Source organism: Pan troglodytes, chromosome X, assembly GCF_028858775.2.
Source record: "Pan troglodytes isolate AG18354 chromosome X, NHGRI_mPanTro3-v2.0_pri, whole genome shotgun sequence".
NCBI lineage: Eukaryota > Metazoa > Chordata > Mammalia > Primates > Hominidae > Pan > Pan troglodytes.
This window is the reverse complement of record NC_072421.2, coordinates 98,560,354-98,618,899: the sequence shown is the minus strand read 5'-3', so window position 1 is coordinate 98,618,899 and position 58,546 is coordinate 98,560,354. Positions and strand designations below refer to the sequence as shown.

Sequence of the window (58,546 nt, the reverse complement as noted above, 5' to 3'; positions counted from 1 at the left end):
CTGGGAGGCGGAGGTTGCGGTGAGCCGAGATCACGCCATTACACTCTAGCCTGGGCAACAAGAGCAAAACTCCGTCTCAAAAAACAGAAAAATAGAAAATAAGTGGCAGATCTGGGCTTTGAATCCTATTCTGACTGACTCAATGTTTGCTGCTATTTGAAGTATTGGGCCTTGTTTAATTTACTACTGTACTCACTAAGGCTAACACATTGCCTTGCACATAATAGGCATGTTATGCTTTGAATAAATATTAATACATGAAATGTTGACTACAAAGTGTTTTCCACTTGAGCACAATTACTATTAAGCATAAAAATTAAATATCATTAAATGTACGTTCACTTTTTTTTTTTTTTGAAACGGAGTTTCACTCTTTTTGCCCAGGCTGGAGTGCAATGGCATGATCTCGGCTCACTGCAACCTCCACCACCTGGGTTCGAGTGACTCTCCTGCCTCAGCCTCCTGAGCAGCTGGGATTACAGGCGTGCGCCACCACGCCTAGCTAATTTTTGTATTTTTAGTAGAGATGGGGTTTCACCATGTTGGTCAGGCTGGTCTCGAACCCCTGACCTCAGGTGATCCTTCCGTCTCGGCCTCCCAAACTGCTGGGATTACAGGCGTGAGCCACTGCACCCACCTCGGTAGGTTCACTTTGCTGTAAATTTTACTCTATTAAAGCAACAATATTTTACAGCACACAGATGTGTGTATACTTCAAGTTTTCTTACTCGTGGCTGGGCTAATGACTCCTCTAAAAATTAGAGATATTACTGAATGTAGTCCAGGAGGTAGTGAATCAACCAAAAAGAGACATCTGTCCTCTTTTTGAGTTCTGTAGTTGAAGAAAAAGATTATTTCTGAGGGTTTAGGATTTAATAGTCTTGAGTGGGATCCAGTGAAGAAACTATAAAGTATTTTTCTGATGCAGTGTAAAAAGAGAATGAATGCTTGAGAAACCCCACGGCCCAGAATAGATCTGGCTTTTACCAAAGGATGCCATTTCACGGAACCACCCTGTTTCTCATCTCCCAATCTTCCAACCCGTTAGGGATCTGATGTCTGCAATTCTATCATGAGAAAACTATTCCTTGAGTTGGAAGACTTAAACTGCAAGCACCCCTGGGATGGCTAACGCAGTTAACACTGCAGTGTGAACGTCTTCGTGAGTCTCTTATGTAGATCCACCAATGGGACGGTGAGGAAAGAGCAGGTGGTGGGCGGGGCCCCGGGGAGGGGAGGAGAGGAGAACTTAGAGAAGGAAGGCGGCGGGTGTCAGGGCTATGAGTGCTTTTAAGGAAGGTCTCCATAGAAGGTTCCCCCAGCAAAGCAGGGAGGGGTACTCCCCGAGAGGAGTCGAGGTGCCGGAGCCTGCTGCCTCGCCGACGCTGGGAGGAGCCCCGTGTCCCGCCGCGCTTGCCAAGGGTTGGCTGCGCGTGCGGCGGGAGTAGAGGCGCCTTGCGCACCAGGAAGTGACTGTTACCCCGCCGCAGCAAACCAGGCCATCCGCTGGCCTTTTAGTTTGCCGCCTCAGGTTTGTAAGAGGATTTATTGGTTACGAAGGAAGGTAAGGTGGATAAATAGCCCGGAAAACCTGATTTAACCCTTGCTTTACAGAAAACTCCCTACTATGCCAAACTGTCCGCGGGGCGGGGAATGGAGGAGGCAGGCGGGGCTGGAGACGGGACCCGACGGTGACTGCGCAAGGTCGTGTACGGCCCAGCGTGGGCCTGTGCCCTAACTCCTCCCACTCCCTTACTTTCTGTCCTTCCCGGGCCCTGCAGACCGGCCAAGTTTAGTGGTAGCCTTTCCTAGTGTCTCCTCTTTGTTAACCCTTCCTACAGACACAGTGGGCAGAACTTGCCTAAAGAAGAAGGGAATGGAAGGGAGTGGAGTCTTGTTGGGGAGACAAGGACCTGACTGCCTGTGGGCTGCAGTCGGGACACGACACAGCAGTCAACCCATTTGCTTGTTTGGTTTAGCAAGGAATAGTGTCTGGAGCCGGTCCAGCTGAAGGAAGGGTGAGCAGAGAGTGCAAGCAGGACCCTTGTCGGTGGGTGAACATTTTGCTCCAAAAGGGATCCTTGGCCCTGCGCAGGTGAGACCTACCACATAGTCTCTTTGATTTGAACCTCTCTGAGCACAGGAGAGTTAGCCTGCCTTCCTATTTGGGCTACTCTGGACTCCAGGACTCTTCCTGATCAATTCCTGAGGCAGGTATAGAACAGTCGAGCACGACCGCTCACACGCTTTTTTTTTTTTTTGCTGAGGAACAAACTCCCAAGCATTTTTTTTTTTTTATTTTTTATTTGTTTGAGACGGAGTCTAGCTTTTTCACCCAGGCTGGAGTGCAGTGGTGCGATCTCGGCTCACTGCAACCTCCGCCTCCCGGGTTCAAGTGATTCTCCTGCCTCAGCCTCTGGAGTAGCTAGGATTACAGGCGCCTGCCACCATGCCCAGCTAATTTTTGTATTTTTAGTAGAGACTGGGTTTCACTCTGTTGGTCAGGCTGGTCTCGAGCTCCTGACCTCGTGATCCGGCTGCCTCGGCCTCGCAAAGTGCTGGGATTACAAGCGAGAGCCACCGAGCCTGGCCCCCAAGCATTTATTTTTTATTTTTTATTTTTATTTTTGAGACAGAGTTTCACTCTTGTTGCCCAGGCTGGAGTGCAATGGTGTGATCTCGCCTCACCGCAACCTCTGCCTCCCAGGTTCAAGCGATTCTCCTGCCTCAGCCTCCCGAGTAGCTGGGATTACAGGCGTGCACCACCACACCCGGCTAATTTTGTACTTTTAGTATAGACAGGGTTTCTCCATGTTGGTCAGGCTGGTCTCAAACTCCTGAGCTCAGGTGACCTGTCCGCCTCGGCCTCCCAAAGTGCTGGGATTGCAGGCGTGAGCCACCGCACCTGGCCCCAAGCACTTACTTAAAACAGGACAAAATATAAAAAGAAAATAGTCTCTTCTGTGAACAAATGCCTCCCCTGACATTAAGAAAGAAAGAAACAGAACTCACCTTGACTAGTATGAGTGTGCTGCCTTGAAAAAGAAATTTCACCACAGAAGTTACTAAATATGACAGGCTCTTTACCTAGAATGATGGCTGGTTGGCATCTTGAAATAATAAGGTCCTGTTTTAAACCATACTTGATAATTTGGAAGAGACCTAGATGGACAAGGACCCTCCTGCTGGGGTATAGGGCAAATGAACTACAGTCATGGCAGAGTCACCAGTGAGAGGACCCACACACTCACAAAAAAGTCTAAATGTCGTTGGGGTGGGAATAGCTATCTTCAAATTCCCCAGCTTCCTTGTCCCTCCTCTGCAAATCCTCAAATGGGCCTGCAGTTTCCTTCCTCCTGACTTTCCTGCTGACTGGAGGGATAGGACCCCTCTCCTGGATCAGCTCTACTCCCTTCCCCTGTAGTCTGGGCTTCAAGGCCACTGGCCTCCTCAGACCCACCATGTCATTCTTTATGTCTCTTGCCTCTTCATTCATTTCCTTTCTCTGGCTTTTGCCATCCTCCATATCGAATACGTACATTCTCACAGGCCACACACTTTTTTTTTTTTTTGAGAAGGAGTCTCTTGCCCAGGCTGGAGTGCAGTGGTATGATCTCGGTTCACTTTAACCTCTGCCCGGGTTCAAGCAATTCTCCTGCCTCAGCCTGCTGAGTAGCTGGGATTATAGGCGTGCGCCACCACACCCAGCTAATTTTGCATATTTTTGGTAGACAGGGTTTCACCATGTTGGCCAGGCTGGTCTCGAACTCCTAACCTCAAGTGATCCACCCGCCTTGGCCTCCCAAAGTGCTGAGATTACAGGCCTGAGCCACCCCGCCTGGCTTTTTTTTCTTTTTTTTTTTTGAGACAGGGTCTCCCTCCCGGGCTGGAATGCAATGGCACAATCATAGCTCACTGCAGCCTTCAACTGCTGGACTTGTGATCCTTCTGTCTCAGCCTCCTAAGTAGCTAGGACTACAGATGTGTGCCACCACATCTGGCTGATTTTTAAAACTTTTTGTAGAGACTGGATCTCGCTATGTTGCCCAGACTGGTCTCAAACTCTTGGCCTTAAGCAATCCTCCTGCCTTGGTCTCCCAAAGTGCTGGGAGTTACAGTTGTAAGCCACTGCACCCGGCTGCCACACACTTTTGAGAGTATTAACAGGTAGTCCAGCACAGGCCATAACCTCACTACACTCCAGCAGGCACTCATGTAGAGGGTCAGAAAATTTATGTGTCTATGTGTGTGTATGTTGTTTTTTAAATTTCCCACATAACTGTACTTATCCTCACAGCACTTGCATGCATTATTACATCTTGTCAGTTTTGCAGGTTGGAGATGTTGAGGCATGAAGAAACCAAGTGATATGCTTTGAGTCAGAGCCTAAGAAAGAGCAGTGACACATGCTGAGCACTGGCTGTCTTAAGCACAGTCCTGAACATGTCATATATTTGAATGCTTTTAATTCTCACCAAAACTGTGAAAGATAGGTGTTCTCAGTCCTATTTGTATAGATGGTGACACTGAGATTCATAGCACTTAAGTATTAATATCTTACCTAAAACCGCATAGCTAGTGAGAAGTAGAGCTGGGATTAGAACATGGCTCCAGCCGAATGTGGTGGCTCATGCCTGTAATGCCAGCACTTTGGGATGCTGAGGCAGGTGGATCACTTGAGGTCAGGAGTTCGAGACCAGGGTGGCCAACATGATGAGACACCTGTCTCTACTAAAAATACAAAAATTAGTTGGGTGCAATGGGGGGTGCCTGTAATCCCAGCTACGTGGGAGGCTGAGGCAGGAGAATGGCTTGACATAGGCAGCGGAGGTTGCGGTGAGCCAAGAATGTGCCACTGCACTCCAGCCTGGGCGACAAAGTAAGACTGTTTTTTTTTTTTTGGTAACAAAGAACATGGCTTCAAAGCCTGTGTTCTTAATTGTACTGTCTTGTTGCTTCTTGATGGGGGTGGGTGTTGAGTGGAGAGTGCTATCATTAACACCTGAACTCTGGGCCAGCTTAAGTGTATATTCTGTAAAAAATTTGAAATCCCCCAAATGTCACATGCTATGACAGTCACTTTCTTTAGTACTTTGTAATCATACAAAATGGTGTATGGGCTAAATATTGCAGCACCTATGTCGTCATCCTCTATGTTACTTATTGATCATGGAATGTTAATTTAGCAATAATTTTCCGTGTGTGTGTGTGTGTGTGTGTGTGTGTGTGTGTATGTGTATAAATGTAAAATTCTGAATTAGGCTATGACTTAACATTGGGATGAAATCCAAGGTAGAGCTTAAGGGCAAAATACAAATTTCACAGCAGGTTAACAGAATGTCAGGCCAAGTCCATTCAAGTGTCCCAAGTACTTAAAATAGGTGCTTATGGCTGGGCATGGTGGCTCATGCCTATAATTCCAGCACTTTGGGAGGCCGAGACAGGAGGATTGGTTGAGTCCAGGAGTTTGAGACCAGCCTGGAAAACATACCGAGACCCCATCTCTGTTTTTTTTTTTTTTAAGATGGAGCCTCGCTCTGTTGCCCAGTTCTGCTCTGTTGCAATCTTGGCCTACTGCAATCTCTGCCTCCCAGGTTCAAGCAGTTCTCTTGCCTCAGCCTCCCGAGTAGCGGGATTACAGGTGCCTGCCACCATGCCCGGCTAATTTTAGTATTTTTAGTAGAGACGGGGTTTCACCATGTTGGCTAGGCTGGTCTCGAACTCCTGACCTCAGGTGATCCGCCTACCTTGGCCTCCCAAAGTGCTGGGATTACAGGTGTGAGCCACCATGCCCGGCCAACCCCATCTCATTTTTAAAACAAACAAAAACCAGGTGCTTTCACAGCAATGTAGACATAACATAGAGTCCTGTGTTGCAAAGGGAGGCCCTCTACTTGTGTTCTCAATGTCACCCATGTTAGCTCTTCCAGCTTTTGTCTCATAGTTACTCCCATTGTTCCTTCTCCCACTCCCCTCTTTCAGTGTTGCCACCTCTACTCAGTTAAATACTGTCTTTAAACACGTCATGACAGTTACTAGTAATGCTTACTGAAGATATTTTGCCAGGTGTTGGACTCTGCTCAGAGTTTCACAAACATACCTGTCTAATCTTCTGCTAAGTACTTTTTTTTTTTTTTTTTTCGAGACAGGGTCTTGCTTTGTCACCCAGGCTGGAGCATGATCATGGCTGCCTGGGCACAAGTGATGCTACCACCTCAGCCTCCCGAGTAGCTGGGACTACAGGCGCATGCCACCATGCCTGGCTAATATTTTAATTTTTGTAGAGACGGGGTCTCACTGTGTTGTCCAGGCTGGTCTCAAACTCCTGGGCTCAAGTAGTCCTCTTCTCTTGGCCTCCCAAAGTGCTGGGATTATAGGCGTGAGCCACACTGTACCTGGCCTAAGTACTTTTTTTTGCTGGGGGGACGGAGTTTCGCTCTTGTTGCCCAGGCTGGAGTGCAATGGTGTGATCTCGGCTCACCGCAACCTCCACCTCCCGGGTTCAAGCGATTCTCCTGCCTCAGCCTCCTGAGTAGGTGAGATTACAGGCATGCGCCACCACATCTGGCTAATTTTGTATTTTTAGTAGAGACAGGGTTTCTCCATGTTGGTCAGGTTGGTCTTGAACTCCTGACCTCAGGTGATCCGCCTGCCTCGGCCTCCCAAAGTGCTGAGATTATAGGTGTGAGCCACTGTGCCCAGCAGCCTAGGTACTTTTTATTAATTATCTTCAACTCTTACAACCACTATATAAGGTAGATACCATTGTCTCCATTTTACAAGTGAAAAAAAGGAATGTCAGAGAGAATGATTAACTTGGCAACGGCCACCTAGGTAGTGAGTGGTGGGGCCAGTGGACCACCCAGGACAGGTCTGGCTGTCTGACTAGGATCTGTACTCCTAAAATCTCAAAGCCTTCATATGTCCCCACTGCCTGCCACTTCCCATTGCCTCCTTTCCCTTCTTTCTTTTGTCCCAGACTTAATGGATGTGATACTATCTTCCTCAGAGGTATATGCCTTGGCCTCCAGGCCTCCAGGCTCTCTTGACTCTCCTTCTGAGACACCAGCATCTCTTCTTGCTCTCCAAATATTACCTTTCTCCCAGATACAGTCATTGGCCTTTTGCTCTTGCCTTTACTCAAGGCACTTTAAAGAAAATTTTGTTTTGATTGATTGATTGATTTTTTTTTTTTTTTTGAGACTGAGTCTCACTATATCGCCCAGGCTGGAGTGCAGTGGTGTGATCTCAGCTCATTGCAACCTCCACCTCCCAGGTTGAAGCGATTCTCATGCCTCAGCCTCCCGAGTAGCTGGGACTACAGGTACATGCCACCATGCCCGGCTAATTTTTGTATTTTTAGTAGAGGCGGGGTTTCACCATGTTGGCCAGCCTGGTCTCGAACTGCTGACCTCAAGTGATCTGCCTGCTCAGCTTCCCAAAGTGCTGGGATTACAGGTGTGAGCCACTGCACCTGGCCTGTTTTTTTTATTTTTATTTTCTTAATTTTTTAAATTTTTGTTATATTATTAATATTATTATTTTTTGAGACGGAGTCTCACTCTGTCACCTAGGCTGGAATGCAGTGGTGTTATCTAGGCTCACTGCAACCTCTACCTACTGGGTTCAAGTGATTCTCCTGCCTTAGCCTCCTGAGTAGCTGGGATTACAGGTGCCCACCACCATGCCTAGCTAATGTTTTTTTGTTTGTTTGTTTGTTTGTTTTGTATTTTTAGTAGAGACAAGGTTTCACTATGTTGCTCAGGCTGGTCTCGAACTCCTGACCTCAGGTGATCTGCCTGCCTCGGTCTCCCAAAGTGCTGGGATTACAAGCGTGAGCCACCACACCCAGCCTGTTTTTTTGTTTATTTATTTATTTTTTTTTCGAGATGAAGTTTCCTTCTTGTTGCCCAGGCTGGAGTGCAATGGTGTGATCTCGGCTCACCGCAACCTCCGCCTCCTGAGTTCAAGCGATTCTCCTGCCTCAGCCTCCCGAGTAACTGGGATTACAGGCATGTGCCACCATGCCCGGCTAATTTTGTATTTTTAGTAGAGACGGGGTTTCTCCATGTTGGTTAGGCTGGTCTTGAACTCCCGACCTCAGGTGATTTGCCCACCTCGGCCTCCCAAAGTGCTGGGATTACAGGTGTGAGCCACTGCGCACAGCCCCCTTTTTTATTTTTAAGAGATGGGTCTCACTATATTGCTCAGGCTTGTTTCGAACTCCTGAGCTCAATTGATCCTCCTGCCTCAGCCACTCAAAGTGCTGGGATTACAGACATGAGCACCCCACCCCCCCTTTTTTTTTTGAGACAGAGTTTTGCTCTTGTTGCCCAGGCTGGAGTGCAATGGCACGGTCTCGGCTCATTGCAACCTCCACCTCCCAGGTTCAAGCAATTCTCCTGCCTCAGCCTCCCAAGTAGCTGGGGTTGCAGGTACTTGCCAACATGCCTGGCTAATTTTTGTATTTTTGTAGGGTTTTTTTTTTTTTTCTTTTTTTTGAGACCGAGTTTCACTCTGTCGCCCAGGCTGGAGTGCAGTGGCGTGATCTCAGCTCACTGCAACCTCTGCCTCCTGGGTTCAAGCAATTCTCATACCTCAGCCTACCGAGTAGCTGGGACTACAGGTGCATGCCACCACGCCCAGCTAATTTTTGTATTTTTCGTAGAGACGGGGTTTCACCATATTGGCCAGGCTGGTCTCGAACTCCTGACCTCGTGATCCACCTGCCTTGGCCTCCCAAAGTGTTGGGATTACAGGCATGAGCCACTGCGCCCGGTCCTAATTTTTGTATTTTTAGTAGAGACAGGGTTTCACTATGTTGGCCAGGCTGGTCTGGAACTCCTGACCTTGTGATCAGCCCGCCCTGGCCTCCCAAAGTGTTGGGATTACAGGCATGAGCCACTGTGCTTGGCCTCAAAGCCCTTTTTCATCTTACAGCTTGTATTTCTTATAGACACTCAATGAAATCTGTATCCCTGCCATCTCTCTCGACTTATCCTACTGCTTCTCTACTTACGTGCTACACATTTCCATTTGGATATTTCCCTACCATTCTAAACACAATATGTCTCAAACGTGAACTTGCTTTTTTTTTTTTTTTTCTCTTTTTGAGACGGAGTCTCGCTCTGTCACTCAGTCTGGAGTGCAGTGGCACAATCTTGGCTCACTGCAACCTCCGCCTCCCGGGTTCAAGCGACTCTCCTGCTTCAGCCTCCCGAGTAGCTGGGACTATAGGTGCCTGCCGCCACGCCTGGCTAATTATTGTATTTTTAGTAGAGACGGGGTTTCACCATATTGGCCAGTCTGGTCTCGAACTCCTGACCTTGTGATCTGCCCACTCTGGCCTCCCAAAGCGTTGGGATTACAGGCGTGAGCTACTGCACCCAGCCGAACTTGCTTTTTATCAGCCTCCTTATTTCATCTTTAATTCTCTACATAAAGCCTCCATCATCTCACTGTTACCTTCACAATAAAGTCCATGTTTTATTCAGGCATGAACATTCTTTTAAATCTCACTTTCACTTAACTTTTCAGCCTGTTGCCTCTATTCCTTAAAGTGAACTACTGTTTTAGTCAGACTGGTCTCCCTGCTGTCCTTCAAACATCTAATTCATCTCTCTGCCATCCTTTAAGACTCAGTTTCTGGCTGGGCGTGGCAGCTCACACCTGTAATCCCAGCACTTTGGGAGGCCTAGGTGGGAGGATCACTTAAGCCCAGGAGTTTGAGGCCAGTCTAGGCAAGATAGCAAGACCTTGTCTCTACTATGTTTGTTTGTTATTTGAGATGGAGTTTCACTCCGACGCCCAGGCTGGAGTGCAGTGGCACGATTTTGGCTCACTGCAACCTCTGCCTCCCAGGTTCAAGTGATTCTCCTGCCTCAGCCTCCTGAGTACCTGGGACTACAGGCGTGTGCCACCATCCTCGGCTAATGTTTGTATTTTCAGTAGAGACGGGGTTTCGCCATGTTGGCCAGGCTGGTCTTGAATTCCTGACCTCGTGATCTGCCCGCCTCAACCTCCCAAAGTGTTGGGATTACAGGCGTGAGCCACCTCTCCCCACCTTATTTATTTATTTATTTTTTTGAGACAGAGTTTCTGCTTCTGTTGCCCACGCTGGAATGCAATGGCGCAATCTCGGCTGACTGCAACCTCTGCCTCCCAGGTTCAAACAGTTCTCCTGCCTCAGCCTCCCAAGTAGCTGGGATCACAGGCATGCACCACCACACCCAGCTAATTTTGTATTTTTAGTGGAGATGGGGTTTTGCCATGTTGGCCAGGCTGGTCTCGAACTCCTGACCTCAGGTGATCCACCTGCCTCGGCCTCCCTAACTGCTAGGATTACAGGTGTGAGCCACTGCTCCTGGCTGTCTCTACTATAAATTAAAAGAATGGTGTGGTAGTGCACACCTGTAGTTTCAGCTACTTGCATGGCTCAGGTGGAAGGATTGCTTGAGCCTAGAAAGTCAAGGCTGCAGTGAGCCATGATCATGCCACTGCACCCCAGCCTGGGCGACAGAATGAGACTGTCTTAAAAAACAAAGACTCAGCGCCATGCCTCCCTGCTCTGGGAAGCCTTTTCTGAGCACTCATCAGGAACCAAGCATACTGTGTTATTTCCTAATGTCTTCCTGTGTCAGCATTTAATCTCCTTAATTAGATTGTAACCTTTGTAACCCCTCTGGTGTCTAGTGTGGCATGATGTCTTGCACATAGTAAGCACTTACTAAATATTAGCTGCTTGATTGGCTGTTGGTTAGGAAGGTGGAATAGGGAAAGAGATTTGTCACAGAAATATATCCAGAGATTTGAACTCTTTCCTGGAGGACAGAGACTATATTTTCCTCATCTCTTTATTTTGGGAACCGAAACATACCTTGCATACAGTAATTCAGTTCTGCTCAACAGGCTTGCTTTTACTGTCTGCTGTGTGCCAGCATTCTGCTAGGCGCTTCAGTTCCATAAGGGTTTATAAGTGGATGAATGGGTTTGATAGTTGTGCTTCTATTTCCCAACCTCTGTATGTGTACCTTTCATGCAGGTGGATTTCAGTGTGTTCTTTGGATGGCAGGCCTTAAGAGAAGAGTCCCACTGCACAGCCTCAGATACTTCATCTCCATGGTGGGTCTCTTCTCCAAACCAGGACTGCTTCCCTGGTATGCCAGAAATCCACCAGGATGGTCACAGCTCTTTCTGGGCACAGTATGTAAGGGAGATTTCACCCGTGTGATAGCCACGAAATGTCAGAAAGGACAAAAAAGTCAGAAGAAACCAAGCCATCTTGGACCACTAGATGGTTCCTGGCAGGAAAGGTAAAGGCCAGGCTGATGTCCTCTCTCCTTAGCAGGTCTCAATCTGTACATCTGCTGAAATTCTGTATTCCTAGTGTAACTAATGTAGCATTACAAGGATTTGAGGGGCCACCTGAGGTAGGATACCCAGGGCAAATTTGAGGACGTCTGAAGAATATTGGTGGAAATGCTTTGGGGTTGCAGAAACCGTTCTCTTTGTCTTTGAGTGTGTTTTTATCAGAAAGAAGATACTAATCTGGGACCTTGTCTTTAATAAGTCCGGGACAGGTTTGCTGAAAACCAGGAACCCAGAATGATATTAGATGGATTAGAGATGAGTAGTCCCATTGCAGCCATATAAGCACAAATATACCTCATTTATGCAACAAATGTATTTTCTACATCAAATTATATTTTAAAAGCATTAGGAAGGTAAGCTATTTAAAGAAACCCAACAGTGAAGCCTTTTGTAATATGATTAATTACCTCCTGATAAATCTGGATTTTTCTTATATTAGGTTTGCCTCATCTGTTCTGCTTTGTTAAGTAGACAACATCAAAATGGGCTCTTCTCCCAGACTCCATCTCCCTAGAGAGCATGAGAGTTAGGTCTTCTGAAAGTACTTATGCATAGTAGGCACTCAGTACATATTTATATAATTAAATAATTGCCTGAATTATTTTATTCAAGGCTGGCTGATGTTGTGACACCACTCTGGAGGTTGAGCTATGAAGAACAGCTCAAGGTAGGTGCCCAGCCTAAGTCTTTACCCCTCCTTTCCAGGAGAATGGTGCTGGACTCGTAGGAAGCTTGATTGGGCAGTTATTTATTTATTTATTTTTAATTTTAAGTTTTTTTGAGATGGAGTCTCGCTCTGTCGCCCAGGCTGCAGTTCAGTGGCGCAGTCTCGGCTCACTACAACCTCCACCTCCCAGGTTCAAGCAATTCTCCTGCCTCAGCCTTCTGAGTGGCTGAGATTACAAGCGTGCGCCACCATGCCCAGCTAATTTTTCTATTTTTAGTAGAGATAGGCCATGTTGGCCAGGCTGCTCTTGAACTCCTGACCTCAGGTGATCTGCCCACCTCGGCCTCCCAAAGTGCTGGGATTACAGGTGTGAGCCACCGTGCCGGGCCTTGACTGGACAGTTCTACGCAGAATCCCAAGCAGCTTCTTAAACTCATTATGCTATTGACTCCAAAATTGGAACTTTAGGCCAATTATATCTTCCTCACTCTAGACCCATAGATCCAAATGTCTGTTTCCTCTCTTCCTTGCGTTTTTGTTATACTTATAGCTCTGTGTATGTGAGTAGCAGTGCTCTTGCTGTTTCACATGTAGCTGTGCTTTCCAACATGGTAGCCAGTAGCCATATGTGGCAATTTAAATTTGAATACAGTCAATTCTACTGCTTAATTCTAAATAAGCTCTACTGCTTATTTAGAAAAGAGAAATTTGTTCTAACTAATTGACATATTAGGGAAAATTTGAGCATAATGCAAATTTCATGTTTATCTAGAAGTAATTTTGTCCATAAGAAACGCTAGATGAAAGGAGACCATACTCAGCTGAACCGAGCTATTTAAGAACATGTAAAATGAATGCATGCACGCACCTCAAACATCTACCAGCTCCCTCAGTTCCCCCAGTGTGTTTGTTATGAGCCATACCCATCCACATCTGGTGTTAGAACTTTCCATCTGACTCACATAGCCCTCATTTTATGACTTCATGATAACTCCAAGCTGCAATTCTTTTTTTTTTTTTTAAATAGAGTCTGGCTCTGTTGCCCAGGCTGGAGTGCAGTGGTGTGATCTCAGCTCACTGCAACCTCTGCCTCCCGGGTTCAAGTGATTCTCCTGCCTCAGCCTCCCCAGTAGCTGGGACTACAGGTACATGCCACCATGCCAGGCTAATTTTTATATTTTTAGTAGGGACAGGGTTTCACCATGTTGGCCAGGCTGGTCTTGAACTCCCGACCTCAGGTGATCTGTCTGCCTTGGCCTCCCCAAGTGCTGGTATTACAGGTGTGAGTCACTGCACCCGGCCCAAGCTGCAGTTCTTCTGATACCCACTTCCATAAGTAAACTTCAGGTCATTGTCAGGGTAAAGTGTTATCCTTATTGTAGTATTCATGTTTCTTTTCTTTTCTTTTCTTTTCTTTTTTTAGATAGTGTCTCACTCTGTTGCCTGGCTGGAATGCAGAGGTGTGATTATGGCTCACTGCAACCTCTGCCTCCAGGGCTCAAGGGATCCTCTCACCTCAGCCTCCCTAGTAGTTGGGACTATAGGCGTGTACCACTATGCCTGGCTAATTTTTTGTATTTGTTGTAGAGACAGAGTTTTGCCATGTTGCCCAGGCTGGTCTTGAACTCCTGGACACAAGCGATCCGCCTGCTTCAGACTCCCAAAATGTTGGGATTGTAGGCGTGAGCCACCGTGCCTAGCTTACTATTCATATTTCTTAACCACTTGCCATGTACAAAACAGTGCTGCTGTTTTTATTAGGTTCTTAATCTTTTCTGTGGGTGTTATTGATAAAGTTTTGGAATGTTGTATGCCTAATCCTGTTTTTCCCATGAGCCTTGAGATCTTTTTGTGAGTGATTTTGCTTAGTGTGCTATAGGAACACTTACGTCATGTTATAGCAGGGCTGACTCTGTAAATTAATTAAGATTAAAAATTTAGGGCCGGGCGTGGTGGCTCACGCCTGTAATCCCAGCACTTTGGAAGGCTGAGGCGGGCGGATCATGAGGTCAGGAGATCCGAGACCATCCTGGCTAACATGGTGAAACCCCATCTCTACTAAAAATACAAAAAAATTAGCCAGGTGTGGTGGCATGCGCCTGTAATCCCAGCTACTCGGGGGGCTGAGGCAGGAGAATCGCTTGAACCCAGGAGGCGGAGGTTGCAGGTGAGCAGAGATCTCGCCACTGCACTCCAGCCTGGGTGACAGAGTGAGACTCCGTCTCAAAAAAAACCAAAAAAACAAAAAAACAAAAAATTTAGGCCAGGCATGGTGGCTCACCCCTGTAATCCTAGCACTTTGGGAGGCTGAGGCAGGTGGATCGCTTAAGCCCAGGAGTTTGAGACCAGCCTGGGCAACATAACGAAACCCCATCTCTACTAAAAATACAAAAAATAAGCCAGGTATGGTGGCGTGTGCTTGTAGTCCCAGCTACTTGGGAGGCTGAAGTGGAAGGATCACCTGAGCTTGGGAAATCAAGGCTGCAGTGAGCCAAGATCTTACTACTGCACTCCAGATTGGGTGACGAGAGTGAGACCCTCTCTCTAAAAAAAATTAAAAAAGTATTTAGTTCTTCATTCCCACTGACCACATTTCAAGTGCTCAGTAACCACATATGGCTAGTGGCCACTGTATACGTAGAACACAGGGCAAACAGAACATTTCCATTGTGGAAAGCTCTGCTGGGCAGAACTGACATATACCTTGAGTGTTCAGTCTGAAAGGTCAGATAAAATGATGAGCTTACACAAGAGCTCATTCTTGACCTTTCCTCATTACCTTTTTAGGTCTGTTTTTGTTCCTTCATTCTGAGTTCCTCATCTGTTGAGACCATGAGCCAAGAATCTGTGGGACACTCTTCTTTTGTCCTGTTTGTTTACCATTCTTTGTGGTGAAGCTACAAAAGTATTTCATTTCTTTTTTTTTTTTTTTTTTTTTGAGACGGAGTTTCGCTCTTGTTGGCCAGGCTGGAGTAGTGCAATGGTGTGATTTCGGCTCACCACAACCTCCACCTCCTGGGTTCAAGCGAATCTCCTGCCTCAGCCTCCCGAGTAGCTGGGATTACAGGCATGCACAACCACGCCCCTCTAATTTTTGTATTTTCAATAGAGACAGGATTTCTTCATGTTGGTCAGGCTGGTCTCGAACTCCTAACCTCAGGTGATCCACGCACCTCGGCCTCCCAAAGTGCTGGGGTTACAGGCGTGAGCCACCGTGCCCAGCCAGTATTTCGTTTCATAGCTTATATTCTTTTGCAGGTGAAATTTGCAGCTCAGAAGAAAATTTTACAAAGACTAGAGTCTTACATCCAAATGCTCAATGGAGTCAGTGTGACAACGGCTGTACCCAAATCTGAGAGGCTCTCTTGTCTTCTCCATCCTATTATACCCTCTGTAAGCCCCCACCTCCCTATTCCTTATCTATTAAGGCCCCTTAATGCTAATAACATCAGCTGATATTTACTGGGTACTTGCTAGGGACCAGGCCCTATGCTAAATTATTATCATGCATCATTGTCACATTTTACTGTTTATAATAACCTGGAGGGGTAGATACTATCATTTTATAGATGAAGACCTTGAGGCCCAGAGAGATTTAGTAATTTGCCCAGGACACACATCTAGAAAGGGCCAGAGCTGAGATTCACGCTCAGGTCTATCTGATAGAGAGTCCATTGTATCAACCACTCCACTATTACCTCCTTAGAAAGGTTCCAAACTTTGGAAACCTTTCTCCCTGCCATCCCCACACAATTTGCCCATGTAACATTGGAAACCTTTCTAATGTGGCCTCAGAAGAGTGGAATTTAATTTATGGCAGGGGTTAGCAGACTACAGCTTTTAGGCCAATTCTGTCTTGCTGCCTGATTTTGTAAATAAAGTTTTATTGGAACACAGCCAAGCTCACTTGTTTATGTATTGTCTATGGCTGCTTTTGCACTATGATGGCAGAGTTGAGTAGTTGCAACAGGGACCATATGGCCTGCAAAGCCCTAAATTATTTACTCTTTGGCTCTTGACATAAGTAGTTTGTTGACTCCTGCTTTATGGCAAGATTGGAACTCCCCTTCTATGGACTGTCTTGATCTTCTTAGCCACAGACTTTCACATATGCCATACCCTCCAAGCAAACCTTATTTGTCCTCATCCAGAGAACATTCCTGCTTTCCCTTTATTGTTATCTTCCTTGGTTTCATTTGACCTCTCATCCCCCTCCTGTCCTTCTGCCCTCTCCAGCCTGTCATCAATGGTTACCGAAATAAGTCCACCTTCTCTGTGAACCGAGGTCCAGATGGCAATCCAAAGACTGTGGGGTTCTACCTGGGAACTTGGAGAGGTCAGTTGAAGGTTGTATAAACCAAAGACTGAAGAGGAATGAAAGGGTGCAGAGAAGTGTCAGTAGAAGTGGAAAATACAGTGGCCTTAAAGAAGAAGATTAAATTGGAAGTCTTTGATGCAGAACGTGATCACAAGGTTGATTATGGATACTGCTAATGGGTAGTCATTGTAACACAGTGATAGAAAACGCAACCCTTGCCCTTTCTTCCTCTAAAAGCCATATATGCCTGATACCTAGTAAACACTTAGTAAATGCTGGCGTTTTGCTGCTGCTGTCTCATCATCATTGTTGTCATCATCATTTTATGCTGCTTTCTGCAGTGGGAGCAATCTCCTTGTTAGAGTTGTCTTCCTATTTCACATCCCCATATCTCTGAAAATTATTTCTGTGGTAAATCTACCTTAAAAGAATTGGTAGGGGAGGTGTGTATCGGTGAGGGGAATCACAGTGGCATATTTCTGAAACTTACTTTCAGTTATCCCTTTCCAGATTCCATTCCTGAGCTTTTTTTTTTTTTTTTTTTTTTGAGATGGAGTCTCGCACTGTCACCCAGGCTGGAGTGCAGTGGTGTGATCTCGGCTCACTGCAACCTCCGCCTCCCGGGTTCAAGTGATTCTCCTGTCTCAGCCTCTGAGTAGCTGGGATTACAGGTGTGCACCACCACACCCAGCTAATTTTTGTATTTTTGGTAGAGACGGGGTTTCGCTATGTTGGCCAGGCTGGTCTTGAACTCCTGACCTCAGGTGATCCACTCGCCTTAGCCTCCCCAAGTGCTGGGATTACAGGCATGAGCCACTGTGCTTGGCCCATTCCTGAGCTTTCTGTTTGCCCATTTTCAATAAATCCACTTGAAATACCATCATTTGATATTAGTCACACAGTTTAATATCCACATGCCTTAAACTACAGTTCGTTAGGGCGTGCACTTGGCTTTTTTCCCTCCTGTGTGCTGAATTAAATGACTGTGACGTCAGTGTTCTATTATTCAGTAATAGAAAAATAAAACCCATTACATTTTATTTCCCTCTTAAAATCTGAACAGAAAACAGACGTCATATAGTGCATTTGTGGCGTGAGAGAAAATATTGAGTAGCTTCATAAATAATTAGCTGCTTAATGGCTAGACCAGGAAATAATTAGGTTTTCTCTGAAAAGTGGCCATGAGATTGTATTTGCTTCTTCATATCTACATATGCCACTTTGACGATAGAAATTTGAGTTGCCAGGCATTTTCTTTTAAATAATCTTTTAAGAATAAAACCATGCAAATTATTTTTCTTTCCATAGATGGGAACGTTGTCTGTGTGCAGTCTAATCATCTGAAAAACATCCCTGAGAAACACAGTCAAGTGGCGCAGGTAAAATGGAACAAGAGCTGGTTGAGAATGGCCTGGAGCATTGTAGTCTACAACAGCAACATCCCTGACATTTTGATAATAGAGCCAATTCTAGTGCTAGAGGGAAGGAGGGGCTCTGTACTGAAAGCATACCTTCTAACTATGGAGAAAACATTGCTAGGTTTTCATTTCAGAAAGAGTGGAGAGGGGAAGAGAGAACTGTGTCCATTATTGTAAATATCAGGCATCTAAGGACTTTTTCATAGTAGGGATGTATTAGGAAGAAGTGCTGATGAGGGTACTATAGCAAGTGTCAGGTGTCTGAAGTATTTGGAAGGCTAGTGTTTTCAGCAGAACAGAATTGAGGAATATGAGGTGAAGTGGTGATAAGATAGTACATCATGAGCTTGGCCTCTGATACATTTTTTTCTTTCTTTTTTTTCTTTCTTTCTTGGATGAGGTCTTGCCATGTTGTGCAGGCTGGTCTCGAATTCCTGGCCTCAAGCAATTCTGCCACCTTCTGTATCCCAGAGTATGCTGGGATTATAGGCATGAGCTACCGTGCCTGACCTCTGAGACACTTATTTTTTATTTTTTATTTTTTGAGACAGTCTCATTCTGTCGCCCAGGCTGGAGTGCAGAGGCATGATCTCGGCTCACTGCAACCTCCATCTCCTGGGTTTGAGCAATTCTCATGCCTCAGCCTCCCAAGTAGCTGGGACTACAGGCCCATGCCACCACACCCAGCTACTTTTTGAATTTTTAGTAGAGATGGGTTTTCACCATGTTGGCCAGTCTGGTCTTGAACTCCTGACCTCAAGTGATCCACCCACCTCGGCCTCCCAAAGTGCTGGGATTACAGGTGTGAGCCACTGCGCCTGGTCTTTTTCTAGTTCTTTATGTCAAATTACTGTGTCCCTTGAAATAATTCCACTCTTTGTAGTTAAGCCACTAACTGGATACTTGATACACAGGTTCTTTTTTTTTCCATTTTGCTTTCAAATTTTACAGATTTTTTAAAATTTAAATTTTGTTTTATACTTTAAAAAAATATTTACTAGGTTCCAAAATCAAGTCTACAAAATAAAGGTATATTCAAGGAGGTCTAGCTTTCACCTCTGACCCCTCTACCCAGTTCCCTCCCTGCCATGGGTAAAATTTTTTTTTTATTTTTGCTGATTTCAGAAAATGTAGGCCAGGCATGGTGGCTCATGCCTGTAATCCCAGCACTTTGGGAGGTTAAGGCGGGTGGATCACTTGAGGTCAGGAGTTCGAGACCAGCCTGGCCAACATGGCTAAACCCCATCTCTACTAAAAGTACAAAAATTAGCCGAGCGTAGTGGCGCACGCCTATAGTCCTGGCTACTCAGGAGGCTGAGGTATGAGAATCGCTAGAACCTGGGAGGCAGAGGTTGCAGTGAACTGAGATCGCACCATTGCACTCCATCCTGGGTGACAGAGCGAGACCATGTCTCAAAAAAAAAAAAAAAATGTAGGCCAGGCACGGTGGCTCAGGCCTGTAATCTCAGCACTTTGGGAGGCCGAGGCGGGCAGATCACCTGAGGTCAGGAGTTCAAGACCAGCCTGACCAACATGGAGAAACCCTGTCTCTACTAAAAATACAAAATTAGCTGGATGTGGTGGTGCATGCCTGTAATCCCAGCTACTTGGGAGGTTGAGGCAGGAGAATCCCTTGAACCCAGGAGGCGGAGGTTGCGGTGAGCCAAGATCATGCCATTGTACTCCAGCCTGGGCAACAAGAGTGAAACTCTGTCTCAAAAAAAAAAAAAAAAGGAAATGTTAATAGATATTTGTGTCTTCCCCGCTTTCATAGTTAAAAGGCAGCCTACTGTAGACATTGTTCTGCATCTTGATTTTTTTTCACAGAATAATATTCTTGACTTTTTTATAGTTGCATAGTCCTACATATTAATAGTATAATGTATTTTGCATCTTTTTGTTTTTATTGGCATGAATAATTACCTCATTTTTCCATTTGCTTTGTTTTCTTTCTTCTCTTTCTTTCTTTCTTTCTTTTTTTGTATATGGAGTCTCGCTCTGTCGCCCGGGCTGTAGTGCAGTGGCGAGATCTTGGATCACTGCAGCCTCCACCCACCAGGTTCCAGCAATTCTCCTGCCTCAGCCTCCTGGGTAGCTGGGATTACAGGCACACGCCACCACGCCTGGCCCATTTTTGTATTTTTAGTAGAGACAAGGTTTCACCATGTTAGCCAGGCTGGTCTCGAACTTCTGACCTCAGGTGATCCACCCGCCTCGCCCTCCCAAAGTGCTGGGATTACAGGTGTGAGCCACCGCACCCAGCCTCCTTCATTTTCTGTAAACCAATTGCTAATTTCTTTTCTTTTCTTTTTTTTTTTTTTGACTTGGAGTTTTGCTCTTGTCGCCCAGGCTGGATTACAATGGCGCAATCTTGGCTCACTGCAATCTCCACCTCCTGGGTTCAAGCAATTCTCCTGCCTCAGCCTCCCAAGTAGCTGGGATTATAGGGGCCCGCCACCACTCCCAGCTAATTTTTGTAATTTTAGTAGAGATGGGGTTTCACCATGTTGGCCAGGTTGGTCTTGAACTCCTGACCTCAGGTGATTCGTCCACCTTGGCCTCCCAAAGTGTTGGGATTACAGGTGTGAGCCACCGTGCCTGGCCGCCAATTTCTTCCCAAATGCTTTATAAGATCTGTCAGATATTCATCAATATTTTCCATATCTCAAAAGCTTCAGTTGAAGTTTTTCCCTGAAGACCTTTTTCCTGGAGTCTGCCATCCTAGGCCCAGCCTGTCTTCTGCATGGCTGTTATCCTGGGGCTTCTTTTGCTGGTCTCTAGTCTTTTTTTTTTTTTTGAGACGGAGTTTCAGTCTTTTTGCCCAGGCTGGAGTGTAATGGTGCGATCTTGGCTCACTGCAACCTCCACCTCCCAGGTTCAAGTGATTCTCCTGCCTCAGCCTCTCGAGTAGCTGGGATTACAGGCACCAGCCACCACGCCCAGCTAATTTTTTTTATATTTTATTTTATTTATTTATTTTTTTTTTTGAGATGGAGTCTCGCTCTGTTGCCCAGGCTGGAGTGCAGTGGCGTGAACTTGGCTCTGCCTCCCGGGTTCAAGCAATTCTCCTGCCTCAGCTTCCTGAATAGCTGGAATTACAGGCGCATGCCACCACGCCTAGCTAATTTTTTGTATTTTTAGTAGAGACGGGGTTTCACTGTGTTAGCCAGGATGGTCTCGATCTCCTGACCTCGTGATCCGCCCACCTCAGCCTCCCGAAGTGCTGGGATTACAGGTGTGAGCCACCGCACCCAGCCCCTCTTCCTGAATTTTTTTTTTGAGAGGGGTCTCACTCTGATGCCCAGGCTGGAGTGCAATGGCGTGATCTCAGCTCACTGCAACCTCTGCCTCCTGTGTTGAAGTGATTCTCCTGCCTCAGCCTCCCGAGTAGCTCAGATTACAGGCACCTGCCACCACGCTTGGCTAATTTTTGTATTTTTAGCAGAGATGGGGTTTCACCAGGTTGGCATGAGTGGTCTAGAACTCCTGACCTCAAATGATCTACCCATCTTGGCCTCCCAAAGTGCTGGGATTATAGGCACCCCCGGCCCCCTCTCCCTCATTTTCTATGTGCTCTCTATCCTTCCTATTAGATTTGGGGACCTTATGGATTGCTTCTGTTATCTTCCGTTCATTTCTCTCTCCTGTTTTTCATCTCTTTGCCTTTTTGTTCTTTTTGTGAAATTTTATTGACCTACATACCAACAGCTTTATTGAATTTGTCTCTATCATTGTGTCTTTAATTTTCAAAAGGTTTTTCTTGTTCTCTAATTGCTCCTTTCATGTAGCATTCTGTTCTTTTTTAGTAATGTAACATTAACTTATCTTTCTATTTGCTTTTTTTTTTTTTTTTCCTACGACAGAGTTTTGCTCCTGTTGCCCAGGCTACAGTGCAATGGTGCAATCTTGGCTCACTGCAACCTCCGCCTCCCGAGTTCAAGCAATTCTCCTGCCTCAGCTTCCCGAGTAGCTGAGATTACAGGCACATGCCACCACGCCCAGCTAATTTTTGTGTTTTTAATAGAGATGGGGTTTTGCCATGTTGGCCAGACTGGTCTCGAACTGTTGACCTCAGGTGATCTGTCGACCTTTGTCTCCCAAAGTGTTAGCATTACAGGCGTGAGCCACCATGCCCAGCCTCTATTTGCTTTTTTTCCTGTTTGAAGTGTCTGCTTTCTTCTGGATTTTTTTCCTGTGTATTTGTTTTGGGCATTGTCTTTTATAATGGAGGTGTTAACCAAATAGCTGGTAATACTTGGCTGGCTGTTCATATTTAAGAGTGAGGCCTTAGGACCGGTGTGGTGGCTCATGCCTGTAATCCTAGCAGTTTGGGAGTGTGAGGTGGGTGGATCACTTGAGTTTAAGAGTTCAAGACCAGCCTGGACAACATGGCAAAACCCTGTCTTTACTAAAAATACAAAAAAATTTAGATGGGGGTGGTGGCACTCACCTGTAGTCCCAGCTCCTTGCAGGGCTGAGACAGGGGGATTGCTTGAACCCAGCAGTTCGAGGCTGCAGTGAGCTGAGATGATGCCACTGCACTCCAAACTGGGTGATAGAGCAAGACCCTGTGTCAAAAAAAAAAAAAAATAGTGAGGCTTTGACCAGTTAATAGTTCATCTTGAGTGGGTTTACTGATTCTTGGATTTACTGCTGGTGATTGCGGACAAGTCTTCCATGTCTCTGTCTCTTGAGTTATTTTCTCTGAGGTTATTCAGTTCCTACAAAAAATTATATCCAAATCTCCTGCCTGGCTGCTGGCCTTCTGGAATGAGGTATAGAAAGGGGCCCAGATCTCACACCATTAAGAATGCAGACTTATGCTTGGTGTGGTGGCTCACGCCTGTAATCCCAGCACTTTGGGAGCCCAAGGCGGGCGGATCACAAGGTCAGGAGTTTGAGACTAGCCTGACCAACATGGTGAAACCCTATCTCTACTAAAACTACAAAAATTAGCCAGGCACAGTGGCAGGCACCTATAGTCCCAGATTCTCAGGAGGCTGAGGCAGAATCGCTTGAACCCGGGAGGCGGAGGTTGCAATGAGCCGAGTTCGCGCCACTGCACTCCAGCCTGGGCAAAAGAGCGAGACTCCATCTGAAAAAAAAAAAAAAAAGAATGCAGATCTATATAGACTTTTCCTGCTTCCATCTCTCTGCCACCATCAATGTGTCCGGTATCTCCAAGTTCTGAACTTTGATGGGTTCAGTTTCTCCTGAGAAAAACATCTTCAGTCTCCTGGTAGAGGAAAATGGAAGTTTTTGGTAGGATGAAGACATTTGCCAGTTTTTGTTTGTTTGTTTGAGACAAAGTCTCACTCTGTCGCCCAGGCTGGATGGAGTGTAGTGGTGTGATCTTAGCTCACTGCAACCTCCACATCCTGGGTTCAAGCAGTTCTCATGCCTTAGCCTCCCAAGTAGCTGGGACTATAGGCACGTGCCACTGTGCCTAGCTAACTTTTGTATTTTTAGTAGGGACAGGGTTTCACCATGTTGGCCAGGCTGGTCTCAAACTCCTGACCTCAAATGATCTACCCGCCTCAGCCTCCCAAAGTGATGGGATTACAAGTGTGAGCCACCGCACCTGGCCAACATTTGCCAGTTTTGCATCTAGACTTTTTAGCCAAACCCTGAGTTTAGTCATGCATCTTACCCCATCTCAGCTTCCTGCAGTATTTTGCACCTTTAGGTGTGAGCCTTACCAGGATTGTGTAGAGCAGATAAGCCTTTTGACTTATCAGGTCCCCCTCTGTGGTCACTCCAGATGTGGCTTCCTTCACCTTGCTAAGTCACTTGTCACTTCACTCTGCTGTCCATCTTCTGAGATTTTACTGAGTTTGCTTTTCTGTTGTCTTCTCTCCCATTATCTTTGTTCTTTCATTTATTTATTCAACAAGTACTTTTGCACCCCTATAAGTTCAAGGCACTATTCTAGATGCTTAGGATACAGTAATGAAGAAAATAAGTTCCCTTGTGTAATTTAAATTTTAGTTGTAGGGGAGACAGATTTTTTAAAAAATAAGTAAATCATATGATATGTTGAAAGGTGATAAGTGCCATGGGAAAAAATAGAGTAAGGAGGATAAAAAGTTGTGGGGGCTGGAGGAAGTATGGGTTGTAATTTAATTTAATTTAATTTAATTTTAATTATTATTTATTTATGAGAAAGAATCTTGCTCTGTTCTTTCTGAGCAGAAATGAATGAAATGAAATGAAAGATCCTACAGTGCATGGATCAGCTCCCTACAATAAAGCATTTTCTGCCCCCAAATGTCAGTAGTGCTGAAGTTGAGAAACCCTGGAATAAGGACTTAAAGGAAGTGAGGGTGTTAGCCATGCAAAGGTCTGAGGGAAAAACATTTTAGGCAAAAGAAAGAGCTATTGCAAAGCCCTCAAGATGAGAGTGTGGCTGGCTTTTTGGAGGAATTGACAGTAGACCCAGGCAAATGAGAGGAAGAATAGTAGGAGATGAGGTGAGAGTTAATGGTAGTGACTTTGGCTTTTATTCTGTGTATTAGTCTGTTCTCACATTGCTATAAAGAACTTCCTGAGACTGGGTAATTTATGAAGAAAAGAGGTTTAATTGACTCACAGTTCCACATGCCTGGGAAGCCTCAGGACACACTATCATGGTGGAGGGTGAAGCAAGCACATTTTACTATGGTGAAGCAGGAGAGAGAGAGAAGAAGGGGAATGTGCCACACACTTAACAAACAACCATATCCTGTGAGAACTCCATCACCAGAACAGCAAGGGGAGGTCCACCCCATAACTCAATCACCTCCCACCAGGCCACTCCCCCAACATGTGGGGATTACAATTTGAGATAAGATTTGGGTGGGGACATAGAGCCAAACCACATCATTCTGAATGAAATGGGGAACCATCAGAGATTTTGATGGGGTGAGGGAGGAATGTCATGATATGATTTAATGATCAATCTGGCTGTTGTGTTGAGAATGGATTATTGGTGGGGGCGTGGTTGGATAGAAGCAGGGAGACAAATTGAGAGAAGCTGTGCAGCAGTAATCCAGGTGAGAGATGATGTAGATCGATCAGTGGTAACAGTGGAGATGGATATACATTGAGGGTAGAACAACAGGATTTCCTGATGGATTGAGTGAGAGGTATAAGAGACAGAGAGAAGTGGCTGGGCGCAGTGGCTCACGCCTGTAATTCCAGCACTTTGGGAGGCTGAGGTGGGCAGATCACCTGAGGTCAGGAGTTGGAGACTAGCCTGGCCAACATAGTGAAACCCCATCTCTACTAAAAATAAAAAAATTAGCCAGATGTGGTGGTGGGCACCTGTAATCCCAGCTACTGGGGAGGCTGAGGCAGGGGAATCGCTTGAATCCAGGAGGCGGAGGTTGCTGTGAGCCTAAACCGCGCCACTGCACTCCAGCCTGGGTGGCAAGAGCGACACTCCGTCTCAAAAAAAAAAAAAAAAAAAGAGCAAGAAGTAAAAAATGGCTCTAACAAGGACATTTTTTGGAGGTAATGAATGTGTTTAGTACTCTTGGCTGGTGGGGGTTGGTATCCCAAGTATATGTATATGTCCAGGCTCATCAAAATGTATACATAAAAACAGGTGCAAATTTTATATGTCAATTATACCTTAATATAAAAAAAAAGCCCCAGGTGTTTTGTGTAGAGCAAGTGGAAGGATGAAGTTACTGTCAACTGAGACTGGAAAGACTGGTAGAGCAGATTTGGGCTGGAGGAGATGAGTAGTTCAGTTTCGGTCATGTTGTATTTGAGGTGCCTATTGAACATCTGAATGGGTATGTTAAGTAGTTGGATATATTCGACTGGGGTTCAAGAGAGAGAAATCCAGGAGTTGTTAGCATGTAGATGTCATTTAAAATTATGAGGCTGGCAAGAGATCACCAAGGGAGTGAGAGTAGATAGAAAAGTGAAGAGGAACAGGGACCAATCCCTGGGGCACTCTCATTTTAAGAGGTTTGGAAGAAGAGGAAGAACCAGTAAAGGAGACTGAAGGAACGGTCAGTGAGGTTGTAAGAAACAGGAGTCCGTGGCTCACGCCTGTAATCCCAGCACTTTGGGAGGCCAAGGTGGGCGGATCACAAGGTCAGGAGATCAAGACCAGCCTGACCAATATGGTTAAACCCTGTCTCTACTAAAAAAAAAAAAAAATGCAAAAATTAGCCGGGCTTGTTGGCATGCGCCTGTAGTCCCAGCTACTCAGAAGGCTGAGGCAGGAGAATCGCTTGAACCCGGGAGGCGGAGGTTGCAGTGAACCGAGATCACGCCACTGCACTCCAACCTGGCGACAGAGTGAGACTCCATCTCAAAAAAAAAAAAAAAGAAAGAAACTGGAGTAAGGTTTCCCTGGGAGCCAGAGGAAGAAAGTAAACAGAGAAGGAGTGGCTTATCACCTGTGCCCAATGCTTGCCGATAGGTCAAGGAAGTGAGGACTTAGAGTGGACCATTGGACTTCATAACAAGGAGGTCGGGGGTGACCTTAATGTGTACTGTTTTCGCGGAGTAGTGGTGACTTGATTCAGGTGGGTGAGTAGAAGGAGAAGAATGGGAGGCAGTGAATAGGTTCAGTTCTTGTGATTAGTTTTACGACAAAGAGGAGCAGAGTTGGGGAATATAGGGTCAAGAAGATTCCTTTTTTATTCTGCTTAAAATGGGAGAGTAAAAGCAATCTGATAGTATATTGATGGGAATGATCCAGTACTGAGCGAAGGCAATGATGGTGCAGGAGAGAGAAGGGAGAATTGTTGGAAACAATGAACCTAAATAAGCTTATGCCTTTTTAATTCCTTTGTTTCATTTTAGTAGGATTTTCACTTAGTAGGATTTTTAGGTGGAATATTCTGTTATTTTAGGTGGAATATTCTGTTATTTTAACCAGAAGTTCCCTTTAATCTTAATACTTACTTAAGCATTCCCGTATAAGAATAGGAGTTTCAGTTTCCATCTTACAGTGAAGAAACCAAGACCCTAGGTCATACAGTGGAGAAGCTGCATTTCATATTTACCCATTATCTTTTAGGTCAAGCTCAGTTTTTCAATTACCATCCTTCCAGAACCTATATGACTTTTTTTTTTTTTTTTTGAGACGGAGTTTTGCTCTGTCACCCAGGCTGGAGTGCTGTGGTGTGATCTCGGCTCACTGCAACTTCTGCCTCCTGGGTTCCAGCGATTCTCCTGCTCAGCCTCCTAAGTAGCTGAGATTACAGGTGTGTGCCACCACGCCTGGCTAATTTTTGTACTTTTAGTAGAGATGGAGTTTTACCATGTTGCCCGGGCTGGTCTCAAACTCCTGACCTCAGGTGATCCACCCACCTGCCTTGGCCTCCCAGAATACTGGGATTATAGGCGAGAGACACTGCACCAGGCTTTATATGATATTTGAATCTTGCTTCCAAAAAGCATTTCTTTCTAACCAGCCAGTAAACAACAGTTGAACTAGTCAGAATTTCTTTCTTCCTTCCTCTCTTTTTTTCTTTCTTTCCTTCCTTCCTTCCTCCCTCCCTTCCTCCCTCCCTTCTGTCCTTCTCTCTCTTTCTGTCTCTCTTTCTTTCCCTCCCTCCCTTTCTTCTTCTTTCTTTCTTTCTTTTCTTTCTCTTTTGATGGAGTCTCACTCTCGCCTAGGCTGGAATGCAGTGGCACAATCTCAGCTCACTACAACCTCCAGGTTCAAGCGATTCTTCTGCCTCAGCCTCCCCAGTAGCTGGGATTACAGGTGCCCGCCACCATGTCTGGCAAAATTTTGTATTTTTAGTAGAGACGGGGTTTTGCCATGTTGGTCAGGCTGGTCTTGAACCCCTGACCTCAAATGATCTGCCCACCTCGGCCTCTCAAAGTGCTGGAATTACAGGCGGGAGGCATCACGCCCAGTGGAACTAGGCTTTCTTTAAATCACCAACCTTAAAATTTGAAAACTATGTTGAGTAAAAATCAAGGACATCTTATATGAAATTATAGCAAAAGTGATCAAGTACAACCTTAATTGATCTTACCTCTCAGGTAGCACTGTTTTTTTGTATAATTCCCCCCTTTACTACATAATTTGTGGTTTGTTTGAGAACCCAGTGGACCCAGAACACATGCATTATGAGAACAAAAGGACCTAGTAAATCAGATGGTGTTTCCTGTTATGGCAGCAATTGGCTTTAAGGATTTTTGAGATCACAACAACTAAATCAGGATTGCATTTGACTTGTATATACCAGGAGGAAATGGAGGATCTGACTAAGCCATAATATAATTGGTACCAGGTTATATGAAAAAATATAGAAATGATGTGCTTATATCAGGACATTAAAAGTAAGAGTGGAATCATAGCAGCTTAGTAATACATTAGGAATTCACAGAAAGGGAAGATTATTTTCCATAAATAAACTGAAGTTCTAAATAAGAATACCTTTCCTGTTCAGTCATTCATACAATTTTTCAATAATATTTATTGAACACATATGTCAGACTAAGGAAACAACTCTAGCTCCATGGAGCTTACAGTTCAAGATATAATTGATAGCATCCTCTGTAAAGTTACAGGGCAGGGATCATGATTCTTTTTTTTTTTTCCGAGACACAGGTTGCCCAGGTTGGAGTGCAGTGGTAAGATCTCGGCTCACTGCAGCCTTGACCACCTGGGCTCAGGCGATCCTCCCACCCCACCTTCTCGAGTAGCTGGGGCTACAGGCGTGTGTCACCATGCCTGGCTAATTTTGTTGTTGTTGTTGCTGTTTTTTTGAGATGGAGTCTCACTCTGTTGCCCAGGCTGGAGTGCAGTGGTGCGATCTTGGCTCACTGCAACCCGCCTCCTGGGTTCAAGCAATTCTCCTGCCTCAGCCTCCCAAGTAGCTGAGATTACAGGTGCCTGCCCTGATGCCCGGCTAAATTTTGTATTTTTAGTAGAGACGGGGTTGCCATGTTGGCCCAGCTGGTCTCGAACTCCTGACCTCAAAGTGATCCACCCGCCTTGGCCTCCCAAAGTGCTGGGAATATAGGCTTGAGCCACTGCACCCGGCCTAATTTTTTTATTTTTTGTAGACAGGCCATGTTGCCCAGGTGGTCTTGAACTCCTGGACAGAAGCAATCCTCCCACGTTGGCCTCCCAAAGTGCTAGGATTACAGGTTTGAGCCACTGTGCCCAGTCAATCATGTTTCTTATATCACTGTATTTGTCTGCAAGGGCTGCCATTACAAAATACGGCAGACTGAGTGGCTTAACAGAAGTTTATTTCCTCCTTGTCTGGAAGCTAGCAAGTCTAAGATCAGAGTCTCCACTGATTTGGTTTCTGCTGAGACCTCCCTCCTCGGCTTGCATAGACACCTTCTTGCTGTGTCCACACATGGTCTTTTTCTTTGTGCACCCAACCTTGGTGTCTCTGTGTGTCCACATTTTCTCTTATAAGGACAGCAGGCATGGTGCGGTGGCTCACGGCTGTAATCCCAGCACTTTAGGAGGCCGAGGCAGGAGGATCACCTGAAGTCAGGAGTTCGTGACCAGCCTGGCCAACATGGTGAAACCTCGTGTCTACTAAAAATACAAAAATTAGCCAGGCTTGGTGGTGGGCATCTGTGATCCCAGCTACTCAGGAGGCTGAGGCAGGAGAATTGCTTGAACCCGGGTGGCGGAGGTTGCAGTGAGCCGAGATCGTGCCACTGCACTCCAGCCTAGGTGACAGAGTGAGACTCCGTCTGAAAAATAAAAAATAAAAAAAGGACATCAGTGAGATTGGATTAAGGCCTGCCTTAACTGCCTCATTTTAAGTAAATCACCTCTTTAAAGGCCCTGTCTCAAAATATAGACACATTTTGAGTACTGGTGGTTAAGGCTTCAACATAGGAATTTTTGGGGGACACAATGTAACCACAAACAATCACCTAGCATGAGTAAACAGCTGTGAAACTTGCTAGTTTTGCTTGTGTAATAATTCGGTTCTCTTCCTAGTACTATGAAGTATTCCTTCGACAGTCTCCATTGGAGCCCTGCCTTGTATTTCATGAAGGTGGATACTGGCGTGAGCTCACAGTCCGCACCAATAGCCAAGGGCACACAATGGCTATCATCACTTTCCATCCCCAGAAATTAAGTCAGGTGAGCCTCACAAGATGTTAAGCAACCTTAACTTTTACTACTACTAACTATAACTGTAATTGGTTTTTTGGAAGTTTCAGGGCATATAGCAGAAACAGTACATCCACAGAATATTTGTGTCGATTGGGGAGAGGGGTTAGGGATGAGGAGAAGATGGCAAGGATACTATTTAACCATACTGCTCGCATAATCAAACCACAGAGACTGTGGCTAGGCTGCCAAGTTAATTATCATGTGAGAACTCCCAAGTAATTTCACAAGAACTTTGCCCATGGTAGTAGTTGCTCTTCCAAATCCAAATGCCAATTCAATAGAGACTGCAGTGTCAGAATTTCATAACCCAAATAGTACTTTACATTTGTCATGCACTTGGTGCTTTCAAACATACCTGTGTTAAAACATTCGTATACTTATGTGATCATCTCAACAAACTTGTAAAGTAGGCAGGAGGAAAGATATTGTCACCCTCATTTTACACCTGAGGAAATGGAGGCATAGAAATACCCAAGGTTAAAGCATCAGTAAATAGCAAAGCTAGGATTTGAACCCAGGTCCTTTGATGCCTGATGTTTTTAACCCTATTGTTCCTACATGGTTTATTGCAATATATCCTGGTATCAAGCTAATACCTAGGCTTTCTGTAGTTATGTACGAATTTTATTTTTTATATTTTGAGACAGTGTCTCGCTCTGTTGCCCAGATTGGAGTGCAGTGGTGCAATCAAAGCTCACTGTAGCCTCAAACTGCTGGGCTCAAGCAATCTTCCCACCTCAGCCTCTCAAGTAACTGGGACTACAGGCATATGTCACCACACCTGGCTAATTTTTTTGATTTTTTTTTTTTTTTTTTGAGACAGAGTCTCGCTTCTTCACCCAGGCTGGAGTGCAATGGCGTGATCTCAGTTCACTGCAACCTCTGCCTCCCGGGTTCAAGCAATTCTTCTGACTCAGCCTCCCAAGTAGCTGGGATTACAGGCACGTGCCAGCACGCCCGGCTAATTTTTGTATTTTTAGTAGAGATGGGGTTTCACCATGTTGGCCAGGCTGGTCTGGAACTTCTGACCTCAACTGATCTGCCTGCCTTGGCCTTCCAAAGTGCTGGGATTACAGGTATGAACCGCCGCTCCCGGACTTTTTGATTTCTTGTAGAGACAGGATCTTGCTATGTTGCCTAGGCTTGTCTTACACTCCTGGGCTCAAGCAGTCCTCCTACCTCAGCCTCTCAAAGTGCTGGGATTATAGGCATGAACTATCATGTCTGGCCTGCTTTATGTTAAGTGTTATTTATAATAAGATTTGTGAAATGTCTTCGCGTCTGACTACTGCAGGGCTGATTACTATAGAGCTTAGAGAGAAAATTTGTCAGAGATGAGTCTTTGCTTAACTGCTAATTTTGTGGTCTGGGCAGGAGGAGCTCCATGTTCAGAAGGAGATTGTAAAGGAATTTTTCATCAGAGGTCCTGGAGCAGCCTGTGGCTTGACCTCACTTTACTTCCAGGAAAGGTAAACCTGGGACAGCCAAATAGGCTGATGGCTTGCCAGACTCTTGGTTTATGGATTGCTGATGCAGGGTTGCTGATTGATGGTGGAGGATATTGGCTAAATGGTTCTGGTCCTTGTACACCAGCTGGGTCTTGGAACACAGGCTAGAATGTAGATGTGAGAGTGTCCACATGGACTTTCATCCCCTGAGGGGGAAACCCTTGCAGAGCTCTCAGGGCCACGGCAAGGACTGTGTCTCCTAGCTGAGATGCTGGGGCCTCCCTGTCTACCCAACCACTAGGGATGTGATGGTCTGCCATTTCAAGATGCTTTTTTTTTTTTGCTTTCTTTTTTTCTTTGAGACCGAGTCTCGCTCTGTTACCCAGGCTGGAGGGCAGTAGCACAATCTTGGCTCACTGCAACCTCTGCCTCCCGAGTTCAAGTGACTCTCCTACCTCAGCCTCCTGAGTAGCTTGGATTACAGGCATGTGCCACCACACCTGGCTAATTTTTGTATTTTCAGTAGAGACGAGATTTCACCATGTTGGCCAGGCTGGTCTCTAACTCCTGACCTTAGGTGATCTGCCCGCCTCGGCCTCCCAAAGTGCTGGGATTACAGGCGTGAGCCACCGCTCACAGCTCAAGATGCTTTCTTCTTTTATTCCTTTCCAGTACCATGACCCGTTGCAGCCATCAGCAGTCTCCCTATCAGCTTCTGTTTGGGGAACCCTACATCTTTGAAGAACTTCTGAGCTTGAAGATCCGCATCTCTCCAGATGCCTTTTTCCAGATTAACACAGCTGGTGCAGAGATGCTGTATCGGACTGTGGGGGAGCTGACTGGAGTGAACTCTGACACCATCCTTCTTGACATCTGCTGTGGAACTGGCAAGTGGAAGCCCAGGGCAGAATCTGCATGCTGCTCAGCATCCAAGGCCCTTGTAGCTTGCGGAGGTGGTTGGGGAGAGGTAGTGGTAGTGGTGCAGGTATAACCTTGTCGGTCTAAAACCCCACAACTGCAGCCAAGTGTGGTTGCTCATGCCTGTTATCCCAACACTTTGTGAAGCAAGGCAGGAGGATTGGTTGAGCCCAGGAGTTGGAGACTAGCCTGGGCAACATAGTGAGACCCTGTCTCTACAAAAAATTTAAAAATTAGCTGGGCATAGTGGCGTGAACCTGTAGTCTTAGCTACTCAGGGGGCTGAGAGAGGAGGATTGCTTTAGCCCGGGAGGTCGAGGCTGGAGTGAACTGTGATTGTGCCATTGCACTCCAGCCTAGGCTACAGAGTGAGACCCTGTTTAAAACAAACAAACAAACTAAACTAAACAAAACAAAAAACAAACAAACTACCACACCCAAACCCTAAAATGCCTTCTTCTTCTTCTCGTTTACTTCTTCAGGTGTGATTGGCCTCTCTCTGGCTCAGCATACATCTCGGGTCCTTGGGATTGAATTGGTGGAGCAGGCAGTGGAGGATGCAAGATGGACTGCAGCCTTCAATGGTACACAGCTTACAGTCTGTGTAGAAATTAAGGGATGCAGTTGTTTCTGTGCTATGGAAAGAGTTGTGTGGGAAAAGGCAACTACCGTATCCCTGACCCACAGGGAGGAAGGGAGGGAATTCTGGAGGGGTCAGAATGGTTTTCTGAAATAGATCCTCATGGTTTTCTGGAATAGGTACCAATATCTAACTTTTTTCCTATCCAGAAGAGGAACCTAAGGGAAGATACATGTCTAGCTGATAGGAAACAAAGTTGCAAAACTTTGGACAGAATAGAAGAAGAATCTCCTTGGCATTAGACTCACGAGGCCTTATAGCATAATACAATAGGTGTCAAACCTATATTTTCAGCAACAAAACCTTTTCTTCAAACACAGTCTTCTGTCAAACTGCAATATAGAAAATAGATCATCTTGCCCTCACTACTTCACCTACAGAAAGCTCCTGAGGCATTTGGTGAAAATGTCTGATATAGCAGGAAGAGCACTTGAGCAAAAGTCAAGGTTCTCATCTTGGTATAGGTCCTTGCATGCTATGTGAGTTGTGAAGTTGTAAAATAGCCGGGCATGGTGGCTCATGCCTGTAATTCCAGCACTTTGGGAGGCTGAGGCGGGTGGATCATGAGGTCAGGAGTTCAAGACCAGCCTGGCCAAGATGGTAAAACCCCACCTCTACTAAAAATACAAAATTAGCCGGTCGTGGTGGCAGGTGCCTGTAATCCAAGCTACTCGGGAGGCTGAGGCAGAGAATTGCTTGAACCCGGGAGGTGGAGGTTGCAGTGTGCCGAGATCGCACCACTGCATTCTGGTCTGGGTGACAGAGTGAGACTCTGTCGCAAAAGAAAAAAAAAAAGTGTAAACACTAGTTGCTCAAGCTGAAAGGCTTACTGAGATATTCCAAGGGAAAGTACTTTGGAAAAAATGAAGTGGGTCTGTCCAAAAGCACTTCTTTCCTTGTTACTTGGAGTGATGCTAGATCCAAAGGGGAGATGGCAGAGCCCTTGGCTCCTGTGCATTTCTGTGAAGCTGAAGCTTTCCCCTACTGCTGGGCTTGAGTTATGTCCTGTGGGCCTGTCTTCCATAGGCATCACCAACTCTGAATTTCATACTGGTCAAGCAGAGAAGATTTTGCCAGGGCTGCTAAAGTCAAAGGAAGATGGACAGTCAATTGTTGCTGTGGTGAACCCAGCCCGTGCCGGACTGCGTAAGGATGAACAGCTATTTTGATGTTCCCAGTATTGTCCATCAACTTTGGTTCTTCTTTTCCACACCATGCTACGGGTGCTCCCAGTGGGCTGGCTCTGAACCTGTTTCCCCTCTATTTCTAATCAATCCTGAGTTCTGGTCAGTTGGAAGTTTGTGATAACAGAGACCATGGTAGTTAATTATACTAATAGCAAGGTGTTTCTTCCTTCAGATTACAAGGTGATTCAAGCCATTCGAAACTTCAGGGCCATCCACACGCTAGTTTTTGTTTCCTGCAAGCTCCATGGTGAATCCACTAGGAATGTCATTGAGTAAGTCTTGACTTCTGTTTAAGATTTTTTGTTCTGATTATCAAAGCCATTCATGCTTATTGTCCACACAATTGGAAAGTGATTTGAGCTTTCAAGTCATTAGAAGTGTAAAGAAACTGAAACAAAAAAAATACCACCTTTAAGACTCAATTACAGGGCTGGGTCAGGGATGAGGCAAGTCAGGTACTTAGTTTGGGTGCAAAATTTAAGAATGTGTCAGCCGGGTGCGGTGGCTCACGCCAGTAATCCTAGCACTTTGGGAGGCCGAGGTGGGTGGATTGCCTGAGCTCAGGAGTTCAAGACCACCCTGGGGAACACAGTGAAACCCCATGTCTACTAAAAAAATACAGAAGATTAGCTGGGCATGGTGGCGTGCACCTGTAATCCCAGCTACTCGGGCGGTTGAGACAGGAGAATCGCTTGAACCCGGGAGGCAGAGGTTGCAGTGAGCCAAGAGCCAAGATCGCGCCATTGCACTCCAGCCTGGGTGACAGAGAGAGACTCCGTCTCAGAAAAAAAAAAAAAAAAAAGTGTTAAAAATCTCAGCAATCAAGATATTTTTTGTTTGTTTCTATTCCACTACAGCTTTTTTTAATGGCTAAATTTTTAGTGCAATATTTTCTTTTCTTTTGAGACAGAGTCTCACTCTGTCACCCAGGTTGAGCACAGTGGCACAATCACGGCTCACTGAAGTCTTGACCTCCTGGGGCTCATGAGATCCTCCTGCCTCAGCCTCCCAAGTAGCTGAGACTACAGGTGCACACTACCACACCTGGCTAATTGTTAATTTTTTTTGTAGAGACAAGGTCTCACTATGTTGCCCAGGCTTGTCTCAAACTCCTGGGTGCAGGTGATCCTCCTGCATCGGCCTACCAAAGTGCCTGGCTAATTTTTTTGATTTTTTTATAGAGACGAAGTCTCACTATGTTGCCCAGGCTGGTCTTGAGCTCCTGCGCTCAAGTGATCCTCCTGCCTTGGCCTCCCAGAGTGCTGAGATTACAGGCATGAGCCACCATGTCTGGCCCAATATTTTCAAATATCAAAATTAATCCAAAATAATTCATGATGAACAAAATATTACATTTTTTTAAAAAGGTGGGAAAGGTGGGATCTGCCCTTGTGCTTGTTGAACCCCGCCTCACTGCCTTACCTGAATTCTGGCTTTGGTTCCAATAAAACCTTATAAAAGCAAGTGGCTAGCCTGTAGGCTGCAGTTTTCCAATTTGATATTCTAAAATATTGCATCAAAACATTCGATTACTGAGTTTTTTGGCACCCTATTAAATTTTGCACCCAATGCAAGTGCCTTTCACTTCACTCTAGTTCTGACCCTGGTCAGCTATTTTGATTTTTGAAATCTTTATATTTTGTAATCTTTTTCTCTCTCACTTTTTACTATAAGCAATATAATTTATTTGTAGCATTGAAACAACAGACAGGTATAAAGTACAGATTATATATTTGAATGAAACAAATGAGAATTAAAAATTATGTAATCATTATATGTCAATGTATAAAAAACGAAGTGATTTGAGCTTTCAAGTCATGAGCTAGAAAAAGAACAATAAACCCAAAGGAAACTGAAGGAAGAACTCAATAATGATTTTAAAAATCCATAAATTAATGACTTACAAAACAAAAAAACCTGTAGATTTGATGAGAAAGCGAGAAGGTGTTATTGGAAGAAAAAAATTAAATAAATAAGCCTAATCAACAATATTAAGGGGCAAAACACAAAAATATAGTCTTAAATGAGAAAGAGAGCATAACTACAGATAGGAAGAAATTTTTTTTTTCCTGAGACAGAGTCTTGCTCTGTCGCCCAAGCTGGAGTGCAGTGGTGTGATCATGGCTCACTGCAACCTCTGCCTCCCGAGTTCAAGCAATTCTCCTACCTCAGCCTCCCGAGTAGCTGGAATTACAGGCACGTGCCACATGCCTGGCTAATTTTTGTATTCTTAGTAGAGACAGGGTTTCACCACGTTGGCCAGGCTGGTCTTGAACTTTTGACCTCGTGACCCGCCCACCTTGGCCTCCCAAAGTGCTGGGATTATAGGCGTGAGCCACCGTACCCGGCCCGATAGGAAGAAATTTTTTAAAATTAAAAGAAAATATTTCTGGGCACAGTGGCCCAGGCCTGTAATCCCAGCACTTTGGGAAGAGGTGGTGGGCGGATCACCTGAGTAATCCCAGCTGCTCGGGAGGCTGAGGCAGGAGAACTGCTTGAACCCAGGAGGTGGAGGTTGCAGTGAGCTGAGACTGCGCCATTGCACTCCAGCCTGGACAACAAGAGTGAAACTCCATCTCAAAAAAAAAAAACAAAAAACCACGAAAATTAGCTGGGCGTAGTGGCACATGCCTGTAATCCCAGCTACTTGGCATGAGAATCGCTTGAATCCAGGAGGTCAAGGCTGCAGTAAACTGAAATCACGCCACTGTACTCCAGCCTGGGTGACAGAGTGAGACCCTGTCTCAAAAAAAAAAAATCAAAATTTAAAAAGATGTTTTGTGCTACAAATACCATTGAGAAAGGTGAAAGACAAGCCACAGAATAGGAGAAACTATTTGCAAATCATTCATAAGGGACTGGTATTCAGAAGCCAGACACAAAAGACCACATATTATATCATTCCATTTATAGGAACTATCTAGAATAGGCAAATCTGTAGACAAAGAAAGTAGATAGGTTGTTGCCTTGGTCTGGGGGTGGGGCTTTGGAGATTAAATGGGGCTTGATTGCTAACGGGTGTTTGGTATCTTCTTCAGCTAATGAAATGTTCTGAAATTGATTGTAGTGATAGATGCATAACTCTGTGAATATACTAAAAACCAGTGAACTGTATAAATGGGTGAGCTGTATGGTGTGTGAATTGTTTTTTTGTTTTGTTTTGTTTTTTTGAGACTGAATCTCACTCCATCACCCAGGTTGGAGTGCAGTGGCATGATCTTGGCTCACTGCAACCTCCACCTCCCTGGTTCAAGCAATTCTCCTACCTCAGCCTCCCATGTAGCTGGGATTACAGGCACCTGCCACCACGCCTGGCTAATTTTTGTGTTTTTAGTAGAGACAGGGTTTCACCATGTTGGCCAGGCTGGTCTCAAACTCCTGACGTCAGATGATCTGCCCACCTTGGCCTCCCATAGTGTTGGGATTACAGGCGTGAGCCACTGTGCCCGGCATGGTATGCAAATTATCTCAATAAGACTATTAAAAAAAATCATTAATTTATGCATGATGAAAAGCACTGTAAGCAAAGACAGGAGACAGCATACAAACTGGAAAATAATTTGCAGTTCACATCACAAAGACTTTTTTCCTTAATCTAAGAAACTCCTAGAAATTGGTAAGCCGAGACTGCACCACTGTACTCCAGCAGCCAATAGAAAAATGAACCGAGGATATGAAAAGGCAATATTATAAAGGTATTTACAAAATATGAGAGGACGCTGTCTCTCTCATAATGATAGAAATGCAAATTAGAAGTACCCTGAGGTACTTCTTTTTATACCTCAGATTGACAAAAGTACAAAAGCTTGATAATGCATTATTGGTAATAATATGGGAAAATAATTCTAAAAAATGAGTTGTGTAAATTGAGTACTAACCCTGTGTAAGTTGGTACTATCCCTATGGATGGAAACTTAGTAATATAGATTAAAATTACAAATGTATATATACCCTTTCACATGGTAATTCCATTCCTGAGGTTTTATCCTGTAGATACTCTCACACACATAAAATGACATATCTACAAAGTTACTCATTGCAATATTTAACAGGAAAAGTTGAAATACTCCCAAAGTCCATTAGTGGGGAACTGGTTAAATCAACTATGCCACATCCATTCAATGAAACACTACACTGCTATAAAAAATGCAGATGTTCTCTATGTTCTGATAATAAGAGATCTCTAAGGTATTTTTTTTAAAATAATAGCTTTATTGAGATACAACTCATATATCATACAATTCAACTTTTTTTTTTTCTAAAGAGATGAGGTTTTGCTGTGTTGCTCAGGCTGACCTTGAACCCTTAGGATCAAGCAGTCCTCCCGTGTCAACCTCCTAGTAGCTGGGACTATGGGCACGTATCACTTTCCCCGCGTACTTCACCCACTTAAAGTGTAGAATTTGGCTGAGTGCAGTGGCTCACACCTGTAATCCCAGCACTTTGGGAGGCTGAGGTGGGCAGATTCCTTGAGCCCAGGAGTTTGAGAACAGCCTGGGCAACATGGTGAAACCCTGTCTCTAGTAAAAATACAAAAATTAGCTGGGCGTAGTAATGTGCCTATAGTCCCAGGTACTTGGGAGGCTGAGATAGGCGGATCGCTTGAGCCTGGTGGGGTCAAGGCTGCATGCAGTGAGCTGTGATCACTCAACTTCACTCCAGCCTGGGCAATAGAGGGAAATCCTGTTTCAATTAAAAAAAAAAAGTCAGTATGTGCATATGGTAGAAAAAATTCAAATAAACCAGACACAGTGGCTCATGCTTGTAATCCCAGCTACTCAGGAGGGTGAGTTGGGAAGATCACTTGAGTCTAGTAGTTCAAGGCTGCAGTGAGCTATGATTGTGCCACTGCACTCCAGCCTTGGTGATAGAGTAAGACCCCATCTCTAAAACAGTAAAAAAAAGAGAGAGAGAGAAAATTCAAATAATACAAAAGAATTTAGGGTAAAAATGAGTTTCTTACTCCTGACCCCTAGTCTTTCAGATGTCACCACTCTGAGCAGTTTCTTGTGTGGGCTACCAGAGATATTCTGTGACACTACAAGCATGAGCGCATGTGTGTGCACACGTACGTGTGTACATACTAGCTCTCCTTTTTTATCAAACAAGTAGAAGCATACTATAAGCACTATTCTATTTGATGCTTTTTTTTGGGGGGGATGGAGTCTTGCTCTGTTGCCCAGGCTGGAGTACAGTGGTGCAATCACAGTTCCCTGCAGCCTTGACCTCCTGGGCTCAAGCAATCCTTCCACCTCAGCCTCCTAAGTAGCTGGGACTATAGGCGTGAGTCACCACACCAGGCTAATTTTTAAAATTTTGTAGAGTCAGGGTCTTACTATGTTATTCTAGCTGGTCTTAAACTCTGGGGCTCAAGCTATCCTCCCACCTCAGCCTCCCAAAGTGTTGGGCTTATAGGCATGAGCCATTGTGCCTGGCCAGCTTTTTATTATGAATGGGATCTTTTCATGACATTTTCTTTTCTTTTTTTTTTTTTTTTTTGAGACGGAGTCTCATCTTGCTGGAGTGCAGTGGCATGGTCTCGGCTCACTACAGCCTCCACCTCCCAGGTTCAAGCAATTCTCCTGCCTCAGCCTCCTGAGTAGCTGGTATTACAGGTATGCACCACCACACCCAGCCAATTTTTGTATTTTTAGTACAGACAGGGTTTCACCATGTTGGCCAGGCTGGTCTTGAACTCCTGACCTCAGGTGATCCACCCGCCTTGGCCTCCCAAAGTATTAGGATTACAGGTGTGAGCCACCGCACCCAGCCTTCATGACATTTTCTCATTAGTTATTGCCAATCTGGTATACAGCTACCTTACTCTATTATTAGTTTTATTCATTTTTTAGTTGATTCTCACATTGTTGTGGTAGCTGACCATATGATCACCATGTAAAAATAATTCTGTCCCTCTCCTTCTAATACTCATTTTTTCCTTTTGCTTATTATATTGCATAAGAAAATGTTCCATTGTAGATGTGATAGTGAATATTTTTGTCATGTATTTGATTATAATGGGATAATGCTATTTAAACTACAGTCTTGTGTCGCATAATAACATTTCAGTCAACAATGGACTGAATATATGATGTTGGTGCCATAAGATTATAATGGAGCTGGAGCTGACCGGGTGCGGTGGCTCACGCCTGTAATCCCAGCACTTCGGGAGGCTGAGGCGGGCGGATCACTTGAGGTCAGGAGTTTGAGACCAGCCTGGCCAACGTGGTAAAAGCCCGTCTCTACTAAAATAGAAAAATTAGCTGGGTGTGGTGGTGGTGTGTGCCTGTAATCCCAGCTATTTGGGAGATTGAGGCAGGAAAATCGCTTGAATCCAGGAGGCGGAGGTTGCAGTGAGACAAGACTGTGCCACTGCACTCCAGCCTGGGCGATAGAGTGAGACTCCGTCTCAAAAAAAAAAATAAATAAATAAATTTCCAATTTCATCCATGTCCCTACAAAGGACATGAACTCATCATTTTTTATGGCTGCGTAGTATTCCATGGTGTATATGTGCCACATTTTCTTAATCCAGTCTATCATTGTTGGACATTTGGGTTGGTTCCAAGTCTTTGCTATTGTGAATAATGCCGCAATAAACATACGTGTGCATGTGTCTTTATAGCAGCATGATTTATCATCATTCTCAGTAAACTATCGCAAGAACAAAAAACCAAACACCGCATATTCTCACTCATAGGTGGGAACTGAACAATGAGAACACATGGACACAGGAAGGGGAACATCACACTCTGGGGACTGTTGTGGGTTGGGGGGAGGGGGGAGGGATAGCATTGGGAGATATACCTAATGCTAGATGACGAGTTAGTGGGTGCAGCGCACCAGCATGGCACATGTATACATATGTAACTAACCTGCACATTGTGCACATGTACCCTAAAACTTAAAGTATAATAATAATAAATGAAAAAAAAATTATAATGGAGCTGAAAAATTCCTATGGCCTAGTGACAGCATAGCTGTTGTAACATTTCAGCACACGGGTTACTTACATGTTTGTGGTCATGCTGGTGTAAACAAACTTACTGTGCTGTCAGTAGGTTTGTTTACACCAGCATCACCACTTATAAAATTAAGTACATATAGTTATCTATAGTACATAATACTGGATAATAAAATGACTGTGTTACTGGTTTATATACTTTCTATACTATACTTGTATTATTTTAGCAGATACTCCTTCTACTTATGTTTTAAAAGTTAACTGTAAAACAGCCTCAGGCAGATCCTTCAGGAGGTATTCCAGAAGAAGGCATTGTTATCATAGGAGATGACAGCTCCATGTATGTTATTGCCCCTGAAGACCTTCTAGTGGGACAAGATTTGGAGGTGCAAAACAGTGATATTGATGATCCTGTCCCAGGCTAGAGTATAGTGGTGTGATCTCAGCTCACTGCAACCTTTATCTCCTGGGCTCAAGACATCCTCCCGCCTCAGCCTCCTGAGTACTGGCACTACAGGTGCGAGCCACCATGCCCGGCTAGTTTTTGTGTTTTTTGTAGAGACAGGGTTTTGTCATGTGGCCCCGGCTTGTCTCGAACTTCTGAGCTCAAGCAATCCTCTCACCTCAGCCTCCCAAAGTGCTGGGATTTCAGGCATGAGCCACCATGCCCGGACCTTATTTTATTTATTTTTTATTTTTTGGTAACGACAGAGTCTCACTATGCTGCCCAGGTTGGTATTGAACTCCTGGTTTCAAGTGATTCTCTGGCCTCAGCCCCCAGAGTAGCTAGAAGTACAGGCATGTACTACCACACCCAACTAATTTTAAAATCAGTTAAAAATTAAAATTAGAATTTTGTAGAGATGGGGTCTCACTATGCTGTCCAGGTTGACCAGTTTTTCTACTATATTTTTACAGTACTTTTTAATGTTTAGATATATAAATACTTACCACTGTGTTACAGTTGTCTACAGTATTCAGTACAGTAACATGCTGTACAGATTTGTAGCTGAGGAGAAATAGGCTATAGCATATAGCCTAGATGTGTAGTAGGCTCTGTCATCTAGATATTTGTAAGTATGCTCTATTATGTTCACACAATGAAGAAATTGCCTAACAATGGAATTTTCAGAATGTACCCCCATCGTTAAGTGATGCATGACTGTATTGAATATTACCCAGGCAAACAAATACTCTTCTACTTTGCTAGTTGGGATGTAAATTGGTACAACCCTTTTTAGAACAGTTTGGTGGTTATCTATCTTAAGGCCTTATAAACATACAGGCCCTTCAGTTCCATTTACCAAATATGTATTGAACCCTTATTCTGTGCCACATACTGGGAACCCAGAGATGAATATTAAGCAGTGTTTACTTCATTTCTACCCTTAAAAAGATTATAATTCAGTAAGGAAGATGGTGAAGAAAAACGATTATATTAAATAAGATAAATGCTGTATAAGAGAAACACAGGGGGCCTGTGGGAACACAGTGGAAGAGCCTCTATTTTAGGCAATTGTATTCCTGTGGGTTCTTCCTTTTATTCCTGGGAACTGATGCTATGTTCTGTTTCTACAGGCTGTGCTGTCCTCCAGACCCTGCTAAGAAGCTCTTAGGCGAGCCCTTTGTCCTGCAGCAAGCTGTACCTGTGGATTTGTTCCCTCACACCCCACATTGTGAGCTGGTGCTCCTCTTTACTCGATAAGCAGCCTCCTAGAAGACTGCAGGCTATTTGTTAAGGCTGAAGTTTCAGAAACTTTCAGGTTTGGCATATTGCTACATTGCAGACCCTGGGAGCATTACAGTGGAAACCAATCTTTGGTTTGTGAATAGGAAGAATCTATTAGGCCTGTGGTCTGAGGCAGATTTTTTTTTTGAGATAGAGTCTCACTCTTGCCCAGGCTGGAGTGTCGTGGCGTGATCTCAGCTCACTGCAACCTCCGCCTCCCGGGTTCAAGTGATTCTCGTGCCTCAGCTTCCCCAGTAGCTAGGATTAAAGGTGCGTGCCACCATGCCCGGCTAATTTTTGTATTTTTGGTAGAGACAGGGTTTCACCATGTTGGCCAGGCTGGTCTCAAACTCCTGACCTCAAGTGATCCACCCGCCTCGGCCTCTCAAAGTGCTGGGATTATAGGCGTGAGCCACCACACCCCGCCGCGGCTGACTTAACCTTAGATTTCAGATTCCCTTTCAATCATGCCCGTTTGCTTGGGTTTGACCACTCCCCACTCCTGGATCTGGACTGTTTCTTCCTGTTGCTGTCAGCCTTGGTTCTAGTTTATAGTCTTGTCTCCTCCGTTTCTGCTTATGGTGTGGACAAATGACCTTTTTTAAGCAGCTGGTAATAATTTTACATTGACTGGAGCCTGTGCATTTGCTCAGAGATGGTACAATTTTTAGATATTTCTAAGACTTCTGGATTCTTGAGGTAGTTAAGGATTAAAACCAGAAACAGTCGAGGTTTTTTAAAAGCAGGGTAAGCCATGAAGTGAATACAGGGTGACTGAGTGATCATCAGATGAGATTAATTCTTTTGGGTTTTCTTGGTTTTAAGGCATCTCGAATGCCCCTTGAAAATGTAGTTTTCCCTGGTGGTGGGCACCTGTAATCCCAGCTACTCGGGAGGCTGAGGCAGGATAATTGCTTGAACCTGGGAGGTGGAGGTTGCAGTGAGCTGAAATTGTGCCACTGCACTCCAGCCTGGGTGACAGAGTGAGACACCATCTCAAAAAAAAAAAAAAAAGAAAATGTAGTTATCCCTAGGAGCAATAGCACCAATTAACTCTCACCCGTGGAGGAAGAATTGGTTATTGGAGAGACCCTAAGGGAAAGGAGATTTTCAGAGAGACTGAATACCTATAATTGTGCTGTGTAGTGTGGAGGCAAAAAGCTCCAAAATCTAATATAACATAATAAACTGGATATTGAAAACTGACTGTATTTAACATTCTCTAGTCCATGATTTCATCAACTCTGGAGTTGTTCTTGGGTACTTGCCCAACAATTTAGATTATGTTTTGATAATCTAAAGGCCTAAGGATGTGTAACTTAGTAAGCGTTGTCTGATTCACAAAGTGATATCAGGTTAACTGGTATTTTTAATTCTTCTCAATCAAACATTCTAGAGAAGCCTCCTTCTTAGAAAAATATGGCTGTTAAAGCTACTATATAATGTTTTCTATTCTTTTTTTAGATGGTGGGTCAGGTATAGCCACAAGAGGAGACACAGGAGAGGCTCAGGAAAACAAAGTCTATTATGCTTACAGGTCCTAGAGACAGGAGACATATTATGCCACATAGGACTACATGGGAAAGACACCAGGGTGGGCAGGAGGCAGAAGACAGAAGAGGGGAAGGTTTAGGCCACTGCCGTTACTTGAGTTTCTTTGGGAAAGGCAATGCAGGGCTGAGTGAACAGTTTAGGATTGGCTACTTTGAATAAGGTATAGGGGTGCTCCCTAGTTGTCTGGTACCTGGCCATGGGGTGATTAGGACACTGGAATGTTGTCTCTTGGGGTGTCCATGCCAGATAGAGGGAATATAGCTCTGAATTGGTTAGTTTGTATATCAAAGAAATCTTCCAGCTGAACCCTTGCTATCTATAAGAATTATCTAGCCCAAGGAGGAGCAGCCAGAAAGATTTATTTTATTTTTATTTTTTTGAGATGGATCCTCACTCTGTCACCCAGGATGGAGTACAGTGGCGTGATCTCAGCTCACTGCAACCTCCGCCTCCCGGTTCAAGCGATTCCCCTGCCTCAGCCTCCTGAGTAGCTGGGATTACAGGCGCCCGCCACCACACCCAGCTAATTTTTGTATTTTTAGTAGAGATGGGGTTTCACCATGTTGGCCAGACTGGTCTCGAACTCTTGACCTCAGGTGATCCACCCGCCTCGGCCTCCGAAAGTGTTGGTTTATGGTAGTTGCATAAATTTTTTCCTTTCCTTATTTTTAAATTTTATGTGATGGGTTATATTATTTTTATAACTGAAATTTTCAAAAAAGCAATTTTTTTCCATTTATTCCCTATATCAGCAAATGGCAATACCATCTATATCAATCACTTAAGCCAGAAAACAGAGTTCTTTTTCATTCCTGTATCCAACTACCTATAAGGTAACTTCCTCTTGGATATCTTCTAGATTCTTCAAACTCAATATATCTAATGTTGAATGCTTTCCATCTTTCCCTTAAACATGTTCTTCCTCCTCTATTCTCAGTCTTAATGAATATAACAGTTTACTCAGTCACCCAAGCCAGAGTCTGGGAATGATTTTTGAGTCCTTCTCCTGTACTATTGGCCTCATCCAATTTTTCACAAAGTCGCCATCCCTGCAGGCTTCCATCATCTCTCTCCAGGTTATTGCTGCAATAGTCATCTTCACAACTGTTGCTGCTTGTATTCACTCTTGCCCCAGTTCATTCTAGCACCATGGCACACACCTGAAATACCAGCTAGTGGGGAGGCTGAGGCTGGAGGATTGCTTGAACCCAGGAGTTCAAGACCAGCCTGGACAATATAGCAAGACCCTCTTAAGAAAAAATGCAAATCTCATGTTTCTCCATTACTTAAAATCTGTCATTGGCTTCCTGTTGCTTTTATTTTATTTTATGTAGTTAGTAATTTTGAGACACGGTCTCACTCTGTCACCCAGGCTGGAGTGCAGTGGTGCAATCTCAGCTCACTGCAACCTCTGCCTCCTGGGTTCAAGCAATTCTCGTGCCTCAGCCTCCCAAGTAGCTGGGATAACAGGCATGTGCCATCATGCCTGGCTCATTTTTTTTCTTTTTGTATTTTCAGTAGAGGCAGGGTTTCATCTTGTTGACCACGCTGGTCTCGAACCGCTGACCTCAAATGATCCACCCACCTTGGCCTCCCAAAGTGCTGGGATTACAGGCATGAGCCACTGCACCCAGCCAACTTCCTATTGCTTTTAAAATAAAGTCCAACATTATTGATGAAGCTCAAAAGCCACTTCATAATCTGAAGAACTCCATTTCTCTAGATATATTGGATTCCTTTCCCTGAAAAGGAGAAAGTTCTTCCCTTTTGGTCCTATTTACATTCTGTTTCCTCAGCTTGGAATATTCTTTTCCCTACCTCTTCTGGTTTACTCTATTTACCTTTCTGTTTTTAACTTAAATATTCCTCCTTCAAGGAATATTTAATGAATAAATACAGGATTGGCTATGGAAAATCAACTTCCTCATAATTTTGTTACTTGTTTATAGTTATGCCCTCAGAGATATTGCGGGTTTGGTTCCAGATTGCCACAACAAAGTGAATATCTCAATAAAGCAAGTAACGTGAATTTTATGGTTTCCCAGTGCATATAAACATTGCTTATACTATAGTCTATTAAGTGTGCAATATCATTATATCTAAAAAACCAGTGTATGTACCTTAATTAAAATGTACTTTATTGCTTTAAAAATGCTAAAAATCATCTGAGTCTTTAGTGAGTCATAATTTTTTTTTTTTTAAGACAGGGTCTTGCTTTGTTACCCAGGCTGTAGTGCAGTAGCGCCATCATGGCTCACTGCCACCTTGAACTCCGGGGCTCAAGGGATCCTCCTATAGCAGCCTCCCAAGTAGCTGGGACTACACATGTTTGCTACCATGCCTGGCTATTTTTTAATTTTTTTGTAGTGATAAGATCTCACCATCTTGCTAAGGCTGGTCTCAAACCGCTGGACTCAAGCAATCCTCCCACCTTAGCCTCCCAAAGTGCTGAGATTACAGGCATGAGCCACTGCGCCCGGCCAACTCTTCATCTTTAGATCCCTCATCTGTCTGTATAAGGTATACAGATACATGTATACCTTATACATCTATCTTCTAAGCATAAGGACATTTTTCTACATAACCATTATATTATGAGTTCAACTAAGAAAATTAGCAGTACCTCACTAATCTTCACTAATGTCATCTAATGTAGTTCAGTGCTTCTTGAGGTGTGGTCTGGAGACTGCCTGATGTTTCACAAAAAGATAAGGAGTTTATACCAAAGTGTGTATCATAGTACCACATTCTTTTTCTTTTTCTTTTTCTTTTTGACATGGAGTCTCACTCTGTCACCCAGGCTGGAGTGCAGCAGCGCGATCTCGGCTCACTGCAACTTCCGCCTCTCCGCCTCCTGGGTTCAAGTCATTTCTCTCGCCTCAGCCTCCTGAGAAGCTGGGATTACAGGTGTGTGCTACCACACCCGGCTGATTTTTGTATTTTTAGTAGAGACGGGGTTTCACCATGTTGGCCAGGCTGGTCTTGAACTCCTGACCTCAGGTGATCCACCCACCTCAGCCTCCCAGAGTGCTGAGATTACAGGCGTGAGCCACCGCACCTGGTCCACATTCTTTTTCTTTTTTTCTTTTCTCTCTTTCTTTCTTTTTTTTTTTTTTTTTTTTTTTGAGTGGGAATCTTGCTCTGTCACCCAGGCTGGAGTGCAGTGGCACAATCTTGGCTCACTACAACCTCTGCCTCCTGGGCTCAAGCAATTCTCGTGCCTCAGCCTCCCACTTAGCTGGGATTATAGGCATGCGCCATCATGCCTGGCTAATTTTTTTTGTATTTTTAGTAGAGATGGGGTTTCACCATGTTAGCCAGGCTGGTCTTGAACTACTGACCTCAAGTGATCTGCCCGCCTCGGCCTCCCAGAGTGCCAGAGTACCACATTCTTTATCAAAAAAGTCTTTTTCAAAAAAAAAAAAAAAAAGGCAGCTGAATTACACAGTGTACTGACTTAGCGACATTGTTCATTTACATCTGTGGACTGGCAGGGTAGCACTGCTTTATATTCAATTTCCCCAACTGTCCCCAAAATGTTTTTTATGGCCAATTCACATGTTACATTTGGTGGTTTTGTCTGTGTCTCTTTAGTATCTCTTTTTTTTGGGAGATGGTCTTGCTCTGTCACAGCCCAGGCTGGAGTGCAGTGACACGATCTCAGCTCACTGCAACCTCCACCTCCTGAGTTCAAGTGATTCTCCTGCCTCAGCCTCCCGAGTAGCTGGGATTACAGGTGTGTGCCACCACACCTGGCTAATTTTTGTATTTTTAGTAGAGATGGGGTTTCACCATGTCGGCTAGGCTGGTCTTAAACTCCTGACCTCAAGTGATGCACCCACCTTGGCCTCCCAGAGTGCTGGGATTACAGGCATGAGCCTCCGTGTATGGCCTCTTTAGTCTCTCTTAATCTAGAATGATCTCCTCACTTTTTCTTTTTACCCAAGGCACTGACTTTTTAGAAACCAGGTCTGTTCCACATTATGGATTTGTCTGATTTTAAGGTGACCAACTGTCCTGGTTTGCCTAGGACTCTCCTAGTTTGAGCACTGATCTTACATCCTGAGAAACCCCTCAGTCCTGGGTAAACCAGGATGTTTTGTTTACGTGTGTTCATGTTTAACTTTTTCTTGACCTAAATTTCTTATAAACTTGAAGTTAGGTCTAGTGGCTTGATTAGACTCACATTAAAACATTTTTGATGGCCGGGCACGGTTGCCCACATCTGTAATCCCAGCACTTTAGGAGGCCGAGGCGGGCAGATCACCTGAGATCGGGAGTTTGAGACCAGCCTGACCAACATGGAGAAACCGCATCTCTACTAAAAATACAAAATTAGCTGGGCATGGTGGTGCACGCCTATGATCTCAGCTGCTTGGGAGGCTGAGGCAGGAGAATTGCTTGAACCCGGGAGGTGGAGATTGCAGTGAGCTGAGATTGTGCCATTGCACTCCAGCCTGGGCAACAAGAGCAAAACTCCATCTCAAAAAAAAACAAAAACAAAAACGAAACAAAACACATTTTTGACAAGAATACTTAAGTGGTCTGTGCGCAGTGGCTCAGGTGGAGGCAGGAGGATCACTTAAGCTCAGGAGTTGAAGACCAGACCCAGCCTGGGTAACGTAGAGAACCAAATCTTGAGAACCAAAATATGGTTTTTTTTTCTGTGTGATAGGGTTTTATATCAGTTTTAAACGTTTTTTTGAGGGTTTGTTGTTGTTGTTGTTGTTGTTTTCCCAAAAACAGTGTCATGAAGGAAAGTTTTAAAATCTTTTTCTCCAACTTGGGCAATATGGCAAAACCCTATCTCCACAAAAAATAAAAAAATTATCCAGGCACAGTGGTGCACACGTGTAGTTCCAGCTACTTTTGGAGGCTGAGGCAGAAGAATTGCTTGAGCCTGGGAGTTGGAGGCTGCAGTGAGCCATGGTTTTACCACTGTATTTCAGCCTGCATGACAGAGCAAGACCCTGTCTCAAAAAAATCCAAAATTTAACAATTAGCTGGACGTGGTGGTGCATGTCTGTAGTCCCAGGTACTTAGGAGGCTGAGGTGGGAGGATTGCTTCAGCCCAGGAGGTTGAGGCTGCAGTGAGCCATGATGGTGCCACTGCACTCCAGCCTGGGTGACACAGCAAGATCCTGTCTCAAAAAACAAAACAAAACAAAACAAAAACAAAAACACCCCCAAAACTTAAAGTGATGGTATGTACTTCATGTTGCATCCCATTAGGAGGTACATTATTTCAGTTGCTCACTTGTAGTAAAGGTGATGGTTAGGTTGATGGCCCTCAGAACTCTCCATGTAATTTTCCTCTTTGTAATTAATTAGAAATCTGTGGGATGTTGGCTGGGTGCAGTGGCTCATGCCTGTAATCCCAGCACTCTGGGAGGCTGAGGCAGGTGGATCACCTGATGTCAGAAGTTCAAGACCAGCCTGGACCAACATGGTGAAACCTTATCTCTACTAAAAATACAAAAATTAGCTGGGCGTGGTGGCACACACCTGTAATCCCAGCTACTTGGGAGGCTGAGGCAGGAGAATCGCTTGAACCCAGGAGGCGGCGGTTGCAGTGAGCTGAGATTGTGCCATTGTACTCCAGCCTGGGCAACAAGAGCGAAACTCCATCTCAGAAAAAAAAAAAAAAAAAGCTATTGGATGTCACTCTAATGCTATGTGACTATCCTGTTTCCCAATAACCTCTTCCCTAAAGATTTTAGCATCCGTTGATTACTGTTTCCTGACTCAGTCATTTAATATTTTTTAATTTTTTAATTTATTTTGGTCAGATGCAGTGGCTCACACCTTGGGAGGCTGAAGCTGGAGGATTTCTTGAGTACAGGAGTTTGAGAACAGCCCTGGGGAATATGGTGAGACCATGTCTCTACCAAAAAAAAAAAAAAAAAAAAAGCTTGGCATGGTGGCACGCACTTGTATTTTCAACTACTTGGGGGTCTGGGGTAGGAGATTAGCTTGAGCCTGCGAGGTAGAGGCTGCAGTAAGCCATGACCAGATTGTGTCACTGAACTCCAGCCTGGGTGGCAGAGCAAGACCCTGTCTCAAAAACAAATAATTGCTTTCTAACTTTTTTATTTTCGTGTACCCACTGATGGTAAATTAATAATTTAATTGGGGATTGAAAAGCCATGATTTCCTAATTCTGTCAATTGGTCTGTGTTTATTAGCTGTCACTTTTTTTTTTTTTTTTTGAGACAGAGTTTTGCTCTTGTTTCCCAGGCTGGAGTGCAATGGTGCGATCTCGGCTTACTGCAACCTCTGCCTCTCGGGTTCAAGCAGTTCTCCTGCCTCAGCCTCCCAAGTAGCTGAGATTACATGCACCTGCCACCAGGCCCAGCTAATTTTGTATTTTTAGTAGAGATGGGATTTCACCATGTTGGCCAGGCTGGTTTCGAACTCCTGACCACAGGTTATCCACCCACCTCGGCCTCCCAAAGTGCTGGGATTACAGGCGTGAGCCACTGTACCCAGCCAGCTGTCACTCTTTTATAAAAATGAGCTTTTCCCTATCTAGAGGGTATGAACTAGAGTTCCTCCAAAAAAGCCAGGTAAAGACCTAAGTCTTTCCCTTTTAATACCAATTTCTAGAGCAAGAAGTTAGTATAATATTGCTTCCTAATAATTACTATGGTGACTGTATGGTAAATGCACCTGATAGCAATAACTGAAGATAGCAATAGCCTGAGAATGGCCCCGTATGGCAGATGCACCTGAATGCGATAGGGAGTTTCCAGCTCAGGAACCCAGAGGTCCATTTCTGATCTATGGGGAACATCTGAGCTCCTGGCCTGTCCCGTGAAATGCAGGCCATACGGGGAATTGAGGCCCTTTGTTTTGGTTTAAATGAAGGTTGCCAGCTGCAGGTTGTTAGGGGGAGGGTGTTAGGTGAAAATGCTATATAAACCCCATGCATTTGCAAGTGGTTGCAGTTCCATCCAGCCCATCACCACTGGAGTCTCCTCTGAATGTAAGCCCCCAGTTAAAAAAGCAAACAAACAAAAAAACACCATGTCTTGTTTGCTGTCTCTGGATCTGTTCTTCGGCCTCTCGAATCTGGTTCTGTCCAAATTGGAGTTGACAGTGGTCTGGCACAATAGTGGCAAAGTTGTTTCCCCCCGCTTTTTTTTTTTTTAATATCACTTGATTCAGTGATTTGCTTATTTGAATTCCGTGTTTTAAGCTCAGTTCAATTATTTTCCTTTTGATGCTCAAATTTTCTACAGTTTGACCAGTGGGAGTCCCTTCAGCTGGCTCTCATGTCACTTAACATGCCTCCATTAGTATTTGAGCACTTCCTTAGATTCTGGCACAAGATTCCCAGGGTCACTTTACATTTTCCTTGCCCTAGTCCTGGAACCAGCCATTTCCAATGAACCCTGGTTCCTTTCAGTGTAGAATGGTGTTTAGAAACCAAGATCCGGGCTGGGTGCAGTGACTCACGCCTGTAATCCCAGCACATTGGGAGGCTGAGGTGGGAGGACTGTTTGCATCCAGGAGTTTGAGACCAGCCTGGTCAACATAGTGAGACCTCCATCTCCACACACACAAAAAAATTTTCCAGGCATGGTGGTGTGTGCCTGTAGTCCCAGCTACTGAGGAGGATGAGGCGGGAGGATTACTTGGGCCTGGGAGGTCGAGGCTCCAGTGAGCCATGATTGTACCACTGCACTCCAGCCTAGGTAACAGCGTGTGGCCCAGTCTCAAAAAATATATAAAAAATATTGATGCCTGGGCCCCAGACATTCCAATTTAATTGGTTTGGGGAGGGTCTTAGTCATCAGTCTTTTTAAAATTACTGTCCACCCTGCCCGGTGATTCTAGTATGCAGTCAAGGTTGTGAACCAGTAGTCGAGTTTTACCTGTCAAAGTGTGATCCCTGGACCAGCAGCTTTGGCATCACCTGGAAACTTGTTAGAAATGCACACATTTGGGCTCTCCCTCAACTGAATCAGAAACACTGGGGCTAGGGCAATCTAATTTAACATGTCTTTCAGGTGATTCTGGTGTGCATTCAAATTTAGGAACCACTGGTTCAGAGCAACTATTCTCAGCCTTGGTTGCACATCACCTGGAGACCGTCAAAAACAAGTTCCTGAGTGTCATCACTTCACATTCTGATTTAATTCATTTTGGGTGTAGCCCTAGCATCATTATTTTAAAAGCTCTCCAGATGACTGTTGTGTAGCCAAGGATGAGAATCACTTTGGATTTTTGGTCTCTAAGCCTGGTGTTTGGTGTGATGAGTAAAAGTGCACACCAGGTTGCAGATAAAACGTAACTACAGTAGTTGGGTAATACATAGGCCAGATAGCTTGTCTTTCTGCTTGCTACTCTTCTAGACTTACCCAGGTGTTCTGAGCACTGGTTTGCAGTCCTTTGCAAAGGTTTTTATTTCTTTAAAGCACTTCCTTTCTCATTCCTTCTGCCATTATTTTGGGGGGTGTGGTAGAAAGTAGGGCTAAGGTATCATCAGCTACTAGTAATTCTAGCGAAAGATTATAATTCCTAGCCTAAGTTAATAAAATTAGCTCTCAGGCCGGGTGCGGTGGCTCGCGCCTATAATCCCAGCACTTTGGGAGGCCAAGGCAGGTGGATCACCTGAGGTCAGAAGTTCCAGACTGGCCTGGCCAACATGGTGAAACCCCATCTCTACTAAAAATACAAAAAATTAGCTGGGCACGGTGGTGGGCGCCTGTAGTCCTAGCTACTCAGGAGGCTCAGGCAGGAGAATCACTTGAACCCAGGAGGTGGAGGTTGCAGTGAGTGGAGATTGCGCTATTGCACTCCAGGCTGGGCAACAAGAGCAAAACTTCGTCTCAAAAAAAAAAAAATTAACTCTCATACATGTGAGAGAAAAGTGAACTCATTTTAATATTAAAGTAGAACAGTTATCCTCAGCCTGATTCCCACTCCTCTTCTAGAACAGGCTTCTTCTCATTAGGCTCATCTTAGAGTTGCTGAACCAATGAGTGCAAATTTTGTCATTGCCTTTTCAGATTTGGAGTTTCACCTACTACGGTGGTTTCCAGCCTTGGCTGCACATCATTGGAATCACCTGAGGGAGCTTTTTACAAAACTTCCTAGTTCCTGGGATTTGATCCTCCAGAGATTCTGATTTAATTGGTCTGGGGTGTGGCCCAAACATCTGAATTTTTAAAAGATCCCCAAGGTGATTCTAATTTGCAGTCAGTCAGGGTTATGATCCTCTGATAAGGGTTGTGGTTCCCAAACTTGTATGTATATTAAAATCTCCCAGGGATCTTTCCAAACTTCCAAGTGCAGACCATGCCCAGACCAGCTGAGTCATCACAATCACTGGAGGTGGGACACAGGCGTTGGTAATATTAAAATTTCCCCGGTGATTCCCATATGCAGCCAGCATTGAGAAGTACAGTATTATGGTATTAGATAATGCCCTTTGATTGTTTTTGGGCTGGAAGGGAGAAGATGATTGTCATTTGTTCAGATGTAAGTCTTCCAACCCTTTATCTTCAAAATCACATTGGAAATTTATAGCTTACAGGGGCATCATTGTCACTTTCCTAAGGAATATATTTCAAAATGGCATGCCCATAAAGTGCAGTCATGAAGCTCCCTTAGTACTTGCCAATTAATGTTAGTGCAAAAGGACAATTGAAATGAAATACAGCTATTATGTCTGACACTTAACAATTTTCCATCAGGTGATTCTATTTCATTAATACATGTATTTCCACATTATGTTTCTCATTGTCTCTCTTCAAAGGAGACTAAGCAGGGTGGCAGTGCCCACATGTGGCCCAGAGCCACACAATGGAGGAACATGTAAATATCCTCAAGTCCATTTGTGACTGTTAGGGACATTCATGATACATGGAGGGGAGAGGCCTTTGCTCTGAGGATCTACAAAAGGAATTGAAATATTTCAGGATATTGGTATTTACCATTTGCCTTTACTGATTACCTTTATACGTAACCAAGCCAAGGAATATCAGAGAAGAGAGGGCTATACTAAGCTGTTTAGTAGTCTGTCTCCTCCAACTAGACTGTAAGGTTTAAGAGGACAAGAGCTATATCTTGGTCACTGTTGTATATGTAACACCTAGCACAGTGTCTGAAATATGGCAGGTGCTTAGATAGGCGATATAGCATACTGGCCAAGCAGAGCAGTTTTGGAGTCAGGCTGACCTGGCCTAAATCCTGACTCTATCACTTACATGCTCTGTGATCTAGGACAAGTTACTTGACCTCTCCAATGCTCTTTTTACCACCCATCTCCATGTAAAATAAGGATAATAATAGCACTTATCTCATGGAGATTGCTGTGACCAATTAGTGAAACAATCTGTGTATATATAAAACACTTTGCAAATTGCTTGGCACATAGCATGCATGAAATGGGTGTGGTTTTTTTTTTTTTTTTTTTTTTTTTTTTTTTTTTTTTTTTGCGACAGAATCTCGCTCTGTCGCCCAGGCTGGAGTGTGGTGGCACCATCTTGGCTCACTGCAACTTCCACCTCCTGGGTTCAGGTGATTCTTCTGCCTCAGTCTCCCGAGTAGCTGGGATTACAGGCATGCGCCACCATGCCTGGCTCATTTTGTAATGGGTGTCATTCTTAATCATCCGATTATTTGTTGACAAATAAATGAATGTCATAGCCTGCTTTCCCTTCCCATTATTGAGATTAACTGGCAAAAATAATTTGTTTCCTGTAAGTTTTCTTCTTTTTTTTTTTTTTTGAGATGGAGTCTCACTCTGTCACCCAGGCTGGAGTGCAGTGGCATGATCCTGGCTCACTGCAACCTCCGCCTCCCGGGTTCAAGTGATTCTCCTGCCTCAGCCTCCTGAGTAGCTGGGATTACAGGCATGTACCACCACGCCCGGCTAATTTTTGTATTTTTAGTAGAGATGGGATGGGATTTCACCATGTTGGCCAGGCTGGTCTCAAACACCTGACCTCAAGTGATCCGCCCACTTCAGCTTCCCAAAGTGCTGGGATTACAGGCGTGAGCCACTGCACCAGGCCAATTTTCTGTGTTTTCAATAATTAATTTTAGGCAAGTCAAACCAAACACGTCGCAGAGTCCCTTCCCTGTTGGTGTGGGTGTTTCTCAGCATTTATGTTTTAGTCAAATATTACAGCTTTTAGTAAAAATTTATATACGGTTTGAAGAAAAATGAAGCATAGAAAGCAGACAAGGCTATTTCTCTCATTTTGTCACCTTCATAATGTTGGTTGCTAAAAATAACCTACTTGTCAAATCATTTTGTACTACTGCGAGAAGTGCTAATGTAAGACATGTTTTCTGAAAATAACTGTGATGAGGCGTCTTGGATTAAGGGCTTTGGTACAGAAGTGATGGAGTTCCCTTCTGGGTAGAGTGGCTCAGGATCATAACTTGCTTAGAACACCTACTAGCTTACCCTTTCAACTCCTTAAGAGGAAACCTGTTTGTAGGATTTTTTTTGTAAACTAACCAATCTATAAATGTTGTATGGGATCCTGAATTAAATCTTGAACAACAACAACAAAAAGGACACTAGTGAAAACACCGAAGTCTAAATAAAGTCTGTTGTCTAGTAACTAGTATGATGATAATGTTAATGTGATAGTTTTGATCAGTGTACCAGAAGATGAGATGCTACCGTTAGGGGAAGCTAGGTGAAGGGTATACATGAACTTTCTGAACTATAGTTACAACTCTTCAGTAAATCTAAAATTATTTCAAAATGCAAAGTTAAAAGAAACTAACTGTAGTCTTTGGAAAACTAAATATACTGATTGAAAGCTAATTCTAGAAAAACCAGGTCTGGAAAGGTGTTAAGGCCACATCTCGAGGGAGAGAATTTTACTCACTCAGATACCCAGATATGTGCTAGATGTTTGACTGACTGTAAGTACCAACCCTGACAAGGTGACAAGAGGGGTAGTGTGCAACAATTCTTTTACAAATATGGAACTTCTAGAAGCCTATCAAAAAAAAAATCTAGTTCCTTTCTTTCCATATAAGCAAGGCTAGTTCAAAACACAGTGGCCCAACTAAAAGAGGTTCAATATAAGTTATTTTTTGGTTTTTTGTTTGTTTGTTTTTTGAGTAGCGTCTCACTCTGTTGCCCAGGCTGGGTACAGTGCTGTGATTATAGCTCACTGCAGCCTCAGTCTCCTGGGCTCAAGTGACCCTTTTTTTTCAGCCTCCTGAGTAGCTGGGACTACAGGCATGTGCCAACATGCCTGGCTAATTTTTGATCGTTAGTAGAGATGAGGTCTCGCTATGTTGCCCAGGCTGGAAATGTAAATTTTCTTAATCTCCCATCTTAGACTTATTTGGTCAGCTTGGAGTTAGGAAGGAATTTCTCACTGTAGTGCCAAACCTGAAATGGTAATTGTGTTTGAGCAAGTTCCCTAAGGGGGCGAGGGGAGGAAGAGGAACGATCCAGGCCATTTTTGTTGATACATAATAGTTGCACATATTTTTTCATGTGATGTTTCGATATATGCATACAATGTGTAATGATCAGATCAGGGCAATTGAGATATTTGTTGCCTCAAACATTTTTTCTTTGTTGGGAATGTTTAAACTCTTCTAGCTGTTTTGAAATATACAATAAATGATTGTTAACTATAGTCACCCTACTGTGCTATTGGACATTAGAACTTATTCCTTCTATTATAACTGTATGTTTGTATTCATTAACCGACATCTCTTTCTCCGCTCCCCGCTCCACCCTTCCCAGCCTCTGGTATCTATCATTCTATTCTCTACCTCCATGAGATAACTTTGTTAGCACCCAAATATGAGTGAGAACATACGATATTTGTCTTTGTGTGCCTGGCTTATTTCATTTAACATAATGACCTCTAGTTCCATCCACGTTGCTCCAAATGACGGGGCACCAGCCCCCTTAGTATTCAGTTCTCCTTTAGTCCCTGAACCACATTATCAGTGGAGTTAACTCCTGTGTTAGCTAAAAGACAGGTGTCTTTGTAACCTAGGGTAATCAGCATGACAATTTTCTAAAAAAAAAAAAAAAAGTATATTAAGAATGTGTTGGAGTAGGGGGTGTGGAATGTAAAAGAACTGTGGAACTCTTCATTCTTTTAAGTTCTTTAGAGAAGTACTCTTATATGTATGCTTTACATAGTTAGGATCAGCATGTATATCTGCTCTTTCCTATTCTGCTGTTTTCACTTAACGTTATTTCACATTCTGGTTTCCACCCACACAGTGCACATAATTGCCATCTTTAATGGCTGTGTAACATTCCATTGTATTGAATAGCATGCCAGTTGTTAGGACTGGGCTTATTTTTCTGAGCAGATCTAAAGGCCTGCTGTCTCATAGCACCAGAGGTCTATTTTAGTTCCTGGATGTGGCGACTAGCATGAGCGTGGGATCGTGTGGGATTCCTGAGTCATCAGTGCACAGCACAGCCTGAGTGCTTTGTTAACATTGCTCTCCCACCACCCAACAGCAGAGCCACCTCAGCCTTCCTGGACCAGATCCTGGCACTTACTGGGCACAGGGGTGGAAGTACATTCCCCCTGAGCTGATATTATCTATCTGCCAATAGCAGAAAGCATCTGCCACCTTCTCCTGCCTGGGATAACAATTGTTTCCTCCAGAGCTTGACATGAGAAAAAAGGCAAGGGGAGTGGGAGAACATTTTATTACAGCTGAAGGAATAAGGTACAGATCAGGGGTGCCATGGCTATAGTTCTTTTAGTTGCAGCTATAAAAATACAGCGGGATGAGGGGATGGTTTCAGTATTGGAAAGTTGGGTGACAGTTCTCATTCTCTATACTCTTTCATGTCAGAAATTTAAGTTTTGGTCTTCCAATAAAGGGTTTACAGGGTTGAGTAACAAAGCAGTGAGTCCAGGCTTGACCCTTAAGTCAGTCATAGCCATCTTATGGTTAAGAATACTAGTTGGCAGGATTCTCCTGAGAAGAGTGATGTTGTGTTGAGTGCACTTATTGCATCTTGCCAGTAGCAACTGCCTTGAAAATAAGTGATTTGAAGATGTTATTGAGAGGAAAGAACAATATTCAAAACACAACTGGGGCTGGGCACAGTGGCTCACACCTGTAGTCTCAGCACTTTGGGATGCCAAGGTGGGAGGATTGCTTAAGCCCAGGAGTTCGAGGTTGCAGCAAGCTATGATTGTGGCACTGCGCTACAATCTGGGTGATAGAGCAAGACCCTGCCACTAAAACAAAAATAAAAA

At 44.4% G+C, this 58,546-nt stretch overlaps 1 protein-coding gene across 30 annotated transcripts; it reads left to right on the top strand.

Annotated features, from left to right (window-relative positions):
• The first annotated feature begins 1,199 nt into the window (after positions 1 to 1,199).
• On the top strand, positions 1,200 to 46,350 carry TRMT2B (tRNA methyltransferase 2 homolog B). Of its 30 annotated transcripts, none has more exons than XR_010154741.1 (16): positions 1,233 to 1,531; positions 1,615 to 1,704; positions 1,980 to 2,095; positions 11,042 to 11,312; positions 11,983 to 12,037; positions 15,296 to 15,430; positions 16,274 to 16,373; positions 17,664 to 17,734; positions 29,703 to 29,849; positions 31,257 to 31,351; positions 32,003 to 32,217; positions 32,730 to 32,831; positions 33,914 to 34,033; positions 34,247 to 34,346; positions 42,617 to 42,950; positions 43,702 to 43,978. XR_010154741.1 is itself a non-coding variant. In XM_063804343.1 (15 exons), exons 3-14 carry the CDS (start codon positions 11,065 to 11,067, stop codon positions 39,671 to 39,673), a joined length of 1,485 nt encoding a protein of 494 aa, XP_063660413.1. In that variant the 5' UTR covers positions 1,205 to 1,531; positions 1,615 to 2,095; positions 11,042 to 11,064; the 3' UTR covers positions 39,674 to 39,689; positions 42,617 to 43,978. The 30 variants fall into 30 exon arrangements, 18 of the variants coding, with proteins under 18 accessions (XP_003317599.1, XP_063660422.1, XP_063660413.1 ...); XR_010154742.1 differs by having other exon boundaries at positions 43,696 to 43,978; XR_010154743.1 differs by lacking the exon at positions 1,980 to 2,095 and having other exon boundaries at positions 1,200 to 1,531.
• Positions 46,351 to 58,546: the final 12,196 nt, after the last annotated feature.

Coding starts and splice junctions, on each gene's coding strand:
- TRMT2B (XM_063804345.1), top strand. CDS start 11,065: ATGGCAGGCCTTAAGAGAAGAGTCCCACTGCACAGCCTCAGATACTTC. Junction 31,352..32,002: donor TCACTTTACTTCCAGGAAAG/GTAAACCTGGGA, acceptor ATTCCTTTCCAG/TACCATGACCCGTTGCAGCC. Junction 32,218..32,729: donor TGACATCTGCTGTGGAACTG/GCAAGTGGAAGC, acceptor TTACTTCTTCAG/GTGTGATTGGCCTCTCTCTG.